The following is a 72,089-nucleotide window of genomic DNA, read 5'->3' as shown; positions in this document are numbered from 1 at the left end:
AGACATAGAGTGGCTGAAAGGCTTCTTCTATTGCATAAACCATCTTCTTGCCTCAAAAACTCAATTTCCTCCTTTAATTTTCAGATATGTAAACACATGCTTAATTTAAAATGAGTCTCATATATGCATACCATTCTGTTTCCATGGATATGATAATCCACATTAATGAGTCTACAGATTGTCTTTGAAGCAGTGTCCATCATTATTAGGATTCCTCTTTGCTGTCCACACTTGTTGGAAGGCTTTACACACACCTGATTTTCCATAGAGATTTTCTCCCAGGGCTGTGCTGGGAGTCAGGCATGGTGAGAGGGATTACTGCAGTGGCTTCTGCCCCATGGCACCCTCTTTCCCAAACTCAGGATTGTGTCTGGCAGGGATGGGTCTACTGCAAGCCTCACACTCACACGTGGGACAGATGTCCATGTCTGCCTACACTGCAGTGAATCTGCTTCATGCACACACAGGGGAGGTGGCTCAGTGCTGCCCATGGGCTGAAGTCAGTGGGCAGAGATATCCAAGTCCCCATCTACAAACACTGGGGAGGGGGTAACACATCTTCCAAATTCACTACAGAGCCCTGATCACTTCTCTGCATGGGAGGATCCTGGGCTTCCTGTCCTGTGTCCACACAGAGGTGGAAAATCCCTTTTGACCCCTTGCTAGTCCTAGGCACCAATGGCCACTCAGCTTTGGTATCATTTGTCTGTTGTGGTTCCCTCTCAATTTTGGGAACCCTAGTTTCTCCTTTTCTGCATTTGGCTATGACTACATATTTCAGAAATATTATAAATTACATTTCTCAGTGTTTTGGAGCTGACCAGGGCTCTTGAGTTTTCACACGAATCATCCACCTTGACTGTAGACTCCAACATCATGATCCCCTCACACACCAACTCCTATATATCTTATTCCGGTTTGGAAATTAACATTGATTGAGCCCCACCTATGAACCAGGCAACACTGACCCCAACACCCACTCTGAGAAATGAGGTTCATGATAAATTGCTCCAAATGAGAGGAACCAAGGCTCAAAGATTGGACGTTACTCCCCAAAGTCAAGCAGGCAGTGGATGATGGGTGAATATTTAAATAAAGGTCAGCTTTCCCTTAAAATTCGGAGCCTTAACCCAACTCACTGACTCCTAGAGCTGAAAGGCAGGACCACAGATGAAGAGGAGATATCTGAGAAAGGAAACAAGAGTCACTGGGAGACAGAAATGACTCAGACGTTTGTTTCCAGGAAGATGGAATGGTTGGTGTTGCAAGGTTCAAAGGGAAATCCATGAAGGGGAATGTTTGGTAGAAATAAAACCCACCATCCAGGATCAACAGAAGAGTCATGTTTTCCCCCATATTTCACTGTTTTTCTCCTCAGTGCTCATTGTCACAGTGAAGAAGAACTTGACCTGTACAGTTAGATGTTAAAGATGTGTCTCCTGAACTGAGCTGTGCAGTGCGTGCCACACAGCACATGTGTTACTTCATTTTTCTCCTGGTGGGAGGAACAAGTGAAGACGCAGACATGCACAACTTAGAATCAACATTCCTTTCCTTAAGTATATCTTGGTAAAGGGTATTTTTTAAGGTAAAATAGTTTCTGCTATACAGATATAAAATAAACACAAGCTAACATTTTTATTTAACTCACTATTAATGAGGGAACTAGAAAGATGCTACAACCAATTTACAGGAGAATCCAAAGAGCAGACACATTTAGAGATCAGGACTATTGAATGGAATTCTCAAATGCAGTGCAAAGTTTCTTTCCACATAATATTGCCTCCTCCTGGAATTCTCTATCACTCTCCCGTCCACCTGAGGTAGGAAGTCCCTCTCAAACTTCAGCTCTGTCCTCATATGTGATCTTATCAAACCAAGGTTTTCTGTCATACCCCAGATAAGTTATGATCTCCTGTCATCTGTCCTAGCTCCATGGGGTGTACTTCTAACACATAACTTAATATGTAATTTTACACTTGTTAATTAGTAGGTTACTATATGGATAATCCCCAAGACTCATCATTTCTACAGGGAAAGATCTGTACCATTTTATCACATATTTTTGATTTTTTAAAATTACTTTATTGTGTTAAGAACACAACATGAGATCTAACCTCTTAACAAAATGCTAAGTGCACAATACAGAATGGGTAACTGCACACAGTGTTGCACTGAAGAACAAGATCTACAAAATTAATACAGAAGAGGTGAACGTGAGATACAGAATAGTGGTTATTTCATATTATGGGAAGTGCAGGGATGGATGACAGACCACACATAAGTTGACATTATTATTGTGAATATACTGCTTTCAGGTTCAGTGTTAATTTTACGCTTTTTTCCTTGAAATAATTTATTTTATTCTGAGAATATTATGGGGTTTTTTGAAAGTACTTTCAGCATTATATTTACATACATCTATGTATGTATTCATATTTCACATATGCATGTGTGTATACAGTCATGCACTGCATCATGACGTTTCAGTCAATGAAGGACCACGTACACATTGGTGGTCCCATAAGATTATTACCATAGACCCTAGGTGTGTGGTAGGCTGTACCATCTGGGTTTGAGTAAGTACACTCTATAATGTTCACACAAGGATGAAATCACCTAAGGACACATTTCTCAGAACATATCCCCTTCGTTAAGTGACACATGGCTGTACATATATTATTTGGGTTGTGTGGAAGTGAGAGAGGGATTTCTGATTTTGACTCATAAGTCAAGAGGAATTTTAAATAGAATTTCAACAGCCAGAATTTGCATGTTTTGTTCTGTGCTAATAGCACAGAATCAAGCTTGCTTGATGATTTGAGAGAAAATTTTAAAATTTGCAAATATTTCTTAATTTGCAATTAATACAGTTTTGAAAGTAATAGAATAAGTACTTTATTTTTATCTAAAAATATTCTACAACATTAACTATATATATATGTTAATTTAGCAGAAGAATGTAGCATATTATAAATCAAATCATGCATATATCTCCAAAAAGGCAGCAGGTTGTGTTAAATAACTTTATATGATTTTGGAGGTAGGAAAATTAAATTTGAAATTTGGGTATGAGGAGTTGGTAAATGATGAGGTTTATGTCATGCCTTCATTAGGGGCTCTGTTGAACCATGATCATTGTCTGTAATTTTTCCACAACACCTCCCATATTTAGGGTGAGAAGAAGCTCATCATCTTCCTGTGTAGTGGGTCATCCGTAAACTCTGTAAACTGTGAAGTCGAGGCCATGGCAATGACATCCTGTTCATTTCCCACTTTTGCTCAGCTCCTGCACCCTGTCCAACAGAAGTAGTTCCATGTCCCCCAAATTCATCAGCCTCTTGTGTCTCTGTAATTCCTGAAGGGAAGGTGGAGGAGGGTTATGCTGGAAAACCCTGTCCTGAAGATGTGAGCTCTTCACAGCCTAGGGCTGGAGGCCTGTGGGAAGCTGAGTTCATCTGCTGTCTGAGCCCAGACTGACCTGCCAAGGCTAATATCCAAGACAAGTCACTGTTCCTAGGAGAGTGGGATTCATATGGGACAAGTCATCTCTGATGTGGTTTCCTTCCAGGATCCTGTGTGATCCAGAGGATCTGGGCACCAATGGATGAGTCTTTCCCCATACCAGGTATCTGTGTTGTTGGATACAAATGGTTGTCCCAGGTGGGAGGGGTGGGGCACAGAAGTGGGTGATGCAGATGACTTGGGAAGGCTGGACAGGGATCACCTGAAAGCACAAGAAGTGGGGCTATCTGGTACACCCAGGCTCTGATTTTGTCCTAGAGAGCCTTCCTGGACACCTTCTGTGGACTGAGCCAATCTCCTGAGGGAGCCTGTGATCTTCAGAATCTGAAGTCTCTGGAGATGTGTTGGAATAACCTCCGTGAGGAGGGAAGGACCAAATTCTGGGGTACATGGAACCCTCTGAGGACCAAGAAATAACTTAGATTCTCCAGCCCATCCATGATGCTGAGATAAAGGGCGTCTCTGCTGCCAGAGTCTGAGAAGGGACTGTTCAGCAGGTAGTGTCTTCAGGGACCTTGTGCCACATCCTGGTGAAGGAAAATATTTTTCAGTGATTTTCATATTTTTTTCTTATGTTGCTTGAATCTTTTAGATTTTGCCCTTCTCTTGCATGCATATTTTTTGCTATTATAGAGAAATTTTAAGAAAACCTTTGTTCAACATTTTATCAACCCTCCAATCCTGGGAAGACCTGTCATGCCCATGTGTCCCTGACACCACAACAATTCTCCCTGGGTATCATGGACTCCAGTTTTGGGCAGAAGCCTTAGAAGAATGTAAAGGAGGAAAAGCGAGAAGAGGGGGAAGCTCCCCATTTTCCTCTCTAAGTCTGTGCTTCCTTCTCTCCCAGGTGGACATAACAATCCCTCCCCATCAGCTTGACTGAGTCCTGTGGAGGTTGAGGACCTCTGGTCAAGAGAAACAGAAAAGCAGATGGAGATGAGACAGTGAGATCCAGGCTATAAAATCATGAGCCAGAGGTTAGAGAAGGAAGCTCAGAGACAATGTAGTCAGAAAGGCATAGGAAGGAACTGAGAAAGCTTTTGGCTTGGGGAGGTAGAAATCACTCTGAAAATATCATAAGGGTGAGTAGGGTGCACATGGAGACTCACAATCTCTTTCTTCTCAGTTGTGCTCACAAAGCCCACCATGTCGGCCCACCCAGTCCCCCTTGTGAATACAGGAGAAAGTGTGGCCCTGAGCCGTCACTCAGAACTGCCGTTTGACACACTTATCCTTCTCAAGGAGGAAGAGAAACAGCATTCTCAGCAACTTGTAGAGGAGCTTCCTGATGGGCACACCCAAGCTCATTTCTCTGTGGGTCCTATGACGTCTGTCCATGTGGGACCTACAGATGCTACAGCTCTCTCAGTCACTCCCCCCATGAGTGGTCGGCCCCCAGTGACCATGAGGATGTAATCACCCAGTCATCGTGATTACAGGAGAGTGTGGCTGGCCCAGCATCTGTTCTGTTTGTGCCCGGAGCTTCAGGGGGGATGTAGTGTCGAGTACAATGTCAGTACGGGTTGAGGGGGAACAGACATACAGAGGTACAAGCAAACTCAGGAGAGCCAGCTGATTGGGGGGGGGGACAGGAGAAGAAACAGAGAACTTTTGTTGCAATCCAAAGAGAAAACAAATTAGACAGTGACAGTGTGACAGACAGAGGATGAGAAAGATGGACTGAGAAAGACTCCTGAGCACAGGGATGAGGGGTGTCCCCAGCTCAGGCACAGAATGACAGCGGGAGTTGGTTCCCACTTTAACTCCACAGTCCCTTCCTCTGCTGTGAGGACACAGGGACTCACCAGACAGCCCTACAGCCAGGCCCTGAGTGATCTGAATAGAGTTTGGGATCCTGAGCTGTTGATCAGCAACGTGGTTTAACATGTACTCCTGCATAAGAGGGAGGAGTGGTCACTTTCAACCTTCACCACCTAGTGGTCACTCCCCACAGCTTGGGGTGTAGGGCCACACTGGGCACTCCCTGCATAATTAGGTTCTTGAAGATCCTGTGGACGTTTTGGCACTTTTCACTCCATAATCTCTTTGTTTTGTGTCAGGGAGCCTAAGGCCAACACTATGTTTTTTGAGGGTCCCCAAAGTGACTAGTTGGTTGCATTATTTGAGACAACCTCTCATCTCTTATGGCTTCTCAGAGCCATAATACATGGAGATAGAGTCAGAAAGTAATAGAGAATCGGGGTCCTAAGAGGATACACACATGTAATCACTCAGCACTGCAGAGATAAAGGTGTGATTGAGAGGCAATAGAAGACACACAGAGTGGGCACGCCAGAATGGGGACAGAAAATTCTTTGTCATGACCAAGGACAGGGTGATAAGACTTGTGCTCTCAACAAACGTCTCTTTTTCTCCTAGATACACAAGAAACCTCTCTCTGCCCAGGTGGGCCCCATGGTGATGTCAGGTGAGAAACTGGCCTTGTTCTGTGAGTCTGATAGCTTGTTTGACAAGGACCATCTATCCAGGGAGGGGGAGGCCGAGGAACACTGGCTCACTGGAAGGCAGAGCCACAACGATGCATTCCAGGCGGTCTTCCCTCTGGGCTCTGTGACCCAGCCCATCCATTCCATGGCAGGATGTATGGGTGCTATGGCTCTTTCAATCACTCTCCCTGGGAGTGGTCAGCTCGAGTGATGCACTGCACTTTTCTGTCACAGATGAAGAACCTCATCCTGTCCCATGTCTTACAATACACTAAATCATGGAGCTATAGCTGAAGGGCACCCTGTACGTGATAGGGGAATCTTAGACATTCTGGAGAAATGGAAGCAATGAGAAATGCAGAGAGGAAAAGAGAGGATGGTAGTCAGGGCACCTGCAAAACCTCCTCCACCTCCTGCGTGGATGCCCACATTGGGGTCCTATGTATCCGGGAGAATGAAGAAATGGGTTAGGGCAGATCCCAGAGGAGGAGAGGCTGAACGCAGTTTAGGGAGATCAGAAGTTGCATCAGCCCCTCACCTTATTTGTTTCACAGAATCCCCTCTGACATATAGGTAATTTCCCAGTTGAGGAACACAGATATTTATCACCAGAGGGGACGTAATGTCTCCTGATCATAGCCATCTTTCATCACCTGGCATATCATAATACCTCTTTCCACTATGACATTGGAGGGAGGAAGGATCTGCTCATGGCAATCAGGCAGAGGGACTAGAAGGCCCCATCAGTTCTTAGGGGATGACAGAGTGAGGGGTGGACAGAGGATCAACATTCCATCAGGAATGGTCCTACTTTACTGGGTGAGGAAGGACACTGGCTCACCCTTCACTGTCCTTTTTCTTAGGAATTCCTACAATTACTTGCCCATCACCAAAAAAAAAAAAAAAATAAGCACCACAAAAGGTGAGCAAGGGAGCCTGTTAATTTAATCTATGAATCTCTGGGGGCCAGAGGGCTCCTGTGTGAGTGTTGTCTCTGCCACCTCCCAGCTCTGTGACCTTGAGTTAGTCAGCTTCCCCCTCTGATCCCCAAATTCTCCATCAGCATTTGAGGCTGTGATCAGCATGGGAATCAGAAGGGGGATTTAGGCTCCTATGCTCTGGGACTGAGGCCTTTTCTAATAGAGATAAAGGGGTCACAGGATCCCTGACCCCATGCCCAAAAGACGTGCTTATCCTCCCTCCATCAAGATCTGTGAGGATGGGGATGATAGAGGATTGGAAGGATTTAAGGGAACTCTTTAAATATGACTGTCCATCTCTTAATATTCTATTAGCTGAATATCTAACAGTTAACAAGGAAAAAGATCCTGTCTTCATGAGGATCATATTCCAGATGCATGTGAAGGGAAGAGAAAAAGTATGATGAGTAAATGAATGAAAATTCATTAAGATTCATTAATTCATACATCTTGAGATAGAGTCATATCATAGAGAAAGCTTAAGTGTATAATTTAGAGGTAGTTGTAGGGAAGACCTACTGAGAGTGACATTTCAAGTGTGATCTAATGACAAGGAAAGTCAGTTCTGAGAAGATTAGTCTAAGGATATTCCCAACAGGTGGAACCATGAGTGCCATAAATCCAATGTGGCAATGAGCTGGTGGGTTCAAACCACCAGTGAGCCTGACATGTGCTGGGTGAGGTGGAGTTGAGAGAGGTAGACTGGAGTCAAACTAGGTAAAGGTGGATAAGCCATGACGAGGAGCTTGGATTTTATTCAGTCTGAAATGGGATGCCATTAACATATGTGTATCAGAGAATTATGTTCAAGATATTTTAGAAGGAGCAAATTGGCAGGTGTGGACAAAATTTATTTAAAGGGAGTGAGTGGAAGCCATGAGCCTGGTGGGAGGCTATGACAGTCCTTGTGGACAAAAATCATGGCGACTTAGCCGCAAAGGCCTGGGGAAGATGTTTGGAGGGTGGTTTCATAATGTACTCAGATGTAGACTCATTAAGACAGAGATTTCTGAACAGTTCTTATATTTCTCAGCTGAACCACCTTCAGCATCCTCATTATCTTAAGTTGTAAAATTTCTTGGCCTAAGCTTATTTGTAGTACTTTTTATTATCCTTTTAATGTCTGTAGGATTGGTAGTGATGCCCCTCTTATTCTTTTTTTTTTTTATTGATGTTTTAATGGTTTCTAAAATTGTGAAATTTTGGGTTGTACATTTTTGTTTGTCCATCACCATATATATGACTCCCTTCACCCCTTGTGCCCACCCCCCACCCCCCACCCCCACTGCCCCTGGTAACCACAGCCCAGTTTTCTCTGTCCATGCATTGGTTTATATTCCGCATATGAATGAGATCATACAGTGTTTGTCTTTCTCTTTCTGGCTTATTTCACTTAACATAATATGCTCCAGACCCATCCATGTTGTTGCAAATGGGACGATTTTGTCTTTTTTATGGCTGAGTAGTATTCCATTGTATATATATACCACATTTTCTTAATCCAATCATCAGTCAAGGGACACTTAGTTGGAGAGGATGTGGAGAAACAGGAACCCTCATACACAGCTGGTGGGAATGCAAATTGGTGCAGCCTCTATGGAAAACGGTATGGAGATTCCTCAAAGAATTAAAAATAGAGATGCCCTATGATCCAGCCATCCCACTACTGGGAGTCTACCCAACACACCTGAAATCAACAAGCCCCTCTTATTCTTGATATTGGTAATTTATGTTCTCTCTTTTTTCCTCTCTTACTCTTTTTCTCTACATCCTAAAAGCTTTGATATGTTGTAATTTCATTGACCCTTTTTCATTAATATTTGATAAATTCAATTTTCTGTGATTCTATAAGCAATAAATACTTGGCATTTTTTTTGTTTCCAAAGTATTGTGTTTTTTTTCTTAATGTTTTCTTATTGTTGATGCTCATTTAATTTCACTCTAATCAGGAAACATGATACGTATGACAATAGTTTGGAGAGACATAGATCCTTTGTTGCCTAGTAAGAAATTAATACTTTCTGTTCAATATGTGCTTTAAATAATGAGCATTCCCACTTTGTAGTAATAGGTATGTCACAGAAATATTTCTGTAAAATTATACATACTATATACACAATCAAAAACTTCATCATGTGTGAAAATCAGATTGAACATTTAATTGTGATTCAACTCTCATGTAAATTTTTTGCCTGCTTAATCTATCAGATATTATATATTACTCTGATAAATGTTTGTTCAAATCCTCCTTATGTATCAATTTATGTTTTATGTATTTCAAGGATATGTGATTTGTTGAGTGAAACTACATAACTGTTATCTCTTCATAGTAGATAGTTGATTTCAAAATATAAAGCATCAATTGTTGATCTTTTAAAAGTATTTTAATGTTTGTATTAGTTTCCTATTGCTGCCATAACAAGTTACCACAAATTTAGAAGCTTAACAGAAATTTATCATCTTACAGTTCTGTAGGTCAGAATTGTGAATGGGTCTCACCAGGCTAAAATCAAGGTTCTGATGTGGATGAATTCCTTTCTGGAGGCTCTAGAGAGGAGAATCCATTTCCTTTCTCATTCAAATTATTGTCAGAATTATATACACTTGCAAATATGCGTAGATCTAATGCTTATTAATACTTCTATGTACTGTCAATATCTTTTGTTCTCAGTACCATCTCCATTTGGGTTCATTTTCTCCATTTTGGGTTCATTATTTTTCTAACTTATTTACATCATTTCGTATTGCTTTTGGAAAGGGTGTAGACACAAAAATATCTACATCCTTCTATCTCTAAAAAGGCCTGATCCATATTAGTATTCTCTCTCTCTATCACAGTACTTGGTAAAGGAGAAGCTTTACCTTGTTAGAGTAAAAAACACCTGGTATTAAGAGACCTTTTCACCCATGCCTTCATTATCCCTCATGAAGATGCAGCCTGACGTGGTGGGTTTAACTCGTGAAACACGAGTCCCAATGTGTCAGATATTCCTTGAGTCTCTATGTGTTTAAGGATTTGTCCACTGACGATAGTTCAGCTTTGCCTGTTTATAATAACTAGGCTCAGTGTAGAATTCTGTACTCATGATCAATACCTTCAAGGTATTGCTCCAGTATTTTCTGTCTCCTGTTTTTGCTCTTGGGAAGTCCAGTCCCAATGAACTCGTCATTCATTTAAGCGTCACTTGCCCTTTCTCCAGTAGTTTTTGAATTATTTTTTGACTTATTCTCAATGTTCTTTACCAGGGTCAATATATGCTCCAAATTTTTAAATTCATGAACTTTAAATCCATGTTCTTTCTTCATTTCTGTAAAAATTTCAACCCCTCTCTCTTCAAGTTTGCCTAACACCATTCTCGCTTCTTTCATCCTGAAACTGTGATAGATGTCTGCTTACTCTTCTCATTCTATTTCCTCTTTATATTCATTACCTTTCATTACTTTTTCCATTTCTGGTCTCCCTGTGATGCATTCTAGAATCTTTAATCAGTATTTTATTCCAGTGACGTCAGCAGGATGGCAGAATAGGAAGTCCCAGCCCTTGTCTCCCCACAGAAACATTGACAAAACAATGATATTTGGGACAAAATACCTTTATGAGACCTACAGAATCCAGTTATTAACTAAGTTGCAAGACCTCAGACCAGCATAAAACCAAAAAAAAAAAAAGTTTTAGAATTGGATAAAAAGAGCAGTTTCACTTTACCGGTATGATCCTTCCCCCACAAAATGCTGAGAGATCAGCTCAGCCCAGGATTTCTCCTTCGGAGAGAAGAGTTGGTGAATCTGCATCTGAGGGTGCTATCCCGGAGACCTACTGGTGTCCCACCTCACTCAGAGCGCTAGGCTGCAGGTGTAAGAACAGAGGAAAGGGGCTCCCAGTTCAGGCACAGCCCTGAGACTGCTCCCCAAGGAGGGTGGGAGAGAATCAGACCTTGCATATCCACAGAAAATATTTGACAGGCTCCCAAAAGTTCTAATAGGGCTGATTGGCAGCTTTCCCTGCCAGAACCAGGCAGTAAAGACTGAGGAGGTTGCTGCTTCTTCCAGTGTACAGATACCATAGCAAAGCTACAAGAAACATGAAGATTCAGGGAAATATGACAAGATCTAAGTTAAAAAATAAATCTTCATTAACTGACTTTTAAAAATGATCTATAAGTTGCCTGAAAAATTATTCAAAATAATTATCTTACAACCAAGGTCTCCTGGGCCCTATTGATCCAAGATACTACATACTAAAAGTTTCTTCATCCTGAACAAACGGAAGACAAGCCCAACTTTGTGAAGAAGTTTGCATGTTGAATGGCTGCTGAAGACAGAGGGTAGTTGCCAGAATAATCTTCAACAATCAAAAATTGGGAGAGTACAGATAAGAAGATTTCTCTGAGGTGACCTAGAATTGCTTAATGTCCCTAATGGAGAAAAAATAAGACTATATATTTGCATTTGCTTGTATTTGCATGAAGAAAGTCTAGAACAAAGGTTGGCAAACTACTGCCAATGCGAAATCAGCCTGTTTTACAACTCACAAGCTAAGGATGTTTTCTTCTTTTTTTAATGGCTGAAAAAAATCAAAAGAAGAATATTTCATGACACAGAATTTTTTTTAATTCAAATTTCAGTGTCCACAAATAAAGTTTTATTGGCACACAACAAAAATACAAAATAATTATCTTAGTTATTTTAGCTGAACTAATCTCCCACAAGGGTATCAAGAACACACAACCGAGAAAGGATAGTCTCTTCAATAAATGGTGTTGGGAAAACTAGACATCCACATGCAGAGGAATGAAATTGGTCTCTCAGCTCACACTATGTATAAAAATCAACTCAGAATGGATTAAAGACTTAAATGTAAGACCTGAAACAGTAAAACTACTAGAAGAAAGCAAAGGTGAAAAGCTTCTTACAACTGTTTAGGCAATGATTTTTTTTTTGGATAAGACACCAAAAGCACAGGCAACAAAATCAATAAATAGACAAGTGGGATTGCATCAACTTAAAAAGCTTCTGCACAGCAAAGGGAATAATCAACTGAATGAAAAGGCAAATTACAGAATGGAGAAAATACTGCAAACCATATATCTGATAAGGGGTTAATTTTCAAAACAAGTAAGTGGGGAGGTTAATAAAAGGAACCTTAACTAAATTTGAGTTGGGAAGGCCTGTAGGGGGAGCTCTCACGCCCTATCACGCATCATCAATTACACCAAACAGGAAGAGACATACTCTTGCATCTTCCACAGGAAGTACAACAACTTTACTACTGAAAGAAGACTTCTCTCCCAACCAGGGAAAAGCCCAGCCTGAGAAATACCACAGCTCAGCCAATGAGAAGCCATTGTCGCCCTGAACTGTTGCTTTCCCCAATGGATATTTCGTTTAGAACAGCCACTCCCTAATACCCATTTTTCTCTATAAAAGCAGCTCCCCTTCCTTGTTTGCTGGGTTTGCCTATGGTTTGCCATAGCATGAATTGTACATCTTTGGATATTCTTGAATAAACTCATTTGGAGATAAAACAACAGGCAAATTTGCTTTTTAAGTTGGCATAAGGAACTTGTACAACTGAATTCAAAAATAATAACAATAACCCAATTAAAAAATGGGCAAACGACCTGAATGGGCATTTCTCAAAAGAAGACATCCAAAATGGCCAATCAGTATATGAAAATGTGCTCAACCTCACTAATCATCGGGGAAATGCAAAGCAAAACCACAATGAGATATTATCCCATGGCTGTTAGAAAGGCTATCATCAAGAAGACAAGAGATAACTAGTGTTGGCAAAAATGTGGAGAAAAGGAAATCATTGTGCACTGTTGGTGGTGTAAATTGGAATAGCCAATATGGAAAACAGTATGGAGGTTCTTAAAAAATTAAAAATAGAACTACCATATGATCAAGCAACCCTACCTCTGGGTATATTTCCAAAGTAAATAAAATTAGGTTATCAGAGAGATATCTGCACTCCTATGTTCATTACAGCATTATTCAACATAGCCAAAATATGGAAACAAACTAAATGTACATCAACAAAAGTATGGATAAAGAAGATGTATATATACATATATATATACTAAAAATCAATAACCAATCTATAGGTAAGAAAGATAGAGTGATATTTATTGAGCAAATACTGAGCATTAGCCTAGAAGTGTATCTCCACCAGGGAAAAAAGCGCTTTATAGAAATGTGGTTTATAGCATATTTATATACTGTTTCAGGACAAAGAACATACACCAAGGATGACAGGAATACAATTTTTTTCTCAAAGACACAAGGATATGTTTTGCTGAAGTTTAGCACATACATAGCAGGTCAACTTGACCTTGGTTCTCTGGGAAGAAAAGCTTATGATCAAAGAAGTATTGGTATTGGTATCAGAGAAAGGGAGACATTCATCCCTATCTTTAAAGACTGCTTTCCTTGCTTTTGGAAAATGTTTGAGGCAGATTTTCAATGCATGTTTGATGGGCAATAAGTGAGACTGATCTGGGAAAAACAAGTTTTAGGCTGAATCCAGGTTAAACCACAATGGCTTCTCCATACACTTTAATATGTGAAAACCTCTTATCATTCTTATTATTTTCATCAAATGGAATATCATTCATCTTTTAAAAAGAAGGAAATCCTGCCATTTGTGACAACATGGATGAACTTGGAGGACATCATGCTAAGTGAAATAAGAAAGACGAAGACAAATGCAAAATAATTTCACTTGCATGTGGAGTCCAAAATAGTCAAAATCATAGACACAGAGCAGAAAGGTGGTTGCCAAGGGCTGGGGAAATGGGGAGATGGGGAGATGTTGGTCAAGGGTGCAAAGTTAGAGTTATACAGATGAAGGAGTTCTGGAGATCTAAGGTACAGTCATGTGACTACAGTTAACAAGACTGTGCCGAGTGCTTGAAATTTGCTTAGTGGGTAGATCTCAAGTGTTCTCACCACACACACAAAATGTTAACTACGCCAATGATGGGTGTGGTAATTACCTCGATTATACTGATTATTTCACAATGTATACATATATAAAAACATCAAGTTACACACCTTAAATATATACAATTTTTTAAAATATATACAATTTTTGTTTGTCATTTATACCTAAACAAAGCTGAAAAAGTTTGTTTCAGCTAATTACACGAAGATCTTTGGAAGTTTTTCCGTTTCTAATTTTAAGAAGTTAATCTCATTTTTAATGTATGTATTTACATTTTTATTTCTATGCAAGTATTCGTTATCCTTTTCCTTTAGAGAAGACAGGGTTCTAGCTACACTATACCTGAATTCTGAGTACTCATATGTATAAATATGTGTGTGTGTGTGTGCATCTCTGTGTCAATGAGCACGAATGTGTGCATGTTGTGTGCAAGTGTGTATGTTTGTATAATTTTCCGATGGGTATTTTTTTGGCCATTTTTTTCCCTCACTGTTCCATCTCACTGTCTCCATTTTGAGTTCATTGTTCTCCTAACTGAATTACATCACTTAATATTCCTTTCACTGGATCTGAAAACAGTAAAATATCTAAGAACTTGCAACTCTGGAAATGTTTTCTTTCACCCTCATTCTCTTTATCAAGTTACTAGGAAACATTTTCTCATTTCAAATAAAGAGTAGGATTCAACTACTAGGAGAGGAAAATCCATATGGCGGTTAAGGATCCACCCCCTGAAGCTCTTATCTCTCGTGAAGATGCAGCCCAATGTACTGGGTTTAATGTGTGAGATTCAGGTCAGAGTCTCCTCCTGATTAGGGGTTTGCCCCTGCTGACCCTTTCTCTTTTGTCCCTTAAAAATCATTTGGCTCAGAATAAAATTCTTCACAAACAGTTAATTCCTGGAAAGCATTTCTCCAATCTCTTCTGGCATCTCTTTTTGCTGTGGGGCAGTCTGGTCCCAGAGCCTGTCATTCTATTGATGGTGCTTTGCATTTTCTCTAGGAAATAATTTTAGGGCTTTTATAGGGCCCCAGGCCAGTTCTCCTAGATTTTTTTTAGTTGAAATTCACATGAAATAAAATTGACCTTTTTAAAGTGTACAATTCAGTGTAAGATACATATTTTTCACTTATCCTTCATTTTCCTCATTTATCATGAAGGGTCAAGAAACAAAGGTCATTTTTTTTTTTTTTTTGGTGAAGAAGTTTAGTCCTGAGCTAATAAACATGCCAATCTTCCTCTATTTTTTTGTATGTGGAACGCCGCCTCAGCATGACTTGAGGAGCCGTGTGTATGTCCGCACCCGGAATCCTAACTGGCGAACCCTGGGCCACTGAAGCGGAGCACGTGAATGTAACCACTACACCACGGGGCTGACCCCCAGATGTTGTTTTAATTATATGTCTCCCAGCACTTAGTCTTTCCTCATCTCTGTAAAAGTTAATTCTTTGTCTCTTGATCTGTTGCTGGACGTCATTCTCTTTCTTTCCTCTGACACTTACAATGGATGTGACGTTGGTCCTCCTCATTCTATTACCCAAGTATTTTAAATTTCCATTTCTGGTCTCCCTATGCTGCATTCTGGAAAATTCCATCATTACTGTGTTCTGCTTTCATAATTCAGCTCTCTTGTCGTTGAGGGGATGAATTTTTTTAATGTCTTAATTCTACTGGAGTTTTCATATCTAAAATTTCTAACTCATTTCAATACTTGCCTATTCAATAAAAACAATCCATATTTTTGCATTAAGAATTCCATTTCTTCCTTTAAGTTTCAGATATTTAAACACCCTTAATTTAAAATTACACTCTTATTTTCCTGATGACTCTATTCCTTGCATATGATAACCCCATTCATCAGTAGCTTGTTGTCCATAGCATGTTCATCACGATTAAGACAACTCTTGACTGTCCATTCCTGTTGGAAGACTCTGATGCCACACACTTGATCTCCCAGAGAGAGTTTCCCAGGGCTGACCTGGGAGTCAAGCTGACAAGGAGGGACTGTTGCAGCTGTTCCTGCCCCATGGCATCCACTCTCTCAAACGCAGCATCTGCCTGGGTTGTGTCCTGCAGGGATGATCCAACGAGTGCCTCACATTCTCAGGTGGGGCAGACACCCATGGCTGACAATAATGGATTCAATCTGTTTCAGGCCACACAGGGGAGGTTGCTCAGTGCTGACCGTGGGCTCAGGGCAGCAGGCAGATATTCCACTGCCCACCCAGAAACAAGGGGGAGGGGAAACCATAGTTTCCCAACTTCGCCTGGAGCCCCAAGCCCTCCCTTCTTGTGAAGACCTGGGGGTCCTCTCTGTTTCCACACAGGTGACCTCCTCCTTAGGACCCCTTGATAGTCCTGGGCACTAGAGGCCACTCAGCTTTATCTCTAGCTTTTGCTGTGGTTTCCTCTCCACTATGGGAACTTCCATGTCTTTTTTTCTATGGGAACTTTCATTTCTCAAAGAGAAATGAAATTAAATGTTGCAAGTAGCATTTCCCTGTGTTAAGGGCAGATGAGAGCTCTTGGGTGGGCACATCAACTATCCGCTTGACTCTGGAGTCAGACCCCATGATCCTTTCATGTCCCAAACCACTCCTGTGTTAACCTGGCCTGGAAATTGATTGATCCCTCCCATGGACCCAGCACCACTGACCCACAGCCACTCTGAGGAGTGGGGTTCATGAGAACATGCTGCAGATGAGGAAACAGGCTCAGAGATTGTATGTTAATGCTCAGGGTTACACGGTCAGTGTATGATGGAGTACTATTTAAATAAAAATCAGCTTTATCCCGCAATTCAGAGAACTAACCCAGTCATTGACCCCTAAAGCTGAAGACAGAGCCCCAGGAAGAGGAAGAGAGCTCTGCCTGAGGGAACAAGGGGCTCTGAGGAAGCAGAAATGACTCAGAGGTTTGTTCCCAGAGAGATGGAAATGGATGTTGTTGCAAGAAAAAAGAGAGATCCATGAAAGCGGCTGTGAGAAAAAAAAGCTGACACTCTGGGGCCAGGAGAGGAGTGGTGTTTCCTTCCCTGATTTCACTGTATTTCTCCTTTTTGCTCATTGTCACAATGACCTCGACCAGAACTGTGCAGTGAGATGTTGAGTGTGTTCCTCTGCTGATCTGAGCTCTGCAGTGCAGCAGAAACCTACATCTTCCCTGAAGCATCTCCAGGGCCTGGGTGACCACCGTCCATGGTGAGGACCCCACAGGGATGAGCTGATGGATGGGCTGAGGATGAAGGAGACCCCATGGGGGAGGCTCTGAGAGGGAAGGACATGCCCTGGGTCACCCTAAACTAGAAGTGGCATCTCAGGAATGCACCACCTCTATTTGCTGCTTTGACCTGGAAACTAGAACCAGGCTCTTGGGAACGGGTATTTCCCCTTCCTATGGGGCTGCTGACATGACAACCCCGTGGTGGGGAGGACCAGACTCAGAGCAGACACATCTTGTGCATCTCTCTGTCCTGCCAGACACTGTAGTCTCCTCCATCTTCACAGCAGAGCCACAGGGAGGAGATGCCATGACCCCCACTCTCATGGCCCTGCTCTACCTTGGTGAGGTTTGAGGAAGGGAAGGGAAAGCCCTACTCTGGGAGGGACCCCACCCCACAGCCAGGCACTGGTCTTTCAGGAGACCTCAGCACTCAGGAAGCTCGCAGGGAAGTGGGGTTCTGCTCAGACTTCAAGGACAAATCTCACAGGGAACTCTCTTCCAGGGCTGAGTGTGATCCTAAGGAACCCAGTGCAGGCAGATGAGTCTGTTCCCAGGCGTCCCAGGTACCACATTCTCATTGAGGACAAGGGGACATGCCTGAGCAGCTGGGAATGGAGAACAGCAGCTCTGGGCTGATGGGTGGGAGACATCTGGGAGGGTTCTGGGGCTGAGAGCTGGGGAACAGAGGTCATATATCTATTGTGACCCAGAGTTTGATATCCTTCCAGGGAGCCTCCCCAAACCCGCCATCTGGGCTGAACCAGGCTCTGTGATCCCCTGGTGGGAGCCCATGAACAGCTGGTGTCAGGGGACCCTGGAGGCCCTGGAGTACCAACTGGATAAAGAGGGAAGCCCATTTTCCTGGGATGAACAGTCCCCACTGGAGCCCAGGGAAAAAGCCAATATATCCATCTCACACATGACAGGGCAATATGCAGGGAGACGTCACTGTTACTATCTCAGGCCCACTGGCTGGTCAGAGCACAGTGACACCCTGGAGCTGGTGGTGACAGGTGAGAGGACACTCAGGGGTCCCAGCCTCAGGTCTGCCCTCAGGAAGGGGGTCTGCTCTCAGGGGTGTGTCCCCTCTCACAGCCCAGCCCTGGGGGATATGAGGGAGGTGTGAGCCCCATTTAACATGCTGCCTCTTCCTCTCCTAGGAATTTGTAGCAAATCCACCCTCTCAGCACTGTCGAGCCCTGTGGTGACCTCAGGAAGGAATGTGACCCTCCAGTGTAGCTCATGGCTGGGATTTGACAGGTTCATTCTGACTAAGGAAGGATAACATAAGCCCTCCTTGATCCTGGACTCACAGAGCCACCCTAATGGGCAGTCCCATGCTCTGTTCCTTGTGGGCCTTATGACCCCCATTCACAGGTGGATGTTCAGATGCTGTGGCTGTTACAGGATCAAACCCCAGGTGTGTTCAGACCTGAGTGACCCCCTGGAGCTCATGGTCTCAGATAAGGTACCTCAGCACTCCCCTCTGCCTCTACAATCTATTCAGTGCCCTGTCCTCAAGATACATCTGGGCTGGAATGGGAGGGAGGGGGGGCTCTGAGAGACAGTCTTCAAGAAGGAAATCTGCCCCTCAGAGGCCCTCCCGCCACTGCCCACTCCCCTCCCTCACATCTAGTGTCTAGAAGGAGCCAGGTGGGCAGAAGGGGGCTCTTGGGAGGCACATGAGAGATGTAGGCAAAGAGTTAGAATGAGGTAGGGACTCCACGGTGAGCCCCAGACCCTCATCCCTTTCCTGTCCTCATTTCCAAGACCCTATGGGGACCCCCAAGCCCCCACCGACAGGTCTCATCTCTACAACTGGTGAGTCACTGAGGCCCCTTTGCTCAGAGGGAGCACAGACCACCCAGGGCAGATCTGAGAGTCTCTGTGAGGATCTAATGCCCCTCAGATACTCAAGGACAGGCTTGTGTCCCATCAGGGCTGGGAGTCAAGCAGAAATGCCAGGGAGACCACAGGACTACACAGGCCCTGAGGTAGGATGGATGATGGGTGGCGCAGTCATGACACAGGGAGATGTTGGGGCCCAGCCTTGGGGAAGAATAGCTGTGCTGACATGAGAAGAATGACAGCCTCTCTCACATCCCCCATTCTTGTTTTATGATATACGGGGTGGAATCCACTGGGGGAGTCTCAGTGCTCCCTGAGAAGGTGAGTTTGGACAGGTCCCTGGTCCCAGGGCTCCTAATCTCAGGTGCGGAGACTCTGTTTCTGGGGTCTCAGAGCTCAAAAGGTCATCTCTGGGCTCTGTCCACTGGAAAGTAGGAGACATGGTGGAAATAATGGGACCATAGGGGAGGTTCCACAGACAAAGGTCCAGCCCACGAGAGGGTGGAAACAGATTGGAACCTCCCACCCCTGGGACACCCCACCCCTGCAGCTTAGACAGGGCTGAGGCAGGGAGACGGGTGGGATGAGTCTCAGTGAACTAAGAGGAAATGAGATTAGACTCAAATTACAAGACCCAATGACTTCCTGGTGTCTCCATCTCAGAACCACAGCATCACTACTCACCAGGAGCCAGGAGCAGGCGGAGATCCCACAGAGGTGTTCCTCTAGGAGTCAGGGTGGGAGGGACCCCTAGGAGGTGGGGCAGAGAGTGTGTGGGCTCAGCTTTCCTGGGTGGTTTAACTTCTGAGAACGCCTTTCTCTGTCTGAATAAGGGGGAGCTGCCTGGCCGTGACCTCCAGAGGCCCTTTCATTTCTGACCTTCTGGGGCATCTGGGAAGTGGCTCATCATAGACCTGCTCCTGGTCCTGCCCTCTCTGGGCCTGTCCTGCTGCTCCCAGTAATTCTGACCTTGTCAGGATTAAAAAAACTGAGGGAGACAGGAGGTGAGTTCACGTGATTTTTGTCCATCAGGCCTGGAGTCTCAGCTTAGCAAGAGGAAGCCACAGGATTGTGAAGACTGCAAAGATTTGGAATCCCCATTGATTTGGTATCTCAACCCTCCTCCTCTCATACAAAAACTGTGGGATTTTTCTCTCCCTTGTCAGATCACCTGGCTCCCAAGCCCATAACCAGTTTTGGAGGATGTCTGGAGAAGAAGGAGAGGGGCGGATTTGAGCATTTGGGGTCCAGGCCTGACTTGGAATCCAGGGAAGATGCTGGGCTGATAGAGGAGGACAGGCTGGGAGAGACGGAGAGAGGACAGACAGACACTCCCCTGGAAGCTCCTGTTTCTCATTTCCAAGAAAAATGAGAAAGAGACCCTTAGATGAAGCCCCTCACTCACATATATGGGGGGTCCCTGAGCCCTCTCAGACCAGGACAGGAGGCTGCTTGGGCAAGGTGGGATCTGATGTGGGTGCAGGTGGAGACCACCTCAGACACATTCCTATAGAAAGGAGCATCATCGCCCCTATGTACTGCTCTGCACAGCCCTCCTACGCTCACCTGGAGGCCTCCAGCCACTCAGTGCACACCTGAGACTAAGGAGGGACCATGCACGGCTCCCTGTGTTCACTTATGTGATCACTGCACAGAACGTCTGTGTGCAGCTCACGTCTACTCTGCATTTGCTGTGCACACTTCTTTGTTATTTCTCTCTCTTTCTCTGAGAATTTTATAGCAATACTTGCATATATAAATATAAAAATTTACTTTATAAATGTTTCTGACTTAAAAATAGGTCATTCTACTGCTGTTTTCATTGGGATTAGATTAAATTTATAAATTCATTATGGAGAATAACTTTTAAGTAATGTGAAGTTTTCTTATAAAAGTTGCTTAAAATGGAGTTTTATTAATGACTTCAGATACATTTTGAAGTTGCATTCATAAAATTGTCTAAACTCATAGCTTAAATATTATTCAACAACTTTATTAATTCATAAGATCTCTGATTACTTTATATTTTCTAAATAATTGTTAAGTATAGATAATGATACTAGTTTGCCTCTATTAATTTCATCTCTAATTAGCTTATTATACATTCTCCACCTTTCAATTGTTTTTCAACTGATCTCCTCTGATTTCTGGATAATAATTATATTAACCTCAAGAAAATTGAAATTTCACTTTATTTCCAGATGTGTACCCATTTTATTTGCATCAAATACCGTATGATAGTGATGACAAAGTAACAGGCTAAGATGTACCTGAGTGTCACTTTAAAATTATTTTAGGGTAAACATCAAAAATCTATATTTTATACATATATAACACTATTGACCTATCCATGTTGGTCCATATTTCTCTTTCATTCAGGTTTTATTAGGAAAATAAAATATTATTTACTTATAGAATTCAGGAAGTTTTTTTCTGGACTTTTTTGTATCTCCTGATTTTTTTTTTCTTTAATTTAACCATGGTGAGATACATTTAAAAGACTTCTTAATATCAGTCATTTGGATATTAATCCCATTGAATGACGTCTAATATTCATTCATAATTTCTGACTTGTATAAACTTATTTAGAATTTTTACATTGAGATGTATAATTAGAATTGATCTACAATTTGTTTTTATGTCTTTTTTATATTAAAAGTGGCTAAAATAGATCTGCAGGGTTACTTATGCTTTTGTGCTCACCCAATTTTATAACAGCACTGATTTCCTCTGTTCCTTAAAGCTTCAAAGACCAGAACTGAGGAGTTTCCTGGTTTTGGATATTTGATATGGAGAGGGTAGAGGTTACCTTTTTTTTTTTTTTTTTTCTGAGGGAGATTCACCTTCAGCTAACGTCTGTTGCCAATCTTCCTCTTTTTACTTGAGGAAGATTCACCCCTGAGCTAACGTCTATGCCAATCTTCCTCTATTTTTTATGTGGGTCACAGTCACAGCATAGCCACTGACAAGTGATATAGGTCCTCACCCTGGATCTGAACGTGGGCCACTGAAGTGAAGCATGCCAAACTTAACCACTAGGCCATGGGGCCCGCCTCGAGGCTATATATTTTTTTCTTTCATTTATTGTTTTTTTTGAATGCCATTAACCATTACATGATTTTAATATCAAAGAAGCTGAGAATTTCACACATTTTTGCAATCTACTTTCCTACCTGGAATTTTAGCATGAAAAAGTTCAAATATAAAATTAAATGACTAGTCTTCTCTTCTTGAAATCATATACCTGTTTCCAGAGTTCTTCCAAAGAGAGAGATGCTGATGATGCTGATGATGGTGATGATGATGATGATGGTAATGATGGTGATGGAGCCTCCCTCATCTGTCCTGTCCTTTCTGACCTGTCTCGAGTGCACCAAGCCCCCAAATCTCACCTCCCCTTTCTCCTCTGGATCCTCCTTACCTCCCACAGACATGACTTTATTCCTTATTGAGGAACAGTCTGAGATCTTTCTGGGGACCTGCTCCTCCTGCAACCTGTGATGTGCGTGGTCTGGGTCTTCACCTGACTCCTCTCAGGCTCCATCTCCTACTCAGACGTCAGCTTGAATGTCATCTCCAAGTGTGACCTTCATTGTGACACTGTTCAGAACAGACCAGCCTCCTTCTAACCTAACTTATTTCATCTAATTAATCCAACCATACTGTGTGGTGTGAATCTTCTCTCTTTCTCATATATATATATGATAAATATATATATTTAATACATTTCATATATACACACACACAAATGTCCAACCCCTCATCCATAGATGCTTGGTCCTCAGGTGTTGAATAAATAGAAACTCTCATATCTAGAAGAGTTATCTTACATGGTCCATATCCCAGAATGAACAGGGAGCATATAAGAACTCCATTATTTCTGTATTAGGAGACCATTTTTCTCGTCAATCCCGAGCTCTTGGGGCACATCGAAATTCTGTTCAAAAGTGACTCAGAAGCAAAGTCTAAATTCAAAACATAAAGGGCAACTGAAAGAATCCAATGAGAATAGAGGGAATCCTTCTACAGCAGAGAAAGCATCCATGAAAGGACTGAATAACAGTGATGTCATGAGAAACAGAGGGAATTATAAGAACACAGGGCCCAGGGGAAAGGCTTGAGTTGCATCAACTCTTCATTCAACTCCAATTTTCTTTGTTTGTTTCTCAAGAGTAGCTGAGGGGCTGGCCTGGTGGCACAAGCGGTTAAGTGTGCGTGCTCCGCTGCGGGGGTCCAGGGTACACGAGTTCGGATCCTGGGCGCGCACCGACGCACTGCTTCTCAGGCTATGCTGTGGAGGTGTCCCATATAAAGTGGAGAAAGATGGGCACGGATGTTAGCCCAGGGCTAATCTTCCTCAGCAAAAAGAGGAGGATTGGCAGATGTTAGCTCAGGGCTGATCTTCCTCACAATAAGTAAATAAATAAATTAATTAATTAATTAATTAATTAAAAAAGAGCAGCTGACACCTTCAGCCCCTCACAAAACAAGTCATACTCCAAGAGTAGTGAGTAGGAGAAAATCTTATTTATGGGGCTGGTGCAGATGGTCATGAATTGTCAAGGGGAGGCAGGTGCCCTGGGTGGACATACAGGGATCTTAGGGTGATTTTTCCTCTGCTCTGACCTCTGTGACCTCCTTGTCCACAATTCCTAGCCTCACGTCCCCAAGACTACACAGTGGAGAATCTCACCTGGATGGCGGTGGCTGGTTTGATACTGGTTGTCCTCGGGGTTCTGCTATTTCAGGCTCAGCACAACCAGAGAAGGACCCAAGGTGCAGCCAGGAGGTAAACACAAGAGGGAACAATGCACTGTTCTGAGTGGTAGAGCCTTGGCAATAAACCTTGTGCGCCCAGGAGGTTCTGGAAGAGCATCTGAGGGCTGTGCTTCGTGAACTGCCTGCAGGTCATTGGGAGGAGGAGGAATCATTGTTCATGTGCAGAGACAATGCCTGGACTCTTCTCCAAATAAACCTTGGGAATTTCCCTCATGACGGCTGTTGAGTTATCTTGACTGGCTCCTGTCTTTCCCCATTTCTGTGAAATCAGCGTGTATCCCACTTGGCAGATTTGGGTCCACACCACCTCACACTTTCATGCTCTGGTGCACTTCCATGTAAAATATTTTTCTTTATTTCTAGTTACCACATACGTTGATGTGTATTAAGGAATCTCCATCTCTTCATTCAGAGCATGCAATCTGTTTTAATAAATCAATAAATTGACATAACAAAGATACGGCTTGAAAGTGATAAATATATAATGATGAATTAAAATATTCTCTGTTATTCACAAGCCCTTCACTTTTCATCAGATGCTACTTGTGTAGTTTCTTCAGAAATATCATTACTTGGATTGAAAATATTGCCCTTGGAAATGATAGCTAGTTCTTTACTGCCCTAGAACCCCATTGTTAAAAATAGTGACTCAAGACATTTTCTAGTTTCTCTGGTGTATATACTCCCTTCCTGGCCAACTTCAAGGCGGCAATGTGAGGTCCCAGGTGCAGAGTTGGGAAGTGATGTGCAGAACTGACTTTCATAAAACAGCCAAGCCAGTAGAACACCTTGAATTCCACTCTGATAGCCCCAAAGTGCTCCTAGGTTTCCTTGTATTTTATGTGTAATAATCATTCCCGCTTCAATATTGTGGCACAGTTTCAGTGAAATTGCGAGACCAAAATCCGCATTCAGGTGAGATGCAAAGTGAAAAATGTTAATGTCAATTGTGGGAGATAATAATGAGCACATAGGATTCTAATTCATTACTTGTAGGAGTGCAATGTACAGCCATCAATTTAGAGAGTAGATTATACTTGTCTTGTTAAAGTAAGAGACACACAGCTATGATCTTTAAGTACATACCCTAGAGAAAATGTGTACAAATACACTATGGCCCATTCACGTGGACATTGACAAGAAGTAATCCACATTAGCCAAAATCATTTTAAACTACATGCACCGAACAGGAAAAGAGAAAATTTGGCATTCTTTGTAGAAAATGAAATAATCTATGTCAGTGAAAACAGACAAACTAAAATTCCAAATGGTCATGTGTATCCATCTTCAAACATGATAGTGAATAAATGTAAGAAGATTATAAAAACTATGTGTTTAGGATTATTCCATTTACTCAAACTCAAAAATGAGACATCATGTATTTATCATAGGTTTATCTAAGATAAACCCTATGAATAAAGGAAGGAAAAAAATTCCATGAAATCTACGATGGTGGTTACAAATAAGGCGATGCTGGATGGTTGTGTGGAAGATGGAAACCATAGAATCTTCTGGAATAGTGGCAACGTTCTTCTGGACTTTCATTTGATGGCCCATAAGTCTACTTGTCATTACTGGTAGATAGTGCATTTCTGCTTTATAACCATCAGTATTTTCTGCACGCTTTGGTGAGGTAGAGTTCAGGTAGGTGGTGAGAGCCACATCCTAGAAGAATGACTAATTCCTAAAGAAGTGAGTGTTGATCTGTTATAGCCAACACTTCACATGTTGGCATTGTGTTTTCCTCAAAACATGATCTCTCCTACCTGATCAGCCTCACCTGAGTTCAATCAGACAATGAGCAGCTTTCCAAGTGAGAACCTGAGTCTCTGAACAAATATTTTGGCCAATAGCAGATGATATGTAAGTTAGAATTTAGACTAGGTTTATGTGAGTTCATGAACACATAATGGCCCACAAATCTGTGTTGGGATGAAGCCCACAAATATGTACCTGGGGTTATTTCAGAAATGGGGTTTAAGCCCATTAGGTGGTGGTTTGGGTCACATCCCGGGGGTCGGTTCCAGACTGAACTACACTGAGGATGTCTGGTCTTTTCTTGGACCCCACTGAGGGGGAATCACACAGAAGTCATGGGAGGGAAGTATTTCCCATTTGCTACAGAAAACCCATGTCAGAGGTTTTCATGTGATGTGTTCTGTGTGTCTGTTCTGTCTGATTCTGTCTGCATCCCTCATCTGCACTGAACCAGACGAGCTGGGCCGGGGCAGTGCCTGGGTCCTCACTTTCCCACCCTATATTTCCTGGACTGGAAGTCGTGTGGACAGTAGGGAAATCAGCCCAGATATCATTCTAGGAAAACATGGTCTACATGGCTCAGTAGCCATGATACCTTTCAAATTGGGAACTTTATCTCCACACTTTCTTCCTCATGGAATTCTCAACACTCCCATCCACTTCAGGTAAGATTCCTCCACATCTCTCAGCTCTATACTCCCTCTTTGCCACCTTGAGGTTGAAATTCCATGATTCTCAGACTACTTATGATCCTCTATTATCTAATCTCCAATCTCCAAGGATTTATTCCCCACATCACATGTCACGGTGTATAGTAACTTATAGTCTGTAATTAATTATTTGATGTCTGTCACATCCCAAGACTAGTAGGGATCAGAGAATAGGACATACTTTAGTTTTCGTGCTTGGTACCTTGTGTGAAGCATAGTTGATATTTGTAGATATACTTTGACAGAATGGATTGATACATTGATGGATGAATGGATTGTAAATGAAATACAGGGGAAAATTTTTTTATTTATTTCACACATACACAGACACAAACACACCTGCAGTAATTCAAACCAGCGTCCACGCCTGCTCTCATTTCATTTCTGTAAATTTGGACTGTGTCTCAGTTCCCTGATCCAAGGATTCCTCTTTTTCCACTCCTTTCAGCTGAGACGTAACAACAAGTTAACTACTAAAATGAACTAATCAAATAAAATACAAAATTATAGAGATGGAGTTCGTTACATAATTTGTGGAACACAGTGCAAAATGAAAAGGCAGGTCCCTTTGTAAAAATTTCAAAATGGCGACAGCAGACCATTAACTCACTTTAGAGCCCTCTCTGACCACACAGCTCACTACCTATGAAGCCAGCACTGCATGGAGCAAGCAATAATCCAGTTATTGCACACTGTGGTACTGACCAGCATTTTCTAAATGCCTCCTGGGTCCAGGACCTGGGCTGGGTGCTGCACACACCCCGTCTCTGAATCTCCATCACATCACTATTAAGTGGGGTCATCTCCTCCTTCATAAAAATGAACTCAGGCTGATGATCTAATTTGCCTTAAATACACTGGATTATGGCAACCATTTATTTATGAAAGATCCTACTCCAACCTTCTGCCCATTCCAGATCACAGCCTACCAACTCAGTCCTACCCAAGCATTCTCCTGAGTAGTTGGCAAGACCCTTCACTCCCACCTTCCTTCCTAGTGACAGTCTTACTCTCTTTTTCTTTAATTTAGAGGCAGACAGCTGTGTGCAGTTGGTGCCGGCTCTGGGCCCAGGGAGATCTTGATTCCATTCCCAGAGGGAAAGTTACTGGATATTTGACCTTGAATAAAGACACAGTGTCCCTAATATCCCCTGAAATAATGACACCCCACAAATAGTAGTTCGTTCCCTTAGACTTTCCCTCTGGAGAAGAAAAGAGAGTGGGGCTCCTTGAAAAAAGGCTCCCATTGCCTCCAGTGCTCTCCTGCACCAAGATCCCAAATTTACCAGCCTTGTTCTCACAGGAATGAGCATGTGACCATCTAGGCCTAGAGAAGAGGGATGCTCAGAGCTCCAGGATAACCAGAAACATTGAGATCCGAGAATAAGGCAGCAGTCCACAATCAGTACATGTGCGCAATGACTGCAGGCTTTGCAAATACCCTCAATAGAAAGAGTCCCTGGAGGTGGAGCTGACAGGTCAGGGTCCATAACCCACTCCCCCTCTCTCTGCTTCTGTCCTCAGGCTGGACACAGGCCTGTGTTCCCACATGGAGCCTATAAATATCCGGCCCCCTCACAACACTATAAGGGCCAGACCTAGGTCATGGTGCTGCTGAGTCTCACGGTATCCCCATAGAAATACCTCTAAATAATGTTATATATCTTTTAGATAACCAGGCAACATGTAGTTTTGTAAAGTTTTAAGTGGAATAAATAATTTCGGCTTTCATAAACCTTAGGAGGATGTTACTAATATCATCCACATTTTCAAATTGAGGAAGTTGAAGTTCAGAGAATGTACAGCAGTTTAGAGTGACAGAGACGAAGAGTGGAAGATCCAAGAACAAGCCCAGGCTTTCAGACACTAGGGCCCAGTCTTACAAACACTATATATTTCTACCTTGTATTGGATTCCTAGGACTGTCATAACAAATTGCCACAAACTGTGTGGTTTTAAAACAACAGAAATTTACTCTCTTACAATTCTAGAAACTAGAACTCAATCAAGTTGTCAGTAAGCCCATGCTCACTATGCAGCCTCTAGGGAAATAGCCTTCTTTGTTTCTTTTTAGGTCTTGTTGGCCCCAGACACTTCTAGACTTGTAAAAGCATGACTCCAATCTCTGCCTCCATCATCACATGGGTGACATCTCCTCATGTATCTCTGTCTTCACATGACTTTCTCCTTATATGCCTATTCTTTTCTCCCAAGAAGGACAACAGAAATGTTGGAGTAGGGACCATCCTAATACGATACAATTTTACCTTAACTTGATTACATCTGCAAAGACCCTATTTCCTAAAAAGTCACATTCACAGGTACTCGTACTGAGGACTTCAACCTATCATTTTAGGTGACATAATTCAACTGATAATAGCATCCATAAGAAAATATATATATGAGTGAATTTATCAAAGGTGATGCAACACTTATACACTATAGGTTTTTTTTAATCTGCTGGAGAAAATTTAAAAAGACTTAAATCAATGGAATGACATTCCAGGATCATGGCTCAGAAGATTTAATGTTGAAAGTGTGCCAATACATTCCAAGGCAATCTACAGAATCAATGCAATCCTAACCAAAATCCCAATGGCCTTTTTTTGTAGAAATGAAAGAGCCAATCCTCAAATTCATGCAGAATTGCACAAGACTCAGAACAGCCAAAAAATCTTGCTTAAGAATAAAGTTGGAGACCTCAAGTGTCCTAATTTCAAAACTTACTACAAAGCTGCAGTAAACAAAGCAGTGTGGTGTTTGCATAAGGTCAGACATATGGCTTCATGGAATAGAACTGAAGGGCAAGAAACAAACCCATACTAGGATCAGGTGATTTTCAACAAAGGTGCTAAGACCACTCATTGGGGAAAGAACAGTCTCTTCGACAAATGGTGTTGGGAAAACTGGATATTCACATGCCAAAGAAGGACGTTGGATCCTTACACATACAATATAAAAGATTAGCTCAAAATGGATCAACCTAAGAGCCAAAGTTATCAAACGCTTAGAGGAAAACATAGGATAGATCTTCAAGACTGTGGGCGTGACAATAATTCCTTTGATATGATATCAAAAGGACAAGCAGCAAAAGATAAAATAAATAAATTGAACTTCCTCAAATTTTAAAATTAATGTACATCAAAGGACACTATGAAGAGAGCAAAAGCCTAACCTACAGAACTGGAAAAGTATTTGCAAATCATATATCTAGTAAGGGTCAAGAATCTACAGTATAGAAAGGATACCTTTAACTCAACAACGAAAGACAAACAACCCAAGTAAAAAGTGGTCAAATGGCTTGAATAGATATTTCTAGGAAGGAGATACACAAATGCACTGAAAGCATATGAAAGATTTTCAAACCATTAGTCATTAGGCAAATGCAAATAAAATTACAATGAGGCACCACTTCATAGTCACTAGGTAGGCCATAATTTGAAAAAAAAGAAAACACAAATGTTAACGAGGATGTGGAGAAATCAGAACCCACACACATTGCTGTTGGGACTGTGAAATGGTTCAGTCACTGCGGAAAGCAGTTTGGCAGTTCCTTAAAATGTTAACCTAGAATTGCCATATGACCTAGAAATTCCATACCATACCTAGAAATTCCTCTTCTAAGTATAAATTTCAGTTATGCAGGATTAATAAGTTCTAGAGTTCTGCTGTACAACAATGTACCTGTAGTTAATGACACTGTATTGTGCTTGTAAAAATTTGTAACAAGCATAGATCTCATGTTAAGTATTCTCATGACAATAAAAGAAAGAAAGGAAAAGAAAAAATACAGGTATTTAAACAAACACTTGTGCATGGGTGTTCATAGAAGCACCATTCACAATAGAAAAAAGTGACAACAACCCCAATGTCCATCAGCTGAAGAATGGACTAAACTAAAGGTGGTTTCTCTATAACATTGGAATTTTATTGAGCCATAAAAATGAATGAAGTACTGATACCTGTTACAATCTGGGTGAACATCAAAAATATGAAGCTAAATGAAAAAAGCCAGACACAAAAGGTAACACACTCTATGATTCCATTCACATGAAACATACAGAAGAAGGAAACTCATAGGGATAGCAAGTAGATTTATGATTGTCAGGGGATGAGCAGGAGTAGGGAACGGAGACAGACTGCTTAGTAGGTACAGGGTTTCCTTTCGGGGTGATGAAAATCTCTTAGAACTAGAAGGAAGTGGTGATTGCAACTTTGTGAATTTGTTAATTGCCAGTGAATTGCGTACTTCAACAGGGTCAATGCTGTGTTATGTGGATTTTATGTCGGTAAAAAGAAATGCAAGTGAAAATGACCTGGTCCCCTATAGATCCCTTAGACCTTAAGAAGTTGCCTCACATCCCTGTGGAGTTTTATCTGTGGGAGGAATCTCACCAGAACAGAGCTGCCCTAAGTGGCTTAGGGATGAACACATTGATGAAATTTTCACCTTCACTCTTTAATTTGGCAGAGTATAGAATCCAGGATGAGCACCATCATTCCTGCATCCTTTAAGTCTGTGGTTATCTGCCATTTGACCAAGGATGTGGTATGGCTTCTGATTTATATTGTTAGCTTGTTAGGAGTGCAGATTTGGGCACTTCCAAGTAGCCCTTCCTACCATAAGTCTCTTACAGCACATGTCTTAATCAGGTCACAGAAATGACACCAGACCAGACTGAGACACTTCCATTACTCAGGCACTACTGATCCTATAATAACCCTGAGAGGTGAGGTTGTGATTATTTTCCTACTTTGAGGAAAACTGGACTGGGCATGTTACTTACTCAAAGAAGACAATCAATAAATGTCCCCCCACGTCTTAAGTTAAAAACTGTGAATTGTCTTCAACTAATGCATTTGCCCAAATCATGGAGACAGAATCCACAGTATCAGATGAAGAGTCATTGTCTGGGGGACAAGAGGTGGTGAGGAGGCAGCAATTAGTCAGAGGCTTTGATGAAGAGTGATTAAGAGAAGGTGCTGCTGCTTATGAAAACAAGGAAGTCAGAGAGAGGAAGTGTTTGGGAGAAACAAAACCACAGACCCAGGACAGGAGGGAGGTGGTGGTTCCTCTGCGAGTCAGTTGACAGTATTATAAATCTCTCCTCATGCCTCCTTCTTCTCTTGGAGTCATCCATCCTGTGATAGCCCCATTGGCTCCTCTAGTCAAGCAAGGCAGAGAGTAGAAGAGCCCTCAGTTCTTCACTCTCTTTCACCTCACATACAATGAACAAATCCACAGTTCTGCCCCTGAGCCCTTCTCTTCAAGACACTGGTCCATCATCACAGTCAAATTCAGTTGAAGATTCAAAATGTCTTGTTGTTGCCATCCAATCAGCCTCATTCCTGCCCCCGACCCCAGGCCCTCACTCCCTGATGAAGTGTTTTATTCTCATTGCCCCAAACTTATCTTTCACTGACCCTACCCTGCACAAAAGCCTTCCAAAGGTCTCCTCCTTCTTTCAACCAAATTCAAACTATCTCCACCTAATAGTCCATGAGGTTGATGATCTGGCTGAGCTAAACTCTCCAGCTCCAGCAAAGCCAGCTCCTCTGTACAAACCAAACTCATCCCAGCTGACCACCTCCCCTCCCCAGACACACACAACCTGAGTAATTACCCTAGTTGTACCTTCTCACTGGCAGCTCCCTCAGCCAATCTGAACATAGTAGACTCTTTTCCAAACCTGCTAGACCATGATAATGACAAATAACTCTTCCTACCTCATCCCACTCCACTGGGAATATATTTTTGTTGTAGGATTTGTATAAGCATTACACGAAAATCCTCATAAACCACTTAGATGACTGATTGACTCATTAGGAGTTTGATTAATGTTGTATTTTATTGCTGTGTATGTCAATACAGTCTTCCTCCAGAACAGTCCCTACAGAAAGTGGTCTTCTCAGTATGGCTATCTGTTCATATGTTCTGTTACTGAAAATTTTCCAGTTGCTGGAAGATAAAATCCAGCAATACTCACAAGTTGCACAAGATCCTGTGTACCCAGGGTGCAGCGTTTCCTGATTCCTCACAGTTCTTAGACTAGTTCACCCTCTTCCTGGTGGAGATGCCATCCCCTCACCACACTTGTGATAACCCTATCTTGTCTTGTTCTTTCCTTCTCCAGAAGATCCCCCACACTCTCATGACAATGAAATTGTGATGTTCAAATCCCAGTACATCCCTAATAGAGACAAAAAAAAAAAAAAAAAAAAAAAACGGCAAAATCATTTGTGGGAGAAAATATTGAAAACTGGGAATCGCAATATATTACTAGGAAGAGTGCCAATTCCTTCAGTCAATTTGAGGAGTAGATAAAAAATTATCAGTTAATGGAAGAGACACACACAGCTGATAATTTAACTGATAATTGTGTGTATATTTATATATATATATGTATTAAAATGTGTGCATGTAAACAATGATATATTTATGAGACTATTTACAGATTTGTCATTCACTGTAGAAATGAATCTCACCAATAATAAATATTTGTGTTATACATATGCAATGGTTTATTATATGGCAGTAAAATGCAGAGACTAAAACTACAAACAGGGAATATAATGTTATATGCCAATCATACCTTAATAAAAGAATAAAATAAAATGTCTTAATGCAGATGCTACCTGTGTAGGGCAGACCCAGGAGGAGGAGAAGCTTGATGCAGAGGTCACATCAAGTCCTCATCTTTATTTGTTTCCCAAAAGCCCCTCTGACACGAAAGTGACTTCCCAGTTGAGAAGCACAGATATTTATCCCCTGAGGGGACACGACGTCTCCTGATCACAGCTATCTTTCATCACCAGACATATCCTAGTGCCTCTTTACACCATCACATCTCAGGGAGGTAATCATTGCTCAGTCATTCAGATGGAGGGACCAGAAGGCCCCATCAGTTCTTAGGGTGATGAAAGACTGAGGGGTGCACAGAGGACTAACCTTCCAGAGGAACAGTCCTACTTCAGCAGGTGAGGAAGGACACTGGATCACCCTTCTCCGTCTTTTTTCATAGAAATACCTACTAGTCTTTGCCCATCACCTACAGAACTAAGAACTGCAAAAGGTGAACAAGGAGGTCTCTTAATTTAATCTATGAATCCTGGGGAGGCAGAGGACTCCTGTGTGAGTGTGTGCTCTGCCACCTCCCAACTCTGTGAACTTGGGTTAGTCAGCTTCCCCATCTGATCCCTGAATTCTCCATCAGCATTTGAGACTGTGGTCAGTATAGGAATCAGAGGGGGTATGTAGGCTCTCATGTTCTGGGACTGAGGCATCTTCCAAAGAGGACAAAGGGTTCACTGGGACCCTGACCCCATGTCCAGGAGACATGTTTATCCTCCTTCCATCGGGGTCTGTGAGGATGGGGGTGATGGAAGGTGGGAAGGATTTAAGGGAACACATCAAATATGTACTGTCCATCTGCTAAAATTCTATTAGCTGAATATTCAACTGTTAACAAGGAAAAGGATTGTCTTCATGAGGATCATATGCCAGACACATAGAGGGAGGAGAAAAAGTGTGATGTAAATGAATGAAAATTAATTAAGATTCATTAATTTATATATGTTGAAATAAGTTCATGTGATAGAGAAAGCTGAAGTGGATAATTTAGAGTGAGTTGTAGGGAAGACTCTATTGAGTGTGACATTTCAGGTGTGATCTAGTGACAAGGAAAGCTAGTCTTGAGAAGATTAGTGGAAGGGTATTCCCAACAGGTGGAACCATGAGTGCCATAAATCCAATGTGGCAATGAGCTTGGTCCATTCAAAGCACCAGTGATCCTGATGTGTACTGGGTGAGGTGGAGTTGAGAAAGGTGGACTGGAGCCAAATTAGGTAAAGGTGGATAAGCCATGACGAGGAGCTTGGATTTTATTCTGTCTCAAATGGGAAGCCATTAAAATATGTATATCAGAAAAGAGGCATTATGTGCATGATATTTTAGAAGGAACAAATTGGTATGTGTGAACAGAATTTATTTAAGGAAACATGAGTGGAAGCCATGAGCCTGGTGGGAGGCTATGACAGCCCTTGTGGAGAAAATTGTGATGACTTAGCCAGGAAAGTGCTGGGAAAGAAGTGTAGTGGGTGGATTAGTGAGATACTCAGAGGTAGTTTCATTAGGAAAGAGATTTCAGAACATAGTTCTTGTATTTCTCAGCTGAGTGACCTTGGGCATATTGATTTCTCTCAGATTCTCTGCTTCACTGGGTGGAAAGTCATACTTTGGTTGTCAGAGAAAGGGACAGCTGGGCAGGGATCCTAGTGTGGAAGCAGGGCATAGTTCTTGAAAGATAAAAGTTTGGAGTCAGGCTCTTGGGCTCTACTGATAGCTCTTCCAGTTTTAGTGACTAAACTATATTTTCTCAACTAGAATGTTAGGGTAATGATGTCTCCCTCCATGGCTTGTGCTGAGGAAAAGGCACACACTCACAAATGTGAAAGTCCCCTTATCACCAGAAGGGGCCCAGGCACAGGGAAGGTGCTCAATGTATGATATAGCACTTGGCGACTCCTTCTCCCTCTCCTGAATACGTCCACCCACCCCACATCTAGACATTACGGGAGGGTGCATCAATATTTTTCAGAGCAAGTTCTAATCTCAAGACAGTGAACTAGATGCATCCTTGAAACTCTGGCCACCTCCATCTCAACTCTCAGAATGGACTGCTGTGGTGGAGTGAGAAGGGACTGTAGGTAAAGATGTTCAGCTATGGTTGATGCAGGGAGTTCCTTTTTATTTAAAAACCTAATGCCTTTTCTCATGGGCATCAGAGAAAATCTCATTGAAGTCCGGTAGACCCAGGTTTCAACATCTGCTCGTCTCTCACTGCCTCTTTGATTTGGGACACTGACATCATGTCTCTTGGATTTTTTTTGCAGGTGTGAAAAAATTGAGAAAGTAATTGTTCAAATTTAGGGATATTGGGAGAGTTTGAGACAAGATATATAATGAGTCTAGTACATACTGGTACAAATAGGCAACCTATAAATGGAGCATCTATCATTTTCTTATTGATAGGAGCACATCCTCCTCAAGGACACTCCAGCAAACCATACATTCGCATTGGACTCTAGGTAGCCTTCATCTCCTTTGGCATTTTCCTCTCTTCTATTGTTTGTCACTGATGTACTATAAAAATCCCTGAGTCTGAAGGAGGAGAGGACAGCGTCATCTGGACAGAGTGGGGGAAGTGACTGGGGCACAGAGATGCATGTTAATTTCCTGTGAGCTGATCTGTCTTTTTGATGTTGATATCCTTGATGAAAGATCTTCCAGAGACACAGGAGAACCCTGCCCTTTCCCTCAACTCACTAACCACCCCTAAATCTTAGCTCTTGGAATCTTGGAACTAGCAAGTTGTGCTAAAGGCATCACAAACATGAAGAGGGTCTAAGTTGGACAAAATGTCCAATTTAACAATTTGTACATCTAGCCAGAGATTCCTGTTGATATTCACAGGGCCGTCTCCTTCTTGTCTTCAGATCTCAGCTCCTCTGTCACCTCCCCCAAAACCTTCCATGGTTGCCTCAAGATAAACCTGTCCTCTCCTCCACTGACCTTCTCTTATGTCACTTTTGTATTTCCTTCCTTATACTTAATTGTGTTGTTTCTTAACTTCAGGTCTGTCCCCTCTGCCTCCTGGTGACTGTGAGCTCCATGCGGCAAGGACTTTCTTTTTTTCTTTGCTGTGTCTGACCCTTACTAAGCTTTACAGTAAGTTTTGTTCACTAAGAGAATGAATCAGTGCTCCGCGATCCCTCGGCTCTCCATTCATTTACTCCTTCACTCAGCTCTACAGTTGACACCTGCTCATCCTGGGGCTGCTAAGTGCCTGACTCTATTGTGCTAGAGGTATGACAGTCTCTGTCCTCAGTGACCCCACGTTCCCTCGGGGGAGACAAGGATGACACAGACACAGGAACACGTACACAAAATCAGACAGGGCCAAGTGCTATGAATGAATAATAAACTAAGTGAGAGGGTGGAGTGTGTGTTAGTGAGAACAGGATGGTTCAACAGAACAGTCAAGATGGGATTCTCTGAGAAAGTAACACTTAAGCAGAGACTTAAATGTAGTGGAGAGAAAATGCTATATTAATATTGAACAGAACAGCATTCTTGATGGAGGGAACAGTGGGTGTAAAGGCTCAAAGGTGGGAACATGCTTACTTTGTTCTAGGAACAGCATGATGTACAGTGTGGCTGGAGATGGAAGGACAAAGAAGAAGTGTTGGCCATGAGGGAGGAGAGCTTGGTGGGGAGTTGATCATGCAGGTCCCTAAGGCTGTGACAGAGCTGTGAAAGTCCCTGGAAGGCTTTGTGCAGGGAATGCCATGGTCTGATTGACAGTTTATAGTGGATACTCTGGTTTTGATGTGGGAAATGTAATGATGTATGCAAGAGTGGAATCAACCTGCCCTCACTGTCTCTCTCCAGCAGACACCTGATGATGACAGCCCCCAAGGAGTGATACATCCCCAAGGGAGCCACTTAGGACTTAGACAGGGAGAATACACCCCTGCTTCCCCCCTGTTAGTGGTATTGCTGGACATGAAGGGCAGACAAGTAGAAGAGGACAGACAGATGGACAATCAGGTGGGTTCCATTTCCTTTTGGCCGCCAGGCTTCCCCCACCCCGACCACGTACCTATCCCCCACTCTTCCCCTGCTCCAGGCTGCTGCATCTGAAGTCCCCCAGGATGTGACCTACGCCCAGCTGAACAGCTTGACCCTCAGGCGGGAGACAACACCCCCTTCCTCCCAGTAAGAGGAGCCCCCAGCAGATTCCAGCATGTATGCTGCTCTGGCCATCCAGTAATCCAGGAAGGACCCAGACCCCACCCTTGAGGGAGGGAGGCTGCAGGGACCCCAGACGGCACAGGAGTTGACCCCAAAGGACACCTCCTAATGACCCCCAGCCAGCCTGGACTCCTAACATGGACCACCAGGAGCTTCTGGTACACTTTGGGAGTCACCTGATTCTACAATCAAAGATAACTAATTTCCCCTTATTTTGGAAATAGAGCAGCAGACTTCTCAGTAATTCATGAGTGAAATGAGAAATCCAAAACGAAAGTGAGAGAATGTTTTAAATTGAAGGATGATGTAAATATTACACATAAAATCTACAAAATGGGAAAATTAAGAACCATGAATGAATATCTTAGAAAAGAAAAGCCTAAAAGAATCAATGACCTAAGCTATTATACCAAGAATTTAGAAAAAGTATATCAAATTGTTCCAAATAAAGATAGAAAGAGGGAAATAATAGTGAGAAGAGTAGCTACTTTTCTCTATGAAAAATAGAGAAAAGCCAAAAAAAAAATAATCCCTGAAAACATTAATCACACTTATAAATCCTAGTCATGATGCTCAAGGAAAAAAAACAGAAGGCACATATTACATTATCAGGACAGCATCACAGATCCTACAGACTTTAAATAGATAATAGACCATTATGAACAATTTTATGCCAATACCTTAGAAAATGTAGGTGAAATGGACAAAGTCCTCAAAATACAATTTACCAGAATGATATACATAGAAATAAATAGGAAATCTAAATTGTCATATATATTAAATATGTTGAATCTGTAATTAAAATTTTGCCCAAAAGTGAACTCTGAGTCTGGAAAGATTCACTGGTGAATGCTTCGGAACATTTAAGCACTTATGAAATACACACATACACACACTGTACACACACACACACATGGACACACAGACACACACATACATACACAGATGTGCACACACACACATGTACATGCAAACACATACGCTCACACATAGATACACACACACATGGAGACACACACACATACACACACATGCACTGAACCTAAATAGGCTTCCTCTGAAAATAAAGAAGGAAGGAATAGTCCTCCTGACATATTGTATCAGGCCACAAATAAATTGATGCCAAAACCTGACAATGAAGCTACAAAATGGGAAAATCACAGAAACCTCTCTCACAGGATCATATGTGTAGATTCCTAAACAAAATATTCCCACACAGGAGTCTGTGATATATAAAATGGATAATATATCATGACCATGCTGGTATGTACTTTTCAGGAATGCATGGTTGGTTTCATGTTCAAAAATCACTCAATACAATTCAAACATAAAAGAAGAAATAGAAAAAAATGATCATTTTGACAGATTCAAAGCTTCTGGTAAAATAAATCACCATTTATAATGAAAAAATCCTTGTCAGAAAGAAAAGAATTTCCAATAATTTATCAAAGGATTTTTAAACATCTACAATAGAAATATTTTTTTTTAAATTTCAATTCATTTTTTTATAATTATTTATTTATTTATTTATTTTTCCCCAAAATCCCCAGTAGATAGTTGTATGTCATAGTTGCACAACCTTCTAGTTGCTGTATGTGGGACGCGGCCTCAGCATGGCTGGAGAAGCGGTGCGTTGGTGCGCGCCCGGGATCCGAACCCAGGCCGCCAGCAGCGGAGCACATGCACTTAACTGCTAAGCCACGGGGCCAGCCCAGTAGAAATAATTTTTAAAGGTAAAAATTTTAAAACTTTCTGCCTATGACTGTGAATGAGACAAAAATGTTCACTGTGACCTCTTCTATTCAGCAGGGCACTGAAAGAACCAACCAATTAAATAAAAAGGGAAAATGTGCTAAGCACTGACTAGATGCAATGAAACTGTATTAATCACAGATCACAAAATTGTGTGCACGGAGAACCCCAAATGATATAAAGATCTATTATTCTAATTTGAAAAGCATTGATTTAATGTCACTGGATACCGCATAAATATATGAAAATCAGTTGCATTTCAGACTTCCAGTTTTGGACCAAGAAGAAGTAGAGGTTTGTCTCCCTAACCCCTATAAGGCACAGAAAACTCCTGGACCTTGTGTATACAACAAACATGAGAATACTCCAGAAAGTGGAGAGAAGGCAGCAGACGGGCTAAGACTGTTAGGACCCCAGGAGTGACACAGTGGGTGTCAAAGGAGCCACATGGGGACCTGGACTGCACACTCCTCCTGGCAGTATTGAGTCAGTACCACAGCCATGTGTCAGAAAAGGCCTTTTGTAACGGAAGATTTAAATAAGATCCAGACTCTCACACCTTGATATCCATGATGTCCAGGGGTCTATTTACAAAAACACTCACCATAACAGGAACCAGGAAAATCTCACCTTGAGTAAGAAAAAATCATTGACAACAGGTGCTAACACTGAGGTGACACAGAGGTTGGAATTAACTGAAAAGGATTGTAAAGCAGACATAATAAAAATGCTTGCATGAGCAATTACACACATACTTAAAACAAATCTAAAAAAAAGAAAGTCTCAGCAAAGAATTAGAAGATACAAATAAGAAGGTGATGGACATTTTAGATCTGAAAAATACAATCATCAAAATAGAAGGTTCCATGGATGGGATCAACAGCAGAATGGAGAGAACAGAGGAAATAATGAGCATGAAGACAGAACAATAGAAATGACTCAATCTGAACAAGGCGGAGAAAATGAACTGGAAAGGAACATGAACAGAGCCTCAGGACCTGCGGGATTCTAACAAAAGATCTCACATCTATGTGATCCGAGTCCTAGAAGCAGAGAAGAAAGAGGATGAGACAGAAAAACTATTCAAGAAATTCTGACTACAATTTCCCCAAACTTGGCAAAAGTCATAAACCAACATATTCATGACACTCAGTGAACCCCAAACAGGATAAGCCCAAAGAAAGCCATGCCAAGACCCATCATGACCCAACTAGGGAAAATAAAAGACAAGCGCCTTGAATGCAGTGAGACAGAAATGCCACCCAACCATAGAGGGAAACCATTCAGATGACAACGGGCTTCCCATCAGAAACCGTGAAGGCAGGAAGCAAGTGGAACGACATTTCAGGTGCAGAAAGAAAAGAACTGTTGATTCCAAATTCTACAGAAGGTGAAATTATCCTTCAGGAAGGAAGAAGAAATAAAAACACTCTCGGGTGAAGGAAGATAAGAGGATTTGTCACAAGCAGGTCTTCCCTAAATGAATGGAAAAGGAACTTCCTGACCCAGAAAGGAACTGATAAAGGGAGGAATCTTGGCACATGAGGAAGGAAGACAGAAGAATGGGAAGAAAACGTGGAGTCTGGGACAGTGCAGAGGACGGAGAGTCAGAACTGCCCAGTTACTTTTCCTCCATGAGCACTCATGTCACCTTACTTTCAAATTTTGAGGCAGCAAAAACAAACATACAGGCATTTATGCAATGATTATTTCTGTTTTACCATGGTTATTCTGGCTAGTGGTTTGTCAGTTTTACTGGTCTTTTTAAAGAGTCAGCTTTGTGTTTCATTAATTTTTCTTCCTGTGTTTCTGTTTTCAGTTCCACTGATTTCTGCCCTCTATTATTATTACATTATGCTTACTTTGGGGTGAGTTTGCTCTTCTTTTTCTTGTGTCTTAAGATGGAACCTTGGGTTAGTGATAAGAAACAACTCTTTGTTTAATATGATCACTTGCTCCTCTTCCCTTTCTTCAAAACTCTGCTTTGGCTGCTCCCCACAATGATTAGTATGCTGTATTTTCAGTTTGTTCAAACTATTTTCCCATTTTCCATACACATTTTAAAGAACTTAAGAGGATAAAAATATGCTGTCACATTTACCTAGATATTTACTATTTTTTGCTCTTCTTTTATTCTTCAATGTCCAAGTTTCCCTCTAGAATAATTACCTTTCAGCCTGAAGAACTTACTTTATTTCTTTTAGAGCAGGTCTGCTGGCAACAAATTCTCTGAGTGTTCCTTCTCCTAAGAAAGACTTTATTTTGCTTTCATTCCAGAAGAATATATCCAGAAGAATTGCAGGTTGGCTCTTCTTCGCCTGCAGAACTTTAAAATCTCCTCACCTTGATGGATTCTGATGTGGAATATGTAGTCATTCAAGTCATTTTTCCTCTGTGTGTTTCACGGCATTTTTCACTGGATGCTTTCAAATTTTTTCTTTGGTTTTCACTAGTTTGATTATAGGTTATGATGTGATTGGGCATGGTTTTTAAAGTGTATCCTACTGTGTATTTGCTGAGCTCTTGGACGTGTAAATTTATGACTTTCAAAAAATCTGAGAAATAGTCAGCTATTTATTTCTTCAAATGTTTTTTTCTTCATAATATCAATCTCCTTTTGCTGGGAGATCGATGATATAAACTGTCTCACAGATCCCTGAGTCTGTGTTCATTCTTTAAAATCTATTTTTGCCTCCAACCCGTGCTCAAACCCATTGCCTGGAGAAATAATTCACTGTATGAGATGAAAAGGTCTGCCCGGAGGAGGAAGGGGCTCTGAGGACACAGAAATGACTCAGAGGATTTAAAGGAAGATGATGAAGAAAAAGATGCTGCTGACTTACTGAAACAAGAAAGTCAGTGAAGGGAAGTGTTTGGGGGGAAGAAAATCCACAATCCCAGGTCGAGAGGGAGGGCCGTACTTCCTTCTAAGAAATGGTGATCAGTCTTCTAAGCATCTCCCCAAGGCTCCTTCTCCCCAGGGTCCTCCTCACTGTGATGGTCTCATTGGCTCTTCCAGGCACCAAGGCAGAGACTGGAACAGCCTTCAGTTCCTCACTCTCTTGTACTTCACATCCAATCATCAAATCCACATCACTATGCCCCTTGAGTCCTTCTTAACAATATCCTGATCCATCATAAGACTCAGGACATCTCATCTGTGTCATCACATCAGCCTCCTTTCTGGTCCTTGAATCCAAGCCTCAACTCCTTTCTCCAGTTCATTCCTCTCACCGCCTCCAAAGACTCTTCTAACGACCCTATCTGGTCTGATCCCACTCTGCTCAAAACCGTTCCAACAGTTTCCACCTTCAAAACACGTCCAAGGGGCACCACCTGATGTTCAGGGCTGTGAATGATCAGGTCTGAGCTAAACTCACAGCCCCAGCAAACACCACTCTCCTCCTCAACCAAAACCATCACAGTTAACCACACACACCCTGCCAAACAGACACACAAGCTGAGCTACTTAACAATTCTGTGCCTTCCTCCGGCTGCTCCCTCAGCCAGTCTGAACCTGGTTGACTCCTTTCCAACCTGAGGGACCAAGAAGCCGTCCTGTCTCATTCTACTCAATTGTAATGTAGTTTGTGTTATAGGTTTGTGCAAGGGTTATAGGAGAAACCACATAAACAACTTAAAATACTGATCAACACACCATCCAGGGACCAGATGAGTGTTGGAGTTTTATTATTAATAGAGTTAATTATCAATAGACACTTCCTGCATTACATTCTCTACACGGTGGTAATCTGTTTAAAACAGAAATATGTTCATACTGTCTGCTGCTTAAAATCTTCCCATTCCCTTGATGATAAAATCCAATTACTTGCATGGTGCTCAAGATCATGTGTGACATGCCCATCCTTCTGATTGCTCTCATTTCTGAGAACAGCTCATATCTTTCTGGGTGAGTATGCCCCTGCCACCACTTCTGGGTTGACCCCTGCTCAAGCCTGAGGTCATTCCTTCCCCTAGAAGGAACCTTCACAACCAGGACCCACATTGCTGGTTGTCCACCATTTATTGAATCTCGTTGTCTCCTGTTTTCTTTTTTCTTCCAACTTGTATTAAAACAAGACTATAACAGAATTGTTTGCCACCTAAGTATTTGTGATGTCTGTCTTCATTCATCTGAGCCCCATGAGTCCTGGGAAAGAATTTGTCAGCTTCGCCAATGACTCTCCAGCTCTTGGCACCATGACTGGACATGGTAACTGCTCAGTAAATATTGAGGGGGATTGCGTGGCTGATGAAGTAAAGGAAGAAAATTTGCATTTACAGAAAGCTTAGCAAAGGTTAGTGAGTTGCCCCAGGTCACAAAGCCTCTATAAGAGGCCGAGTCAGAGTTGGAACAGAAATTGGGCTGGCTAGTCTTCTGCCCTCTCCAAGCCTCGTGTTCTGTCACAAGTGTCACTCTCTGGATTTGGGTTTAGCATGAAGAGGAGGCAGAGTGTATGGGGTCTGGTGAGACTCAGATCATCTGGAATGTCATACCCTGCAGTCTCTTCGGTCCCATCCTGCAGAGAGAACAGAGTGAGGCCCTGGAAGGGAGGTTCCCCTTCCTGTGGGGCCACAGATGAGGAAGTCGTGGTGAGTCACACAGAGCCTGGATCTTGTCACATTTCCAGCTTCTGTCTGTCTTGCAGGGCTCTGTGGACTTTATCAATCGTCTGCACCACTGGGCACCATGAAAGGCAGCATTAGAACCCCAATCCTCACTGTTCTTCTCTGCCTCGGTGAGTTTTGGGGGAAAAGGAGGGGTGTGGCCACCTCCCCTCCCAGGTCCTGGTCCCTGAGAGACCACAAGACTCAGGCTCAGAGGGCATAGAACTACTTGGAGGAGGAGAGTGTGCTCAGCCCCAGATCTGACTCCAGTGCTCAGGGGCCCAGACCAGGCCTGGAGCTTCTATGTGCGGGTGCGGGGACATGATCTCACAGGGAACTCTCTTCTAGGGCTGTGTCGGGGCCTGTGGGATTGGGTACATGCAGGTGAGTCCTGCCCGACACCTCCTGCTTCAGACCAACAAGACCGCTGGGCAGCTGGGAGGAGCACAGAGGGTTTGCCTGAAAGTGACCAGCCTGAGGGGGAAGGGGCCTGGGGTGACAGCTGGGGAAGCTGAGGGGAGAAGGGCCCCCCTGACACTTCAGGTGGAATTCCTTTCTAGGAGCACCCCCCAAACCCTCCATCTGGGCTGACCCAGGCCCCACAGTCACCAGTGGGAGCCATGTGACCATCAGGTGTCAGGGGTCTCTGCAGGCTGATGTCTACCCTCTGTATAAAGAGAGGGTCCCTAAACCCTTGGACATAGAAGACCCACAGGACTCCAGCAACAAGACCAGTTTCTCCATCGAATCTATGAGCTCACACACTGCAGGGCTGTATCAGTGTGCATATCACACTAGCAGGAATGGCTTGTGAAGCACAGTGACCCCCTGCCCCTTGTGGTAACAGGTAAGTGGGAGGAGTTGAGTCCCCTCTCACTGTGGGGTGCTCCTCACAGGCAGAAGGGAACAGAGTGTGGGCTCAGGGGATCTCAGCCCTCACAATCCACACCTGGGGTGTGTGGGCTGATGGTCCCCCCTTCAACACAGCTCCCTTCTTGTCCCGTAGGAGTGTATGGTAGACCCTCCATCTCAGCCCAACCAGACCCTGTAGTGGCATCGGGAGAGAACGTGTCCCTCTCCTGTAGCTCAGAGGTCACATTGGACACTTTCCATCTGCTGAAGGAGGGAGGAGCTGACCCACCCCGACACATGGAATTGAGGATCTGTCACAGAAGGAGGCAGGCTGTCTTCCCTGTGGGCCCCATGAACACCTCCCATGGGGGGACCTACAGATGCTATGGTTCTCACAGCTCCTACTCCTACGTGTGGTCACACCCAAGCGACCCTCTGCATCTCCAGGTCACAGGTGAGGGCCCCCCTGATGCATTGATTTCCTGGGACCCCAAACTGACTGACCTAGGCTTTGTGCCCTGTGGGTGATGGGAGTTGGTGACGTGGCCTCCTGTGGCCTGAACCACGGAGCAGGTTCCTTCTGGAGGGACGAGTGAGTACTCTCACTGCAGGCGCCAGTGGGCTATCTCGGGTGTGAATCTCCTTCGCTGCCACTGTCCCCTTTTCTCCAGGCATGTACAGGGAGCCCTCACTCTCAGCCCAGCCAAGCTTGCTGGTGCTATTTGGAGACAACCTGACCCTCTAGCATCACTCAGAGGCCTGGCCATGTTTAGAGCTCTGGAAGGACTGGACCCTCACTCCTGGCCTTCCCAGACACACATGCCATGTCCACACAGGCCCCATGTGGAGGTGCCAGGCCTCTGCAGAGCCGAAGATGGACCTGGGCTGGGATGTGGGCTGAAGGGGTGTGTATTAGGTTTGATGGACAGGTCTCTGCACTGGAGTTCTGCCTGGAGGGTGAGGGGACAGCATAAACAATAATAATAATAATAAACCCAAATGAACCCATGGTTCTGGGCTCTAGTCCCAGCTCTGCCACTTTAGACTGGGTGACACGGGGGTCATGATTTACCTCTCTGTGAGGTAAATCAGTTTCCTCATCTGTGAAATGGGTGGGTGGGGGTGGCAGTTCCCTGTTGCATGACTTGCTGTGAGTTAGAAAACATGAATGCACAGACCCCAGCACATGCCTGGCACACAGTAGGCACTCAAATAAATAGTATCACTGGCTCATTCATGATGTCACTCGTGCCCAAGATCTCAAAGAGTACCTGGTCTCTGATTGGGGTCTCGGTGGCCTTTGTCTTGGTGCTTTCCCGCCTCCTCTTCCTCCTCCTGATCTGACACTGGCGTCAGGGCAAACACAGGATATCGGATTAGTAAGGAACAGGGTGACCCAGGTCAGAGGAAGAGGTGGGCTAGGGCACCAGCGAGAGGGAAACTAAATAGATGGGAAGGTCAACTAGAAAAAGACTTTCCAGAATCTCAAATCAGAAAATTCAAAAGAAAACACTTAATACAGGATGTATGTTTACATCTAAAGTGTCTTTCAGCTTTTCAATCTCAAGAAATATTGAAACATAAACAAAAGTATGTGTTAAGGTTTCCTTCTTTTCTCTCAAATCGCCTCTGGAGGGCAGGTGGTCATGACACCCCAGGACTGAGACTCTGCCCATCGTGACCCAGCCCAGAGACAGGCTGATCTCCAACTTCCTGCAGGGGTGGCAGACCCAGAGCCCAAGGACAGAGGCCTGCAGATCTGGTAATTCCTGTCCTGAAGACCCCAGACTCCCACCCCACCCTTGGTCCCCTCTCTGCCCCTAACACTCCCGTCTCCTCCCCCAGCTCCAGCCCAGCTGCTGACACTGAGGAAGAGACCCTCTGTGATAGGAGAGGAGGTGCCTCCCTAGGGGGTGGGCACAGAGATTTCAGGAGGTCATGGGGGCATAGGTTGTGAGGCTCTGGGGATTCAGGGTGAGAAGGACTGAAATCCCACCCTGAGTGACCTTGAGCACGTCTCCTTATGACCTGGACCTCAGTGGCCCATCTGGGAGCAGAGGGGGGCCTGCAGCCCTGAGAGATCTCAGAGAATCCTGCCAAGAGACGCACCCTGTGTTCTGCCCCAGCAGATGCTCCAGGGAAAGACACACAGCCTGAGGAGGGGGTGGAGCTGGACCATCAGGTGAGACCCCTGCTCCTATCCAGGCCACCAAGCACCTTCCTGCTGTCAAACTTAATCCAATTGACACTTTGCTGTCCTCACATCACCCAGCTCTCAGCAGCGTCCCACACTGACCTCTCCTCTCCGGCACCCTGGATGCTCCTGCTGTGACGTCACTCCTCCTGGTTTCTGTGACCTCATGGCCCCTCCTACGTGGCCCCCTGTCCTGGTTACTCATCCTCTGTCAGACCTGGTTGTCGGGGTGCGCCCCCAGGTCTCAAGAGGATGCATGAATAAGTGAATCACCTGCAAGTCCCCTAGCCCCATTTCATTCATTCACTCAACAATGTGCACAAGGAGCTTACTGTGTACCCGGCTCCATTCAGGTGCTGCAGGTACAGCAGTGAGAAAACTACCTCCACACTCCTTGAGCTCCCCTCCTGGGTGAGAGACAGCATGCAACTATGAAGGTACCATTCTAGAATGCAAAGTGCTGTTAAGGAAGATAAAGCAAGGAAAAGGGATAGAATGCATGCAGGGGGCAAAGGAAACAGCAGGTGTAAATGTCCTCAGGCAGAAACATGCTTTTTCAGGAAGATTGGCCACATGGCTGAAGACAAATGAGTGAGAGAGATAGCATGTTAGGATAAGAACCAGAACCGTAGAAAGCATCCAGATGTCCAAGGCTCAGGACGTCCCAGAAGATTCCATCAGAAAGTGACCTCAACTCTGTAACAGTGTGGATGGTTGACTGGAGGAGGTCAGCACTGGGGTCAGGGAGACACTGTTTCTGTCCCTCTGTCTCCCTCCAGCAGGGCCCCCAAGATGAAGACCCCCAGGGAGTGATGTACTCTGAAGTGAACCACTCTAGATCAAGACCCAGGTGGCGAGTGGCCACCTCTCCTTCCCCCATGTCAGAGGAATCGCTGGGCATGAAGGACAGGCAGGCAGAAGAGGACAGACAGGTAGACAGTCAGGCAGGTCCCATCCTTTCCAGGCCCCCAGGCTGACCCTACCCCAAGCACATACCAATCCCGCCATTCTTTCCCTGCTCCAGGCTGCTGCATCTGAAGCCCCTGAAGACATGACCTATGCCCAGCTGAACCATTTGGCCCTCCGAGGGGAGACAACACCCACTTCCTCCCAGTCAGAGGACCCCCCATCAGAGCCCAGTGTGTATGCTGCTCTGGCCATCCACTAGCCCAGGAAGGACCCCAACCCCACCCTCCAGGGAGGGAGACGGCAGGGACTCCAGAAGGCACATGATCTTCCCCCACTGGACACTCATCTAATGACCTCCTATCAGCCTGACTCATAACATAGACCACCAGGAGCTTCTGGGACTTTTTGGGAGTCACCTGTTTGGCTATCATGATAACTAATATCCCCACATTTGGACATAAAGCAGCAGACTTCTCAATAAGCCAGAAGTGAAATGAGAAATCCAAAACAAAAATGAGAGAATGTTTTAAATTGAAAGATAATGTAACTATGGCGCATCTAACTTATGAAATGGGAAAATTAAGAACCATGAATGAATATATTAGAAAAGGAAAGCATTGAAAAATCAATGACCTAAGCTGTTTTACTAAGAATTTAGAAATAGAATGGCAATTTATTCCAAATGAAGGTAGAAGGAGGGAAATAATAATGACAAAAGTAGCTACTAATGTGGACAAACAAAAAAATAGAGAAAAGTCAGTAAAGCCAGAAATCTCCCCCTTGAAAGCATTAAATCATACTTATAAATCCCAGTCACAAAGCTTAGGAAGAAAAAGAGAGAGAAGGCGCACGTTACATTATCATGATGGCATCACAGATCCTACAGACTTTAAGTTGATAATAGATGGGTTTAAAGACCTAATTTAAAGATTTAAAGATATTAAATAGATAATTGATCTATGATCAATTTTATGTCAGTATATTAGAAAATGTACATGACATGGGCAAAATCCTCAAAAATACAATTTACCAAAATGATGGGCATAAAAATAAATAGGAGATGTGATTACCTTATATATTAAATATGTTGAATCTGTAATTAAAATTTTCTCCAAAAGTGAACTCTCTGTCTGGAAAGCTTTACTGGTGAATACTTCCAAACACATATGCAGTTAGAAAATACACACATACACACACCTGGACACACAGACACACACAGGGATATGTACAGGGACACATATACGTACATACACAAAGATATACACAAATGGCCACACACACGCATATGTACACAGAAGGATACACATGCATAGATATACATACCAAACTTACATAACCTTCTCCTGAAAATAGAGAAGGAGGCAATATTCATCCCAACACATTTTATCAGGCCAGAAAAAAATTGATACCAAAACCTGACAAGGAAACTACAAAATGGGAAAATCACAGGAAGCTCTCTCAATGGAACTTACCTGTAGATGTCTACACAAAATATTCCCAAACAAGAGTCAGCGATATACAAAATGGGTAACGTATCATGACCATGCTGGTATGTTTTTTTTTAGAAATGCAGGATTGATTTCCTATTCAAAAATCAATCACTTCAAACATAAAAGAAGAAATAGAAAAATGATCATATCAACACATTCAAGGCTTCTGATAAAATACATCACCATTTATAACGAAAAAAAAAAAACATCCTCAGAGATGAAAGGGAATTTCCTATCATTTACTGAAGCATCTTTAAAAATCTACACTAGAAATAATTTTTACCAGTAAAATCTTGAAATCTTTCCGCCTGTGACTGAGAATGGGACAAGAATGTTCACTATGAACTTCTCTACTCATCAGGGCTCTGGAAGAACCAACCAAACAAATAAAGCAAAAAAAAAAAAATGCATGATAATCACTGAATAGATGGAATAAAACTATATTACTCACAGATTACAAAATTTTGTACATGGAAAATCCAAAATAATATAAACATCTATTATTCTAACTTAGAAAGAACTTATCCAAAGTCACTGGATACATAACCAATATATAAAGATCAGTTGCATTTCAGACTTCCAGTTTTGGACAAAGAGGAAGTAGAGGTTTGTCTCCCTAATCCTCATAAGGAACAGAAAACTCCAGGACCTTGTGTATACAACAAACATGAGAATACTCCAGAAAGTGGAGAGAAGGCAGCAGATGGGCTAAGACTGTTAGGACCCCAGGAGTGACACAATGGGTGTCAAAGGAGCCATGTGGGGACCTGGACTGTACCCTCCACCTGACAATAAAGAGTCAGTAAGACGGAGACAAGAGGGTCAGAGTCAGTGGTAGGAAACGTGATGATGGAATCAAGAGGCTGCAGTGATGGAAGGAAGGGATCAGGACCCAGTGCTGCAGGCATCTCTGGGAGCTGGGAAAGGCTGGGAAACTGATTCTCACTGCAGACCCACCAAAAGCAACCACCTCTGCTGACACTTCAACATTAGCCCAGGGAGACTGATTTTATACCTCAGAACTTGGAAACTTAGGCAGCCACTCAAGCACTTTTAATTCATGTTTCCATGATATATTCATCCTTTTACTTTTCACCTGTCCACATCATTGTATTAAAGTGACCCTCTGGTAGACTGCATAGAGTTGGGTCATACTTGTATCTGTTAATCCGATCCTATGATCTCTGCCATTTGATTGTGCTTGCTCTGATTATATTTAATGTAATTATTGAAGATTCTTTTCAGGTTCACCATTTATTGTTTGTTTTCTGCTTGTTCTCTCTGTTGTTTTTTCTTCTGTTTTCCCTTTCCTGCCTTCTTTCGGCTTTTTGGGATACTTTTTGCATTTCATTTTAATTTATCTATTGGAGTTCTAACTGTAACACTTTGCACGTTGTTTCTTAAGTGGCTGTTGCAGGTAGTATAATATATACACCCAGTTTCACAGGGTACACGTAGAGTTAACACTTTATCACTTCAGGAGAAATGTAGAAGCCCTAAAACCCTATAGATCCTTTCACCCCCATCCCTTTACACTGTAGCTTTTCTGTGTGTTACATCTGCACATGTTAAAAACCCACCAGACAATGTTAACAGTTTTGCTTTCGACAGCCAAACACACTTTAAAGAACGTAAGAGGATAAAAATACACTTACATTTACCTAGATATTTACCATTTTTTACTCTTCCTTTATTCTTGAATTTCCAAATTTCCCTCTAGAATTATTTTCCTTTCTGCCAGAAGAACTTACCTTACTTCTTTTAGAGCAGGTCTGTTGGCAACAAATTCTGTCAGTGTTCTTTCCTCTCAGAATCACTTTATTTCATTTCCATTCCTGAAGAATATATCCAGAATTTCAAGATTGGCTCTTCTTCTCTCTCAGAACATTAACATCTTCAGACCACGATGGTTTCTGATGTGAAATCTGTAATCATTCAAATACTTTTTCCTCTGTGTTTCATGGCATGTTTCTCTGGATGGTTTCAACTCTTTTTTTTTCCTTTTGCATTCTCAAAAATTTGATTATGATTATGATGTGAGCGGGCATGGATTTTAAAGCTTATCCTATTTTCATTCGATGAGCATCTTGAACGTGTATTTTTGTGACTTGCAACAAATCTCTGAAATGGCCAGCTACATATTTCTTCAAATACTTTTTCTTCATTAATATCATCTCCTTTTGCTGTGAGATCAATGATACAAATTGTCTTACACATCCCTGAGTGTGTGTTCATCTTTTAAGTTCTTTTTTGCCTCCAACCCATGCTCTCACCCAGTGTCTGGAGAAAGAATTCACAGTATGAGCTGAAGACTTCTGTCCAGGAAAGGAAGGATCAAAGAGGAGGCAGAAATGACTCAGAGATTTGAAGGAGGGCGATGAAGAAAAAGATGGTGCTGACTTACAGAAACAAAGAAGTCAGTGAAGGGAAGTGTTAGTGGGGAAGAAAATCCACAATCCCAGGTCAGGAGGGAGGGCTGTGCTTTCTTCTGAGAAATGGTGATCAGTCTTCTAAGCATCTCCCCAGCCTCCTTCTCCCCCAGGGTCCTGCTCCCTGTGATGGCCCCACTGGCTCCTCCAGGCACCAAGGCAGAGAGTGGAACAGACTTCATTTCCTCACTCTCTTGTCCCTCACTTCCAATTATCAAATCACCACCACTATGCCCCTTGAGTCCTTTTTCTTCTTCGTCTTTTTTTTTTTTGTGAGGAAGATCAACCCTGAGCTAACATCCATGCCAATCCTCCTCTTTTTGCTGAGGAAGACCAGCCCTGAGCCAACGTCTATTGCCAATCCTCCTCCTTTTTCTCCCCAAAGCCCCAGTAGATAGCTGTATGTCATAGTGGCACATCTTTCTAGTTGCTGTATGTGGGACGCCGCCTCAGCACTGCTGAACAAGCCGTACGTTGGTGCGCGCCCAGGATGCGAACTCGGGCTGCCAGTAGCGGAGCACGCGCACTCAACTGCCAAGCCACGGGGCCGGCCCGAGTCCTTCTTAACAATATCCTGATCCATAGCAAGTCTCAGGGCATCTCATCTGTGTCATCACACCAGCCTCCTTCCTGGTCCTCCAATCCAGGCCCACACTCCTTCCTCCAGTTCATTCATCTCACTGCCTCCAAAGGATCCTTTTAATAATCCTGTCTGGTCTGTTCCTGCCCTGCTCAAAACCCTTCCACCAGTTTCCATCTTCAAAAAGGATACAAATTGCACCACCCGATATTCAGGGCTGTGAATGATCAGGTCTGAGCTAAACTCACAGCCCCAGCAAACACAACTCTCCTCCTCAACCAAACTCATCACAGTTACCCACACACTCTCCCAAACACACACACAGACTGAGCTACTTAACAATTCTGTGCCTTCCTCAGGCTGCTCCCTCAGCCAGTCTGACCTAGCCCACTCCTTTCCAACCTGCCTGACCTAGAAGCCATCCTGTCTCATTCCACTCAACTGTAAATGTACTTTGTGTTATAGGTTTGTGTAAGGGTTATATGAGAAAATCACATAACTTAAAATACTGATCAACATACCACCCAGGGGCCAGATTGATGTTGGAGTTTTATTATCAATACAGTTCATTATCAATAGAGCTTCTTGCATTACATTTTGTACATGGCGGTAGTCTTTTTAAAACAGAAATCCGTTCATACTGTCTGTTGCTTAAAATCTTCCCATTGCATTCAAGATGAAATCCAAAGTACTTGCATGGTGTTGAAGATCCTGTGTGACAAGGCCCAGCCTTCTTCTGATTGCTCTCAATTCTGAGAACAGCTCAGATCTTTCTGGGCAAGGATGACCCACCGCCACCTCTGGGCTGACCGTGCTCATGCCTTGGGTCACTCCTTCCCCAAAAGATCCCTCACAGCCAGAACGTAAGTTGCCAGACATCTACCTGTTATTGAATTTCATTGTCCCCTGTTTTCTCCCGACTTGTATTAAAACAAGACTCTAACGTAACTGTTTGCCGCTAAATATCTGTTCTGTCTGTCTTCATTCATCTGAACCCATGAGTCCAGGGAAAGACTCTGTCAGCTTCACCGATGACTCTCCAGCACCCAGAACCATGACTGGACATGGGAACTGCTCGATAAATATTGACTGACTTCCTAGCAGATGAAGGAGAGGAAGAAAATTAGCATTTACAGAAGCTCAGCAAAGGGAAGTGAGTTGCCCCAAGTCACAAAGCCTCTATAAGAGGCAGAGTCAAAGTTGGAACAGAAATTGAGCTGGTCATCCCCTGCCCTCACCAAGCCTCATGTTCTGGGACAAGTGTCACTCTCTGGATTTGGGTTTGGCATGAGGTGTAGGCAGAGTGTGTGGGGTCTAGTGAGTCTCAGATAGGCTATGAACGATCCCCAGAGCTGCTGTCTCTTCAGAATCATACTTCAGGGAGAGCAGAGTAAGGGCCTGGCAGGGGCTGTTCCCCTTCCTGTTAGGCCACAGATGAGGAACCTGTGACATGTCACACACAGCCTGGACCTTCTCACACTCCATACGTCCGTCTGTCCTGCTGGGCTCTGTGGTCTTTTTAAGTCATCTGGACCAACCATGAGAGGCAGGGCCAGGACACCTACTCTCACTGCCCTTCTCTGTCTTGGTGAGTTTTTGGGGAAAACAGGAACATAGGATTTCCTCCCCTCCAGGTCTTAGTCCCTGAGAGACTCCAAGACTCAAGAGGCTCAGTGAGAGAGAACTTTTGGGGGTGGGAGAGTGTTCTAGCCCCAGATCTGACCCCAGCACTCAGGGGCTCAGACCAGGCCTGGAGCTTCTATGTATGGGTGAGTGGACATGCTCTCACAGGAAACTCTCTTCCAGGGCTGTGTCAGGGCCCATTGGACAGTGTACAGGCGGGTGAGTCCTCCCCCACACCTCCTGCTTCAGACAAAGGAACTCCTCCCGGGCAGCTTGGTGGAAGTCAGAGGGTCTGGGCTAATGGGACCAGTCAGGGAGGGTCCTGGAGTGACAGTTGGGGAAGCAGAGGGGAGAAGGGCTCCCCTGACACTTCAGGTCTGATTCCTTTTCAGGATCCCTCCCCAAACCCTCCATCTGGGCTGACCCAGGACCCATGGTCACTAGGGGGAGCCCTGTCACCATCTGGTGTCAGGGGTCTCTGCCAGCTGATGTCTATCATCTGTATAAAGAGAGGGTCTCTAAACCCTTGTATACAGAGGCCCCACAGCATTCCAGCAACAAGATCAGTTTCTGCATCGAACCTGTGAGCACACACACTGCAGGGCTCTATCAGTGTGCATATAACACCAGCAGGAATGGCTCATCAGAGCGCAGTGATCCCCTGCCACTGGTGGTGACAGGTAAGGGGGAGGAGCCAGGTCCCCTCCCACCGTGGGGTGCTCCTCACAGGCAGAAGGGAACAGAGTGTGGGCTCAGGGGACCTCAGCCCTCACAGTCCACACCTGGGGTATGTGGGCTAATGGTCCCCCCTTTAACACAGCTCCTTCCTTCTCCCTCAGGAGAGTATGGTGCACCCTCCCTCTCAGCCCACCCAGGACGTGTGGTGGCAAAAGGAGGGAATGTGTCCCTCTCCTGTAGCTCAGAGTCCACAGTGGACACTTTCCATCTGCTGAAGGAGGGAGGAGCTGACCCGCCCCGACACATGGAATTGAGGACCTATCCTGGGATGGGACAAGCTGTCTTCCCTGTGGGCCCTGTGAACACCTCCCATGGGGGGATCTACAGATGCTATGGTTCTCACAGCTCCTACCCATATGCGTGGTCACACCCCAGCCACCCTCTGCATCTCAAGGTGACAGGTGAGGGCATCCCTGAGACCCCAAAATGACTGACCTAAGCTGTGTGCCCACTGGAGCCCTGTGTGTAATGGGGACGTGGTGACATGGCCTCCTGGGGCCTGAACCACAGAGCAAGAAGTTTGGAGAGGGACCACTGAGAACAGTCACTGCAGGCCTCAGTGGGCAAAGTGGGCTGTGCATCCCCTTCAATGCCTCTGTCCCTTCTCTCCAGGCGTGTACAGGGAGCCCTCACTCTCAGCCCATCCTGGCTCCCTGGTGTTCTCTGGAGACAACCTGACCCTCCAGTGTCACTCAGAGGCTGGCTTTAAGAGATTTGCTCTGATGAAAGTCAAGGGGCTCACAACCCCCCAGCGTCTTCATGGGCAGCAGAGACCCGACTTCCCCCTGGGCCATGTGAACAGCACCCACGGGGGCCAGTACAGATGCTTTGGTAGACACAACCTCTCCTATGCGTGGTCACACCCCAGCGCCCCCCTGGACATCCTGATCGCGGGTGAGGAGCCCCTGCCCTGCCCAATGTCCTGATTGTCAACTCAGGGCCTTGGGCCCAGGGTCACCCCTGGTGGTGATGGGGTCCAGGGAGACGGTCCTGGAGCAGCAGCGAGATGGGGCAGTGGTCTAAGGTTGAGAGTGAGAAAGGGGGAGTGAGGGGCAAGGAGATAAAAGAGACCCACCCAGAGAGACAGAGACGTGCTGAGAGGGGGTCACAGACTGAGTCAGTGGAGAGAGGATGTTGATCCCTCAGCTCAGGGTCAAGGACTTATGGGGGGACAAAGCTCTGTAGAAGCACGATCTTCCTCTCCCCCAGGAGTGTATGAGAAACCCTCCCTCTCAGCCCAGCCAGGGCCCTCAGTGTCCTGGGGAGAGAACGTTACTTTGCAGTGCCGCTCCGAGATCTGGTTGGATGCCTTCCTTCTGTCCAAGGAGGGGTCACTTGCTCCTCCCCAGCACCTTCGTCTGCAGGACAAGGCTCCACCCTTTCAGGCCAACTTTACCATCAGTTCTGTGACCTCCGACCATGAGGGGACTTACAGGTGCTACAGTTCAGACAGCACCTCTCCCTACCTGTTATCATCCCCCAGTAACCCCCTGGAGCTTCGGGTCTCAGGTAAGGAGCCCCAGTTTTGCCCTTGTGTCCTCACGGTCAGTTCAAGGTCCTGTCCCCAGGGCAGCTCTGGGCTGGGATGGGAGTAAGTGGGTGACAGAAGGAGACTCAGCCAGAGGGGAATCTCACCTCTCAGAGGGATGGAAAAAGCCAGAGCAACTCCCATCCCAGCCTCATCCTCATCCTCAACCTTGAGGTCCAGATACCTTTGTAGTGAGTGGAGGCGGCTGCAGAGGACACAGGACTGAACAAAAGGAGAAAGGCCAGAGACACCCCCTCCTTATCCTCCTCTAGTCTCCAGTCCTAGTAGCCCCTCACCCAGAAAGACCACATGAGTGGTGACTAGCAGAGGGTCGAATTCCGGAGGGACCACAATGATCTGCTCTGACATGGTTTGTCTTCCGGTGGGCTGGAAGTCGGGCAGAGAAGCCTGGGAGGTGGGGTGCACAGAGCTCCATGGACTCTGAGGCTGGGAAGATCTCAGGTGGGGCAGTCATGGCAAAGAGAGATCTTGGAGCTCACCTTGTGGGATAGGCATTTGGGCTAAAGGGGGAGAACCAGCCCCACCATCACCTCTAGTCCTGATCCCCATGAGGCTCTGAGGATGGACTCTCCTCCATGGAGTCAGGCACATGGTGGGGTAAGTGAGCGTCTCTGTGGGGAGGTGGTGGGTGGGAGGAGCTCAGGTCCTGTCTTGGATCAGCCACTTCCTGAGACGGTGACCTGAGAAAAGTTCACCTTCTCACTGGGACAAATTTCTCCACTTGCAGAGGACAAGAAGTCTGCTTAGACACCGTGTGGTGACACAGGCGGTGTCTGAGATCTCCTCCATAAGCTTAGGGGTGCTCAGCCTTCCCAGGAGCAGCCGTGGAGTTAGGGAAAGAACACCCCCTGAGTTCAAACCCAACTCTGCTACTTCCCACCTGTGGATCTTGGGCACGTTATGGTCCTCTCTAGTCCTAGGTTCCTCTCTGCAATACAAGCCTCCTGCCACCTCCTTCAGAGTGAAAGCCCTCAGCCTGGCGCCTGGCCCTGTTAGAGCTCAGGGAGGACAGAGCCCTCCCTCCCACCCTTCCCAGACACACAAGCTCCATGTCCACACAGGCCCCATGTCTGGATGCCAGGCCTCTGCAGAGTGGGAGATGGACCTGGGCTGGGAGAGGAGGAGCAGGGGGAGGGATAGGCTTTGGTTCACAGGTCTCTGCATTGTTGTTCTCCTTGGAGGGTAAGGGGACAGCACACACACACACACACACACACAGACACACACAAAAATAAATAAATAAAACAAGCAATCCCACAGTCCTGAGTTCCAGTCCCAAGTCTGCCACTTCAGGCTGGGTGACCTGGGCCACATGATTTACCGCTCTGTGCCTCAGTTTCCTCATCTGTGAAATGGGTGGATGGGGGAGGGCAGTTCTTTGTTGCATGATTGTTGTGAATTAGAGGAGATGAATGCACAGACCCCAGCATGTGCCTGGCACACAGAAGCGTTCAATTAAATAGCATCATTGGCTCATTCATGTCATCACTTGTGCCCAAGGTCTCAAATCGTACCTGAATGTTCTGATTGGGGTCTCGGTGGCCTTTGTCCTGCTGATTTCCGTTCTTCTCTTGCTCCTCCTCATCTGGCATCAGGGCAAACACAGGATTCTGGGTGAGTAGAGAACAGGGTGACCTGGGTCACAGGAGAAGGTGGGCTTAGGACACCAGAGAGGGAAACCAAATAGATGGGAAGGACATGCGAGGAAGACCTTCCCAGCATCTCAAATCAGAAAATCTTAAAGAAAACACTTAATACAGCACATGTCCACATTTAAGGTGTTCTTTCAGCTTTTAAAACTCATCAAATATTGAAACACACACAAAAGTAAGTGTTCACGTTTCCTCCTTTCCTCTCGAATCCCATGTGGAGGGCGGGTGGTCATGACCTCCCAGGGCTGAGACCCTGTCCATCATGACCCAGCCCAGAGACAGGCTGATCTCCAACATCCTGCAGGGGCTGCAGACCCAGAGTCCAAGGACAGAGGCCTGCAGATCAGGAAATTCCTGTCCTGATTACCCCAGAGTCGCACAACGCCCTAGGTCCCTCTCTGCCCCTAACACTCCCATCTCCTCCCCCAGCTCCAGCCCAGCTGCTGAGGCCCAGGATGAGACCCTCTGTGAGAGGAGAGGAGGAGTCCCCCTGGGGGTGGGCACAGGGATTTCAGGAGGCCATGGGAGGCTGTGCTGGGAGGGTCTGGGGATTCGGGGTGAGAAGGACTGAAATCCCACCCTGAGAGTCCTCAGGCACATTTCCTCACCCCTGGACCTCAGTGGCCCATCTGGGAGCAGAGGGAGGTTGCAATCCTAGGAGATCTCAGGGAATCCTGCCAAGAGACACACCTCCTGTTCTGCCCCAGCAGATGCTGCCATGAAGGACACACAGCCTGAGGAGGGGGTGGAGCTGGACCATCAGGTGAGAACCCTGCTCCTGTCCAGGCCACCCAGGAACTTCCTCTTGTCAATCTTAATCCAATGGACACTTCCTGTCCTCACATCCCCAGCTCTCAGCGGCGCCCCACAGTGACCTCTCCTCTCAGGCACCCTGGGTCGTCATGCTGTGACTTCACTCCTCCTGGTTCCTGTGACCTCATGGCTCCTCCTATGTGGCCCCGTCTCCTGGTTCCTCATCCTCTGTCTGACCTTCTGTTTGTTGGGGTGCACCCCTAAGGCTCGAGAGGATGCATGAATGAATGAATCACCCACAAGTTCCCTGGGCCCCCTTCATTCATTCACCCAACAATATGCACAGTGAGCTCACTGTTTACCCAGCTCCATTCAGGTGCTGCAGGTGCAGCAGTGAGAAAACTGTGTCCAAACTCCTTGAGCTCACCTCGTGGGTGAGAGACAACATGCAAACATGTAGGTAGCATCCTAGAGTGCAAAGTGCTCTTAAGGAAGATAAAGTAAGGAAAGGGGATAGAGTTCATGAGGGGTGCAGAGGAAACAGCAGATGCAAAGGTCCTGAGGCAGCAGCATGCTTTTTCAGGCAGATGGGCCATGTGGCTGGAGCCAAACGACTGAGAGATAGGATGTTAGCATAAGATCCAGAATTGTAGAAAGCATCCAGATGTCCAAGGCTCAGGATGTCCCTGAGGATTCCATCAGGAAGTGACCTCACGCTGTAGCAGAGTGGACAGTTGACTGGAGGAGGTCAGCAGTGGGGTCAGGGAGGCACTGTTTCTGTCCCTCTGTCTCCCTCCAGCAGGGCCCCCATGATGAAGACCCCCAGGGAGTGACATACGCCCAGGTGAACCACTCAAGATCAAGACTCAGGTGGGGGGTGGCCACCTCTTGTTCCCCCCTGTCAGAGGAATCACTGGACACTAAGACCAGACAAGCAGAAGAGGACAGACAGGTGGACAGGCAGGTGAGTCTCATCCTCTCCCGGACTTCAGGCTGCCCCCTACCCATGCATACACCTATCTCCCCTACTTTCCCCTTGTTCCAGGCTGCTGCATCTGAGGTCCCCCAGGATGTGACCTACGCCCAGTTGAACCACTTGACCGTCAGACAGGAGATGACACCCACTTCCTCCCAGCCAGAGGAGCCCCCAGCAGAGCCCACTGTGTATGCTACTCTGGCCATCCAGAAGAATGACCCAGTGCAGGAATGACCAGCCCAGGAATGACCCAGACCCACTCTCCAGGGAGGGAGACTGCAGAGACCCCAGAAGGCATGGGAGCTTCCCCTAGTGGACACCTCCTAGTGACCCCCAGCCAGCCTGGACTCCTAACATGGACCACCAGGGGCTTCTGGGACAGTTTGGGAGTCACCTGATTCTGAATTCAAAGATAACAGATATCGTCACATTTGGGGAATAAAGCAACAGACTTCTCAATAATCCATGAGTGAAATGAGAAATCCAAAACAGAAGAGAGAGAATATTTTAAACTGAATAATAATGTAAATATTACACATAAAACTGAACAAATGTGAAAATTAAGAACTGCTATTGAATGAATATCTTAGAAAAGAAAAGCCTAAAAAAAAAAAAAACCAGTCACCTAAGCTATTATACAAGGATTTAGAAAAAGAATAGCAAATTATTCCAAATGAAGGTAGAAGGAGGGAAATAATAATGACGTGAGTAGCTACTAATGAGGACAGATAAAAAATAGATAAAGGTCAATAAAGCCAAAAAATTCATACTTGAAAACGTTAACCACACTTATAAATCCCAGCCACAATGCCCAAGGAAAAAAGAGAGAAGGTACACATTATAGTATCAGAACAGTATTATAGGTCCTACAGACTTTAAGTATATAGGAGAGCATTATGAGCAATTTTATGCTAATACCCCAGAAAATGTAGACTAAATGGACAAAATCCTCAAAAATACAATTTACCAAAATGATGGAAATAAAAATGAATAGGAAATCTGAATTGTCATATATGTTGAGCCTGTTGAATCTATAATTAAGAATTTTCCCACAAAGTGAACTCTGATTCTAGAAAGTTTCACTCGAAATTGCTTCCAAATACTTATGCACTTATGACATACACATGTACACACATCTGGACACACACACATACATATACATATATACAGACACACATACATGAACATACACATACAAAACTTACACAAGCTTCTCTTGAAAATAGAGAACGAGGCAATATTCCTCCCAACACTTTTTACCAAGCCACAAAAAAATTGATACCAAAACCTGACAAGGAAACTACAAAATGGGAACATCACAGGAAGCTCTCTCACAGGAACTTAGCTGTATATTCCTACACAAAATATTCCCAAACAACATTCAACCATATATAAAATGGATATTTTATCATGACCATGCTGGTATGCATGGTTGGTTTCATATTCAAAAATCAATCAATACATTTCAATCATAAAAGAATAGAAAAAAGTGATCATAGCAACAGATTCAAAACTTCTGACAAAATACATAACTGTGTATAAGAAAAAGAAACTTCTCAGAAATAAAAGAGAATTTCCTATGATTTACTGAAAGCATCTTTAAAAAAACTACAATAGAAATATTTTTTTCTTTTTCACTGATGAAAATTAACCCTGAGCTAACATCTGTGCCAATCTTCCTCTATTTTGTATGGGGGTCACAGCCATAGCATGGCTGACAAGTGGCGCAGGTCTGTGTGCAGGAACTGAACCCGGGCCACCAAGTGGAGCATGATAACTTAACCACCACGCCATGGATCCAGCCCCTAGAAATAATTTTTAAAGGTAAAAACTTGAAATCTTTCTGCCTGTGATTGTAAATGAGACAAGAATGTTCACTAAGACCACTTCTATTCAGCAGGGCACTGGAAGAACCAACCAATTAAATAAAGCGAAAAAAAAAACATAATAAGCACTGAATGGATGGAAGAAAACTGTATTACACACAGATTACAAAACAATGCATGGAAAACCCCAAATAATATAAAGGTCTATTATTCTAGTTTGAAAAGAATTGATCCAATGTCACTGGATACCACATCAATATATAAGAATCAGTTGCATTTCAGACTTCCAGTTTGGGACAAAGAGGAAGCAGAGGTGTGTCTCCCTAATCCTCCATAAGGCACAGAAAACTCCTGGACCTTGTACATATAACAAACATCAGAATACTCCAAACAGTGCAGCAAAGGCAGCAGATGGGCTAAGAGTGTTAGGACCCCAAGAGTGACACAGTGGGTGTCAAACGAGCCAGGTGAGGGATCTGGGCTGTCCCCTCCACCTGGCAGTAATGAGTCAGGACCCCGGCCATGTGTCAGAAAAGGCCTTCTGTAACAGAAGATTTAAATAAGGTCCAGACTCTCACACGGCGATATCCAAAATGTACAGACTACAATGTAAAAATTCACTTGACCTAACAAGTACCAGAAAAATCTCATCTTTTTTTTTTATGAATAGAAATATTTAGTGTTTTTATTATTCTCTAGTTGTGCTTATTTATAAAGCATAGTATGGTATTTCTTCTTTTTATTTTAATTTATTGTTTATTGCAGTAACATTGGATTATAACATTGTATAAATTTCAGGTGTACATCATTATACTTCTATTTCTGCATAGATTACATCATGTTCACCGCTCAAATACTAATTACAACACATCAGCACACACATTATTATGTGTGTTATTATTGTGTGTTATTATTATGCCAAATTATCCCTTTCGCCCTCCTCCCTCCCCACTTCCCCTGTGGTAACCACCAATCCATCTCTGTCTCTATGTGTTTGTTTATTGTTGTTATTATCTACTACTTAATGAAGGAAAACATACGGTATTTGAGGTTCTCCCTCTGACTTATGTCTCTTTGCCTAATACCCTCAATGTCCATTCATGTTGTCACAAATGGCTGGATTTCATCGTTTGTTATGGCTGAGCAGTATTCCATTGTGTATATATACAACAACTTCTTTATCCATTCGTCCCTTGATGGGCACTTAGGTTGCTTCCAAGTCTTGGCTATTGTGAATAACGCTGCAATGAACACAGGGGTGCATGTATCTTTATGCACTGGTGTTTTCAAGTTCTTTGGATAAATACTCAGCAGTGGGATAGCTGGATCATATGGTAGTTCTATCCTTGATGTTTTGAGGAATCTCCATACTGTTTTCCATAGTGGCTGCACCAGTTTGCACTCCCACCAGCAGTGTATGAGAGTTCCCTTCTCTCCACATCCTCTCCAACATATGTTGTTTCCTGTCTTGTTAATGATAGCCAATCTGACGGGCGTGAGATGATATCTCATTGTAGTTTTGATTTGAATTTCCATGACAGTTAATGATTTTGAACATCTTTTCATGTGTGTGTTGGCCATCTGTATATCTTCTTTGAAGAAATGTCTATTCAGGTCTTTTGCCAATTTTTTAATTGTGTTGTTAGTTTTTTTGTTGTTGAGATGCATGGGTTCTTTATATATTTTGGAGATTAACCCCTTATCAGATGTATGGTTTGCAAATATCTTCTCCCAATTGTTAGATGTCTTTTCATTTTGTTGATGATTTCCTTTGTTGTCCAGAAACTTTTTAGTTTGATGTAGTCCCATTTGTTTATTTTTTCTATTGTTTCTGTTGCCCTGTCAGACATGGTGCTTGAAAATATATTGGTAAGACCGATGTCGAAGAGCTTACTGTGTATGTTTTCTTCTAGAAGTTTCACAGTTTCAGGTCTTACATTCAAGTCTTTAATCCATTTGGAGTTAATTTTTGTGTATGGTGTAAGGTAAGGGTCTACTTTCATTTTTTTGCATGTGGCTATCCAGTTTTCCCAACACCATTTGTTGAAGAGACTTTCTTTTCTCCATTGCATGTTCTTGGCTCCTTTGTCAAAGATTAGCTGTCCATAGATGTGTGGGTTTATTTCTGGGCTTTCGATTCTATTCCATTGATCTGTGTGTCTGTTTTTGTGCCAGTACAATGCTGTTTTGGTTACTATAGCTTTGTAGTATATTTTGAAATCAGGGAGTGTGATACCTCCAGCTTTGTTCTTTTTTCTCAGGATTCCTTTAGCTATTCGGGGTCTTTTCTTGTTCCATATAAATTTTAGGATTCTTTGTTCTATTTCTGTGAAAATTGTTGTTGGAGCTTTGAAAGGGGTTGCATTGAATCTATAGATGGCTTTAGGAAGTATGGACACCTTAACTATGTTAATTCTTCCAATCCAAGAGCACGGAATATCTTTCCATTTCTTTGTGTCTTCTTCAATTTCTTTCAGAAATGTTTTATAGTTTTCGGTGTACAGATCTTTCACCTCTTTGGTTAAGTTTGTACCTAGGTATTTTATTCTTTATGTTGCAATTGTAAATGGGATTGTATTCTTAATTTCTCTTTCTGCTACTTCGTTGTTAGTGTATAGAAATGCAACTGATTTTTGTATGTTGATTTTGTGTCCTGTAACTGTACCGTATCCATTTATTACTTCTAAAAGTTTTCTGGTGGATTCTTTAGGGTTTTCTATATATAAAATCATGTCATCTGCAAATAGTTAGAATTTCACTTCTTCCTTTCCAATTTGGATTCCTTTTATTTCTTTTTCTAGTCTGATTGCTCTGGCTAGGACTTCCAGTACTATGTTAAATAGGAGTGGTGAGAATGGGCATCCTTGTCTGGTTCCTGTTCTTAGAGGGATAGGTTTCAGTTTTTCACCATTGAGGATGATATTAGCTGTGGGTTTGTCATATGTCGCCTTTATTGTGTTGAGGTACTTTCCTTCTATCCCCATTTTATTCATAGTTTTTATCATAAATGGATGCTGTATCTTGTCAAATGCTTTCTCTGCATCTATTGAGATGATCATGTGATTTTTATTCTTCATTTTATTGATGTGGTGTATTACGTTGATTGATTTGCGAATGTTGAACCATCCTTGCATACCTGGAATAAATCCCACTTCATCATGGTGTATAATTCTTTTAACTTATTTTTCTATGTGATTTGCTAGTATTTTGTTGAGGATTTTTGCATCGATGTTCATCAGTGATATTGGCCTGTAATTTTCTTTTTTTGTGTTGTCCTTGTCTGATTTTGGTATCAAGGTAATGTCGGCTTCGTAGAATGAGATTGGGAGCTTCTCCACCTCCTCAATTTTTTGGAAGAGTTTTAGAAGGATTGGTATTAAGTCTTCTTTGAATGTTTGGTGGAATTCACCAAGGAAGCCATCTGATCATGGACTTTTATTTTGGGGGAGGTAGGTGATTACTGTTTCTATCTCCTTACTGGTGATTGGTCTATTCAAATTCTCTACTTCTTCTTGATCCAGTTTTGGAAGGTGGTATGATTCTAAGGATTTATCCATTTCTTCCAGATTGTCGAATTTGTTGGCATACAGCTGTTCATAATATTCTCTTATAATCTTTTGTATTTCTGAGGTGTCTGTTGTAATTTCTCCCCTTTCATTTCTGATTTTAATTATTTGTGCCTTCTCTCTTTTTTTCTTGGTGAGTCTAGCTAAAGGTTTGTCAATTTTGTTTATCTTTTCAAAGAATGAGCTCTTGGTTTTATTAATTTTTTCTATTGATTTTCTGGTGTCTATTTCCTTTATTTCTGCTCTGATTTTTATTATTTCTCTTCTTCTACTGATTTTGGGCTTGGTTTGTTCTTCTTTTTCCAGTTCCTTTAGGTGCATTGTTAGATTGTTTATTTGAGATTTTTCTTGTTTGTTGAGATAGGCCTGTATTGCTGTAAACTTCCCTCTTAGAACACTTTTGCTGTATCCCATAAATTCTGGCACGTCGTGATTTCATTTTCGTTTGTCTCCAGGTATTTTTTGATTTCTTCTTTGATTTCTTCATTGACCCATTTGTTGTTCAGTAGCATTTTGTTTAATCTCCAGATATTTGTGGCTTTTATGATTTTCTTCCTATAGTTGATTTCTAGTTTCACACCGCTGTGGTCAAAAAAGATACTTGGTGTAATTTCAATCTTCTTAAATTTATGGAGACTTGTTTTGTGGCCTAATATGTGATCAATCCTGGAGAATGTTCCATGTGCATTTGAAAAGAACATGTATTCTTCGTTTTTTGGATGGAATGCTCAAATATATCTACTAGGTCCATCTGTTCTAGTGTGTCGTTTAAGGCCAATGTTTCCTTATTGATCTTCTGTTTGGATGATCTATCCGTTGGTGTAAGTGGAGTGTTAAAGTCCCCTACTATTATTGTGTTACTGTCTATTTCTGTTTTTATGTCTGTTAGTAATTGCTTTATATATTTAGTCGCACCTTCATTGGGTGCGTAGATATTTACAAGTGTTATATCCTCTTGTTGGATTGTTCCCTTGATCATTATGTAATGCCCTTCTTTGTCTCTTTTTACAGTTTTTGTTTTAAAGTCTATTTTGTCTAATATGACTAGTGCTACCTCAGCTTTCTTTTCATTGCCTTTTGCGTGGAGTATCTTTTTCCATCCTTTCACTTTCAGTTTGTGAGTGTCTTTAGGTCTGAATTGTGTCTCTTGTATGCAGCATATATATGGGTCTTGTGTTTTATCCCATCAGTCACCTTATGCCTTTTAATTGGAGCCTTTAGTCCATTGACATTTAAAGTAGCTATTGATAAGCATGTACCTACTGCCATTTTGTTACTTTTTTTCACAGTGTTTTAGTAGTCCTTCTCTCTTCCTTTCTCCTTCTATACAGAATTGATGGTCTCTTTAGTTTGACCTCTGTCTGAAAGCTCTACTCTTTAACTCCCCTCCTCCCTAATTTTATGTTTTTGATCTCATATCTAACCTCTTTTTTGTGCATTTGTATCCATTACCCTCTTATAGATAATTTTTCTTATTTGTGGTCCTCTCTTTTCCCTTTAAATCAGTCCCTTTAACATTTCTAGTAGCACTGGTTTCTTGCTGACAAACACCTTTAATTTTTGCTTATCTGGAAAATTTTTGATCTCTCCTTCCATTTTGAATGATAACCTTCCTGGGTGGAGTATTCTTGGCAGTAAGTTTTTTCCTTTTAGCACTTTAAATATATCATGCCTCTTTCTTCTAGCCTATAAGGTTTCTGCTGAGAAGTCAGCTGATAGCCTTCTCGGGTTTCCTTTGTATGCAACTTGTCTTTCTCTGGCAGCTTTTAGGATTCTCTCTTTATTTTTAATTCTGGACATCTTGATTATGATGTGTCTTGGTGTGGGCCTCTTTGGGTTTATCTTGTCTGGGGCTCTCTGTGCTTCCTGTACCTGGATGTCTGTTTCCTTCCTTAGGTTAGGGAAGGTTTCATCTATTATTTCTTGAAATATATTCTCTGCCCCTTTGTCTCGCTCTTCTCCTTCTGGGACACCTATAACATGGATGTTAACACACTTGATGTTCTCCCAGAGGTCCCTTAGACTGTCCTCACTCTTTTTAATTCTTTTCTCTTTTACGTCTTCAACTTGGGTAATTTCTTCTAGTCTTTCATCCAGCTTGCAGATCTGTTCTGTATCCTCTACTCTGCTTTTGAGTCCCTCTAGTGAATTTTTCATTTCCAGTATCGTATTCTTCATTTCTGATTGGTTCTTTTTTACATCTTCCATTTCTTTGTTGACATTCTCACTGAGTTCATCTATTCTTCTCCCCAGATCAGTGAGCATCCTTAACACTCTTTGTTTGAACTCTCTGTCGGATAGGTTGCTCATTTCTGTTTCACTTAGTTCCTTTTCTGGGTTTTTTTCCTTTTCCTTTACTTGGAATGTATTCCTTTGCCTCCTCATTTTGCCTCTTTCCCTGTGCTTGTGTCTACATATTAGGTAGGTCAGCTACGTCTCCTGCTCTTGGATAGGTGACCTTATATAAGTGATGCGTTAAGATGCCTGCAGTGTGCTTCCCTCAGTTCTCAATGTTCCTGGGGTGACCCCTATGTGGGCTACGTGTGTCCTTCTGTTGTGGCCTGTTTGCTCTCCCTGTAGGCACCCAGTAAGGCCGAGTTAGACTCCTGGTCAGCTGTTGTAATGCTCAGCTGTTTGTAGTTGTTGTGGGCACTTCAGTCTCCTTATCATGTGTGGGGAGTTCCAGCACAGTTGGCTGCAAGTTCTAGCACCACATTTGTGTTGCAGTATTTCTTCTAAGTGACTAGGCCCCCACTGTGGCAGGTTGTCAGGCTCATGGGCCTACAATCTCTATAAGCCTCCCGCCTTTAGGTCTCTTCTCAGCTCTCTGAGGATTGCAGCTGGGTGGAGATAGCCTCAGGCATGGAAGCACCCAATTATTTCAGACATTGGAAGGTGGGGCAAACCCCTTATGTGGGTCTTTGAGAAGCACAAGTCTTCTGCAGTTGACAAGCCGTGCCGACCACAGGTCCACACACACAGTCAACACAGTCCTGCCCTGTGTGCATGCCCTGACTTCCAGAAGTGGACCCAGTCTCTCCACGGCGAGAGCCCCACACACTCCACCACTGCCCCACACTCTCCACCAGCTCCTTGTGCACACCTTGCCCGACTGAAGTGGGCTCAGTTGCCAGGCTGCAGAGAATCCAGTCACCAATCTATGCAGGCCCACAAGTTGCCTGATGGCTTGTTGTTGGGTGGGGCCAGTCCCTAGGGTGGGCTGCCTGCCCTGGCTGAGCTGGATTACATTGGTGCTCTACTGGGTGGGGCAGACCTGGGCTAGCAGGCCCCAGGAAGAACTCCAATGGCGTCTGTGTCAGCACTCCAACACCAGGTCACAACAATGGCCGCCGACAATGTCCCAGTCCCTGGAGATATCTCACCTCTCACCAAGATGCACTCAGGGCCTATCAGGTGAGTCTCTTTTCACCAAAGCACTATGCACCTTTTTTTCTGGTGATTTACGTTGTTTTCTGAAATGGGTGAGTTTGCGTGTTTGCCCTTTAAGAACCGATTGTAATTTCTTTGTGAACCAGGTTTTCTGGGGGTACTCCCCAATGTTTTAGTAGCAGACAAAGTCAGATATTATGGAACTCATCTCATTGTGTTGGGTCCACAAAATGCCCACAGTGGGGGTGCTCCCCAGCTCAGGGCCCCATGCCTCCAGGGAGGGCTGCGTACCTGTGGGCTGCTCCCTCGCAACCGTGAAACTGGTGGCTTGTCAAGGTGGCATTATTCTCCCCAGAAGGGAGTTTCTACCTCTTCCACCTCAATTAGGATTTTCCTTTGTTGCAGGAGTTCCTCTTATCCAGTTTTCAGTTCTGTCTCAAGGGTAATTTTTCCACAAGTAGTTGTAAATTGGCTGTGTCCGTGGAAGGAGGTGAGTTCAGAGTCTGCTTATGGCACCCATCTTGACTTCTCTCCTCCAGAAAAATCTCATCTTGAGTGAGAATAGACCATTGTCAACAGAGGCTAACATGAGGTGACACAGAGGTTGGAATTATCTGACAAGGACTGTAAAGCATCCATAATAAAAATTCTTTGATGAGCAATTGCACACAAGTTTAAAATAAATCTAATAAAAAGAAAATCTTGGGGCCGGCCCCGTGGCTTGGCAGTTAAGTGTGCATGCTCCGCTACTGGCGGCCCAGGTTTGGATCCTGGGCGTGCAGCGACACACCACTTCTCCGCCCTCATGGCCGCGTCCCACATACAGCAACTAGAAGGATGTGCAACTACAACATACAACTATCTACTGGGGCTTTAGGGAGAAAAAGGGAAAAAACAGGGGAGAATTGGCAATAGATGTTAGCTCAGGGCTGGTCTTCCTCAGAAAAAGAGGAAGATTGGCGTGGATGTTAGCTCAGGGCTGATCTTCCTCAGAAAAAATAAAATAAAAAATAAAAAGAAAATCTCAACAAAGAAAGAGAAGATACAAAAAGGAAGGTAATGGATATTTTAGATCTGAAAAATATAATCATCAAAATAAACATCTCCAGGGGCCGGCCCAGTGGCGCAAGCTGTTAAGTGCACGTGCTCTGCTGCGGCAGCCCTAGGATTCACCGGTTCAGATCCTGGGCATGCACTGATGCACTGCTTGGCAAGCCATGCTGTGGTGGCGTTCCACATAAAGCAGAGGAAGATGGGTATGGATGTTAGCCCATGGCCAGTCTTCTTCAGCAAAATGAGGAGGATTGGAAGATGTTAGCTCAGGGCCCATCTTCCTCACAAAAAATAAAAAATAAAAAATAAAAGCAAAAAAATAAAAGTCGCCATGGATGGGCACAACAGCAGAATGGAGAAGACAGAGGAAATAACAAAAGTGAAGACAGAAAAATAGAAATGACTCATTCTGAAGAAGAGGAAGCAAATGAACTGGAAAAGAACATGAACAGAGCCTCAGGACCTGGGGGACTCTAACAAAAGATCTCACATCCATGTGATCCGAGTCCTAGAAGCAGAGGAGACAGAGGACGATATTGAAAAACTATTCAAGAAATCAGCGCTGGAATTTCCCCAAACTTGGCAAAAGTCATAAACCTACATATTCATGACACTCAGTGAACCCCAAACAGCAGAAGCCCACAGAAATCCATGCCAAGATGCATCATGATCCAACTAAGGGAAACAAAACACAAGCTCTTTGAATGCAGTGAGACAGAAATACCACCTGACCATCGAGGGAAACCACTCAGATGACAACAGGCTTCCCATCAGAAACCTTGAAGGCAGGAAGCAAGTGGAACAACATTTCAGGTGCAGAAAGAGGAGAACTGTAGATTCCAAATTCTATAGATGGTGAAATTATTCTTCTGGAAGGAAGGAGAAATAAAAAGTCTCTCAGGGAAAAGAAAGCTAAGAGGGTTTATCACAAGCAGGTCTCCCCTAAATTAATGGAAAAAGAAGTTCTTGACCCAGCAAGGACCTGATAAAGAGAGGAATCTTGGACTATGAGGAAGGAAGAATGAGAATGAGAAGAAAACCTGTGGACGCTGCAACAGTGCAGAGGACAGACAGTCAAACCTACCCAGTTATTTTCCCTCCTCAACACTCATCTCACATTATTTTCAAACTTTAAGGCAGCAAAAACATGCATACTTGTATTTATGCAATGATATTCACATCCTTTGTTAATCGACTAACACTTTAGGAAGTAAGGATAAATTTAAGTTTTAATTCCCAGAGCTCACACAGTGAAGGGAGATGTTTGAATTCCACGCAGCACAGGGAACCTGTGGAACACTTGGAGCAATCAAGAGACCCCCAGAAGAGACAGGCCCTAGTAGTCAGGATAAACGAGCTGCAGGATATGCCCAAACACAGATTGTTGTTAAAGCCTTGAAAGGAAAAGATGAACCACTAATTCATTTAATTGACTTCCAAAACATAGTTACATACTCTTTAAAGAAAGGAAACAGAATCTGTATACTCAACAGTGTAACTTCCATATTGCCTGATATCACGATCAAAAACAACCTTGCACTCAAGTGGACTAGCAGAGGTTAGTGCCACCCTCAAAGACTTAAAGGAGGCAGAGGTGGGGTTACAGTATCCCTGCTTAATACACCAGGCTGGCCCCTGAAAAACTGGATGGATCCTGGGTGGTGGATGGTGGAGGGCCACAGACCTCCCCAAGTACTGACTCCTGCCAGCTGCTCTGCGGGATGAATGCATTTCCTAGGACAGAATTATGGCCTCTGGTCACTTTCGTGCATTGTGGATCTGGTAATTAAGAAGCAGCTCTTCTTCACCTGGGATGGACTGCAGTACATGTTCACAGTGTCCAGGGATAAACTAACTCTCCCTCTTTCACAGCATCATCCAAAGGGACCCTCAGCATCTTGACATTGGACAGAACATCACATTTTTCCAGAATATTGGTGACATCATGTTACTTTGACCTGATGAGTAGAGGGTGGCAAGTACTCTGGTTGCTCTGGTATGTATTCCAGATGGTGGGATATTTACAAAAGAGAAAGAAAAAAGAAATTCAAAGATTCAGGGCCTGCCAAAGAAGTGAACATTATAGAGGTGTTGCTCTCTGAGCCCTGATAAGACACACCCTGTATCATACCTTGTAACGCTTCACACTAAAATAAAGACACAAATCTGAATATGAGGATTTGGATAGTGGAAGCAGCATATACCATACCTGAGAAAAGAGGTCTCTGCTTATCAAGTGACAGAAGGATGTGGGTTTGAGTGGAGCCCAGAGGAAGATAGGGCTTTGCAGTACCAGGACCCTACAGCCACGGCCATGTGATCTGGCAGATCTCGTGGTGCTGTAAGAACCCCATGTACACGGATGCTGTGTGAACTCCCTGCTGAGCCCCAATGGCAGATTTGAAGTTTAGACCCCTTGGGTTCCTGCCATCACATCACCTGCAATAGAGAGTAGATGCTCCTTAAAAAGTTGCTTCTGGAGTGATGTCAGCATCATGGTGGAGTCAGCTCTTTCCTTAGACTCTTCTCTCTAAGATACAGTGAAAAGGACATATATATGCCAACAGAGGACATTCACAGTACACAAACGACGTCTGAGAGATCCACGCAGGCATACATCTGAAGTTGGAGTTGCTCGACACCCTGGAGGAAGTGGAAGGAGGTAAGAGATCGCCTCTCCCTCCCCCAATGGCAGGGATACAGAGCACCGGGCTGCATGCAGCTCTGAGAGGAGAGGGCGGATTGGCAGCCCTCCATGGGAATACCTTCACTCTTCATGTTCCCTCACAGCTGTGAGATAGCCCTACACAGAGGTGTCTAAGCTATTGTGGGGGTGTCTTCATCAAGTCAGCACCCCAGAGCAGCAGACAGTGAGGGTACAGCTAGAACACCCCAGGGGTCTCACAGGCAAAAGAAAGTACATCTCCCCCCACCCAGGGCTCTAGCTCAGCCAGTCAGCCAGAGCACCCGTGCCTATGATAGAAAAACAGCAGCTGTAAGCAAGCAAGCCAGAGATCATGGCAGGCTCAGAATACACAGCTCCTGATTCCTTCCCAGTGGCAGGTAGAATTTGTGACCAGATACTATAACTATGCAGAGACACAAATCCACACCATCA

General features: G+C 43.7%; 1 protein-coding gene and 3 pseudogenes across 6 annotated transcripts; all 4 read left to right on the top strand.

The window, feature by feature from the left end:
- The first annotated feature begins 4,674 nt into the window (after window positions 1-4,674).
- LOC106803272 (putative killer cell immunoglobulin-like receptor-like protein KIR3DX1) lies at window positions 4,675-6,269 on the top strand (annotated as a pseudogene).
- Window positions 6,270-16,654: 10,385 nt separating this feature from the next.
- On the top strand, window positions 16,655-24,267 carry LOC106800090 (leukocyte immunoglobulin-like receptor subfamily A member 5; annotated as a pseudogene). Its single transcript, XR_015549418.1, has 6 exons — window positions 16,655-17,101; window positions 17,381-17,464; window positions 17,626-17,686; window positions 17,852-18,136; window positions 18,284-18,591; window positions 20,004-24,267. The product of XR_015549418.1 is annotated as a leukocyte immunoglobulin-like receptor subfamily A member 5 (transcript).
- Window positions 24,268-43,405: 19,138 nt separating this feature from the next.
- Window positions 43,406-48,468, top strand: LOC101407195 (leukocyte immunoglobulin-like receptor subfamily A member 6; annotated as a pseudogene). Its single transcript, XR_015549417.1, has 5 exons — window positions 43,406-43,522; window positions 43,740-43,775; window positions 43,952-44,238; window positions 44,398-44,697; window positions 45,884-48,468. The product of XR_015549417.1 is annotated as a leukocyte immunoglobulin-like receptor subfamily A member 6 (transcript).
- Window positions 48,469-53,263: 4,795 nt separating this feature from the next.
- Window positions 53,264-60,140, top strand: LOC106800070 (leukocyte immunoglobulin-like receptor subfamily B member 3). 4 transcript variants are annotated; one of them, XM_087421149.1, is made up of 10 exons: window positions 53,264-53,433; window positions 53,652-53,687; window positions 53,861-54,148; window positions 54,308-54,607; window positions 54,819-55,100; window positions 55,416-55,715; window positions 57,256-57,369; window positions 58,118-58,170; window positions 58,963-59,124; window positions 59,206-60,140. In XM_087421149.1, the coding sequence occupies exons 1-10, from the start codon at window positions 53,385-53,387 to the stop codon at window positions 59,368-59,370; spliced, it is 1,749 nt and encodes a 582-aa protein (XP_087277275.1). In that variant the 5' UTR covers window positions 53,264-53,384; the 3' UTR covers window positions 59,371-60,140. The 4 variants fall into 4 exon arrangements, with proteins under 4 accessions (XP_087277275.1, XP_087277273.1, XP_087277274.1 ...); XM_087421147.1 differs by having other exon boundaries at window positions 58,960-59,124; XM_087421148.1 differs by having other exon boundaries at window positions 58,115-58,170.
- Window positions 60,141-72,089: the final 11,949 nt, after the last annotated feature.

The sequence above is a fragment of the Ceratotherium simum genome, chromosome 33, assembly GCF_057802395.1.
Source record: "Ceratotherium simum simum isolate JZ-2026a chromosome 33, ASM5780239v1, whole genome shotgun sequence".
Classification (NCBI taxonomy): Eukaryota; Metazoa; Chordata; class Mammalia; order Perissodactyla; family Rhinocerotidae; genus Ceratotherium; species Ceratotherium simum.
Note: the sequence above shows the minus strand (reverse complement) of the source record. Positions and strands in the feature narration are given on the sequence as shown.

What these genes read in the sequence shown, in the direction of transcription:
- LOC106800070 (XM_087421146.1), top strand. Translation starts at nt 53,385, where the DNA reads ATGAGAGGCAGGGCCAGGACACCTACTCTCACTGCCCTTCTCTGTCTT. An exon ending in GGGCAAACACAGGATTCTGG is followed by an intron (nt 57,370 to 58,114) that starts GTGAGTAGAGAA and finishes GTTCTGCCCCAG; the next exon opens with CAGATGCTGCCATGAAGGAC. An exon ending in GGGTGGAGCTGGACCATCAG is followed by an intron (nt 58,171 to 58,959) that starts GTGAGAACCCTG and finishes GTCTCCCTCCAG; the next exon opens with CAGGGCCCCCATGATGAAGA.